The sequence below is a fragment of the Quercus robur genome, chromosome 8 (assembly GCF_932294415.1).
Source record: "Quercus robur chromosome 8, dhQueRobu3.1, whole genome shotgun sequence".
Lineage (NCBI taxonomy): Eukaryota > Viridiplantae > Streptophyta > Magnoliopsida > Fagales > Fagaceae > Quercus > Quercus robur.
This window is the reverse complement of record NC_065541.1, coordinates 1,733,094-1,805,182: the sequence shown is the minus strand read 5'-3', so window position 1 is coordinate 1,805,182 and position 72,089 is coordinate 1,733,094. Positions and strand designations below refer to the sequence as shown.

The 72,089-nt window shown below is 35.3% G+C and overlaps 3 protein-coding genes, 1 long non-coding RNA gene, 1 other non-coding gene and 2 pseudogenes across 7 annotated transcripts; 1 reads left to right on the top strand and 6 right to left on the bottom strand.

Annotated features, from left to right (window-relative positions):
- Window positions 1–1,774: 1,774 nt before the first annotated feature.
- LOC126694027 (uncharacterized) lies at window positions 1,775–2,731 on the bottom strand. Its single transcript, XM_050390052.1, has one exon. It carries the CDS (start codon window positions 2,729–2,731, stop codon window positions 1,775–1,777), a length of 957 nt encoding a protein of 318 aa, XP_050246009.1.
- Window positions 2,732–25,897: 23,166 nt separating this feature from the next.
- Window positions 25,898–29,534, bottom strand: LOC126694155 (uncharacterized). The gene is made up of 2 exons (XR_007645616.1): window positions 29,335–29,534; window positions 25,898–26,278 (listed from the first exon to the last, which is right to left on the bottom strand). It is a non-coding gene; the product is annotated as an uncharacterized LOC126694155 (long non-coding RNA).
- A 3,635-nt stretch (window positions 29,535–33,169) lies between these two features.
- Window positions 33,170–35,467, top strand: LOC126694153 (uncharacterized). Its single transcript, XM_050390240.1, has 2 exons — window positions 33,170–33,326; window positions 34,419–35,467. The coding sequence occupies exon 2, from the start codon at window positions 34,443–34,445 to the stop codon at window positions 35,115–35,117; it is 675 nt and encodes a 224-aa protein (XP_050246197.1). The 5' UTR covers window positions 33,170–33,326; window positions 34,419–34,442; the 3' UTR covers window positions 35,118–35,467.
- Window positions 35,468–41,306: 5,839 nt separating this feature from the next.
- On the bottom strand, window positions 41,307–41,540 carry LOC126697975 (small nucleolar RNA U3; annotated as a pseudogene).
- A 7,781-nt stretch (window positions 41,541–49,321) lies between these two features.
- On the bottom strand, window positions 49,322–49,468 carry LOC126697976 (small nucleolar RNA U3; annotated as a pseudogene).
- A 1,770-nt stretch (window positions 49,469–51,238) lies between these two features.
- LOC126694152 (protein DNA-DAMAGE INDUCIBLE 1) lies at window positions 51,239–61,767 on the bottom strand. 3 transcript variants are annotated; one of them, XM_050390238.1, is made up of 15 exons: window positions 61,496–61,764; window positions 61,312–61,344; window positions 60,869–60,996; window positions 60,099–60,207; window positions 59,597–59,713; window positions 59,264–59,329; window positions 58,255–58,317; window positions 58,091–58,135; window positions 57,715–57,776; window positions 57,091–57,184; window positions 56,278–56,370; window positions 56,105–56,174; window positions 55,854–55,924; window positions 55,503–55,571; window positions 51,239–51,563 (listed from the first exon to the last, which is right to left on the bottom strand). In XM_050390238.1, the coding sequence occupies exons 1-15, from the start codon at window positions 61,559–61,561 to the stop codon at window positions 51,435–51,437; spliced, it is 1,215 nt and encodes a 404-aa protein (XP_050246195.1). In that variant the 5' UTR covers window positions 61,562–61,764; the 3' UTR covers window positions 51,239–51,434. The 3 variants fall into 3 exon arrangements, with proteins under 3 accessions (XP_050246195.1, XP_050246196.1, XP_050246194.1); XM_050390237.1 differs by lacking the exon at window positions 51,239–51,563 and adding an exon at window positions 54,916–55,235 and having other exon boundaries at window positions 61,496–61,759; XM_050390239.1 differs by lacking the exons at window positions 55,503–55,571; window positions 55,854–55,924; window positions 56,105–56,174; window positions 56,278–56,370 and adding exons at window positions 51,818–51,886; window positions 52,593–52,691 and having other exon boundaries at window positions 61,496–61,767.
- LOC126697972 (small nucleolar RNA U3) lies at window positions 53,641–53,858 on the bottom strand. The gene has a single exon (XR_007646343.1). It is a non-coding gene; the product is annotated as a small nucleolar RNA U3 (small nucleolar RNA).
- Window positions 61,768–72,089: the final 10,322 nt, after the last annotated feature.

Below are 72,089 nucleotides of genomic sequence, written 5' to 3'. Positions count from 1 at the left end.
TGATAAGCCAAGAATGTATTGACCACTTGTGATAAATTAACCAATTGATTTAACCAAGTTAATTAATTAATTTAATTAACATGTAAAACGCATGGTAGCACAAACAAATCACTAATTAACTAAATGCAACGGAAATTAAATTGATACAGTGATTTGTTTACGAATGGGGAAAACCTACATAGCAAAAATCCCATCGGGTGATTTTAAGGTCACCACTTCCGAGAATCAACTATTATCAAAAAAAGCGGTTACAAGTAAAGGAATCCCAATACCTTATACCAACCTACAATTGAACCATTACCCCAATACTCAATTGGACTTGTTTTCTAATGACAATCTCTCCTTTTCAATGCACGGCTCCTAGTACGTGGCTAACCAATAGATGCGCAGATCCCAGTACTCGACTTGATCACCAACTTGAGAAAGATGTTGGCTGCAAAGTTCTTCAATTCATCACACAATGAAGATCACGAAACTCTTTGGTCACAAAACCCTAAGGTGTACAAACAAAGCAGCTTCTTCAAGAGAAAGATGAACTAGGGCAAATTTTGTCGCCAGTCACAATTTGCATGAACATAATTTTTCTTCACACTTGCGCAACCTTTTACGGCCCTTAAAATAATCCTTATATATATTTAAGGTTGTGAGAAAAGATAGCCCAAACATATACCCACAGATTGGATGCAAAATAGAAATGAAAATCTGTTTTTCATAAACCTCTATAGATAGGATATCTATCAAGCTAGTTGTCGAGCTTTGGGCTTCAGCAGCTTTTTAAACCTTGATAGATGCCAGCTGTCGAGCTTTAAAATCCAACACTTCTTCACTTGTTTCTTGAACAGACTTGCATGACTTTAATACTTGAACTTGAAACCTTGTTCCTTGAAGCATTAAACACATCCTAGATCTACCCAATTACAAATAAAGCGTGTTTTGTCAAAGGATTAGTCAATTCTAAATTAACATATGTTCCTAACATTGAATTACATATTTCCTAACAATCTCCCCCTTTGGCAATAAGTGATAAAAACCACAACAAACAAATGAGCATATGAGAAAAGTCATAAATCACTCAACTCATATTCACTTGTTGAATACAATAAAATCTATCCTAACACAAACTCTTGAAAAACTTTGCAAGAAGAGAGTTTATGGCAAGTAGACTTTGTCAACTTGTATTTTTGAAACACTTTACTCATCAAGGCATCCTAGTGTGAAACAAAAATATAAAATTGCATACATTATATAAGAAGCATATGCATAAAGAGAGAAAAGAAACAACACATGTAAAGATAGGTGAAAGAAAGTAATAACAACCTCAATATATATATATATATATATATATGTATATATCAATCATAAGTACAAGGTGTGCTATTACTAGGTGGTCACAAGACCAATGTACAAGATATAATGTATCTAAAATAAAAAGGAAAGAAAAGATACAAAAATCCTCACTACATCCCTCATATGCACAAAATCTCCTATACTAACCCTCCCCCCTATAAGCAGGGACGAACGCAGGATTTTAAGCCGGGGGGGGGGGGGGGCTAGAGATAAGCAAAATTTTTTTTTTTCAAATACGCATCCATATAGTATTAATAAATGATCAACCAAGACAAATACCCAAAAATCATTGTTTCTTAGTATATTAAGATACAATCTACTAACAAAAACAAAAGATGCGAAACACTATTGTTTCTTAATATATTAAGATACAATCTACTAACAAAAACAAAAGATGTGAAACACTATTGTTTCTTTATACAATCATCTATGAAAAGGGAACTCGACGCTCTTTCAAATCTTCAAAATCATCTACTATTGAATCCAAACTAAATGTCGAAGCTATATCCTTTTCAATGTATAACATCAAAGAGTCATTCAAAAAGTCATCTTCCATTTTGTTTCGAAGTTCAGTTTTGACAAGTTTCATAGCTGAAAATGCTCGCTCTGTAGTAGCAGTAGAAACTGGAAGAGTAAGCACAAGTATCACCATTCTATAAACAAGTTTGTAGTGTTCTGAATTTCCAGTTCTCACTAACCATTGAGACAACTCAGATAAACTTTTCAATTTTTTGAACTCTGGATCTTGGACTACATTATGCTCAAAATGATAAAGCTCCTTCTCCAACACTTGTTTGTCATAATCTGTGAAATCTTGTGGATAGAAATTCTTTACCAACAAACAAAGATCACTAATTCTGAAAGATTTTAATGCCTCTCGAGGTTCTAAAGCTGAGCTAAGCCTAAGCAACTCCATTGCATCTTCATTAAACCGATAATTTAGTTCCTGTAGTTGAGAATCTATTGTAGCATAAAAAATATTTACTCGATAATGATGCTCATTTGTAACGTTATCTGGTTGATTACGAGCTCGACCTCGCCTCCCAACATAACGAGCATTCATATCCAGGACATCAATGCGATGCTTCTCACAAAATGATATCACAGTGGTGAGTAAGCCATCCCATCCATCATCTCTAAATTTTTGGATAAGTGCTTTAGTAGATGAAACTAAATGCATAGCATTTAAAATGTCTTGAGATTGGCTTTGCAAAGCTTGACAAAGTTTATCAGTGATCTCCATAGTTTCCTTCTCAAGATGCAAGATGAAAACAAATTCAAATGAAGTTAAACCTTCATAAGCTGACTCTCCTTCTGCTCGATTTTCTCCATCAATTGCACCATCAATTATATTTTGTAAAACTTCAACAGTTGAACTAAACATCCTTAATAAGCTAGAAACTTATCTAAAATGTGAACTCCAACGTGTTTCTCCAGGTCGTTGTAAAGTGCCAATTTGATTAAGTCCACTTCCAGTCTCAAGCTCTTCAAGATCAATCAAACGTGCTATTTCATTAGCATTGGCAACTTTTAATTGCTCATTGCGCTTGCATGAAGCACTAACAATTTTGATCAGAAAAAGCAATGTAAGAAAAAAATGACTAATGGGAACAACTTGTTTTGATGCTTTTACTAATGCCAATTGTAAGCGATGTGCAAAACAATGGATATAGTAAGCATATGGGCAATCATTCAAAATCAAAGCTTGTAATCCATTCCACATACCTCACATGTTGCTTGCTCCATCATATCCTTGCCCTCGAATATTTTGTATATCTAAGCAATATTGAGATAACAAAGAATATATCCCCTTCTTTAGAGTCAAAGCTGCAGTGTCAACAACATGAATAAGCCCAAAAAAGCGTTCTTTCACAAAGCCTTCTGCATCAACATATCTAAACACCACAGCCATTTGCTCTCTCATGGACTCATCACGAGTTTCATCAACCATTATGCAAAACTTTGCATCACCAATTTCTTCCCGAATGGCCTTCTTCACTTTGGCTGAGAAAACATGTAGAATTTCCTTTTGAATCCTAGGTGATGTGTAGGTTGCATTTTTTGGAGCTTTTTCTATTATTTCAGCAACCTTCTCATTCCAAAAAGTCACAATACCCAATGATTCATGAAAGTTCCCACGATTTAATGAACTAAAACTTTCATCTCGACCTCTAAAAGCTATAGCTTGAAAGGCAAGATATCGCACAATAAAAATTGTGGCCTTCAATTGCAACCGATTATTTGCAATTTGTTCAATAGTGAAATGATCAACTACTCTTTGCAAATGCTGCGATTGGTTCATCAAATCCTTACACATTTGCTCAGCAACTCTATGAGCTGAGTTAGGATCTTTTCCTATATGAACTTGAAAAGAACAATCTTTGCCCCCAACCTTTTTCCAATTTCTAAATCCACCAACAATAAATGTATTTTTTCCCACAACCACATGTGGATTATGAAAGACAAAGCAGGGTAGACAATAAGCTGCATCTGTTGTAAGAGAATATTCAAGCCATTTTGAATTATTTCTATACCAAGAAGCTTGAAAACTACGATTCTGCTTTCCACTTTTTTTGAATGTCTCTAGAGGAGGTTGGTGCGGACCTTTTTTAATGTAAGCCTGTCGAATTTCATCACGTTGATTAACATGATATTCCCATATTTGTTTGCGTGTTCCGGGATCATAATCCAAAGAATCAAGGTCAATTCTTTGAAATTGTGTTTGAGAGATTGGAACATTCGCATTTTCCGGAATTGGAACATCCGCATTTTCCGGAATTGGAATAACAACATTAGTTGTTGGCAATTCCACGTTGACTTCAGAAGAATTTGAAGTTGAACCCTTTCTTTTGAAAAAATCAAGCATTTTAGTTGATTTTTTCATGATCTACAAATAAAATAAAAATTATATAAGAATTACCGTTATTTTTTTAAATTTGTGTGATAATTTCTTATATTATATGATTTATTTTTTTTTCTTTTTGTCTTTTGTCTGCCTTTAATATCTTTGTGTTTAAACTGCCTTTATTTATGTCTATGTGTTGTCTCTTCCTTTATTTATATCTTTTATGTTTTTTGTATCTTTGTATTATCTCTTGTCTTCATCTTCCTAATTCTAACCCACTAACCCAAATATCCAATGAATCCCACTACAGACAGTCAAGCACTACTAACAAAAACTTTTCTTAACATTACTTTTTTGTTTTTTTGTTTTTTTGTTTTCTCCCCTGTCGCTTGTCTTTGCCCAACAGCAACTCCACACCACTTTTCCCTATTCCCTATTATTATGTCCAACTAATGTCCAACACTCCAACTACCGGTCAACAAAGGCACAAAGCATCTGACTCTATCTCTTTTCTATTTCTTTTATCTATATAATGCAAGGCAGCAAGAGCCACAGCCCACAAACACAGTCACAAAGCCAAAAATCCAAAAAAAAAAAAAAAAAAAAAAAAAAAAAACACACAGTTCAGTTCAGCGGCTTCAGCCGCAGCACAACACAAGCACCAAATCAGTTATCAGTAAAAACTAAAAACACAAACACCACAAGCAGTAGCACAGCTGCACAGTTTCTTAATTTCTTTGATTCTTAGAATCTCAGATCACAGATTCACAACACAAGGTTTTGAAATTTGAAGGAAAAGATAAGAGTTAAAGAGTAAATACCTGTGCTGTGATTTTGTGAAGGCTCGAAGCTGGGCTGGGCAGATCGGGAAACGGCAACCGGCGGCAGCAGCAGCAAGTTGATCTCGTCTCGCGTGGCGGCGTGGCCCGCGTGGGTCTCGCTCTCGCCGGCGTGGGTCTCGCTCGAAGCAGCTGGGTTCGCACTGACTCAGGGACTCTCTCGCTCTCGTCTCGCTCCGTCACGGCGTCACGGCGACACCGCTGCCTCTCTGTCTCTCTCCGTCTCGCACTCTCGCTCGTAGCTCTCGCCTCTTGGTCTCTCACTTTCCTTTCTTTTCTTTTCTTTTTTCTTTTTTTTCCTTTGGTTTTTGCTTTCTCCTCCGTTTGGTTTTGGACTGCTGAGGCTGAGATATTTTCTCTTTTTTTTTTTTTTTTTTTGTGGATTGACATGGGTTATGGCCTTATGGGCTCTGCTCTGCTCTAAGCTGGCCGGATTATGGGCTAGGGGAAGGGGGGTTCATGCCGGATGATGGGCTAGGGGAAGGGGGGCCGGAGCAAAAATTTCAGGGGGGCCCAAGCCCCTATTTTTTTATTTTGGAAAAATTTTACTTGCTAAAAAATTTTTTTTTTGGGCCCAGGGGGGGCTCGGGCCCCCTTTGCCTTGTACCTGGGTCCGTCCCTGCCTATAAGTATGATTACTCTCATCTCAAAACTACTCCCCCTTTTTGTCACGAGTGACAAAGGGAAAGTACATCAAGTAGACATCTCATCATCACTAGGAGAGCTAGCATCATTATCCTCATTAGCATCCTCACTGTCGGAACCATCGTCACTCTCATCCTTAGAGGCTGGTGGAGATGGAGAGGAAGTAATAGTGAAACCACCCATGACAGCCTGTCGTAGCGTGATACGACCGACACGGGTGTTCACCTAACACAACTCATTACTAAGAGTGTCAAGGCGAGCATCCATGTGCACAAGCTATGCCATGATAGTCTCAAGTGTCACTCCACCCACAGACGACAAAGGAACGGAGGTGGATGGAGCCGTAGAAGCTGGAGGAGCTGCAGTCTGTGTTTGGGGCTACCTTAGTCTAAGTTGTGCCATACTTTGTCTGACAGTAGCAGCGTCTATGGCACCTATCACGAAAAAATGAGGAGACTCGGGATAGGAGACGGAAAAATGGCAAAGTATCCGTGTGATAGCCAAAGGAAAAATAAGCTTATAACGAGCCATCATATCCCTATAAACATCTATAAGGGATAGAATAAAGTGAGAAAGGAAGTCAATAGAAAGATCCTCTAAGAGGGACAACAAAAATCGAGCACGAGGCTCTGTAATGGAGTTATAGTGAGACAAAGGATGAAGAACGAATGTCATCACTATGTTAAAGAACCTCGGACCTTTTGCAAAGCCCAAGTAAGGGGTGTTTTGACGGTCACCCTAAGAAGAAGGTGTCTCACAGAAGTGAGACGAAAGTTCGTCTTTGGACACTGTCCACAGTCGCTCATAGCCAAGGTAGTTAGGATGTGCTATCCTAGGAATGTGTAATACCTCAGAGACAATCTCCGAAGTAACTACAATGCGCATACCTCAAACGCGAGAGAAGAAATGAGGTACAGAAGTATCGATTCTGTACATATTGGAGTAAAACTCCTGTATGATCACGGAGGGACAAGTGAACGGGATGTCACAAAGTGACTCCCAACCCCTACTATGAATGACAGTGAGTAGGTCATTGTCGAAAAAGTCCGACAGAACAACGTGGCATTCTGAATGAATGCCTCGTCTACAAAAGTTCTTTGAAAAGTCCTTTTGAGCTTTATCATCATGAAACTGAATGTAAGATGGAGTGGGGTCAGAGGAAGAAGAAGATTCCCCAGAACGTAGAGGGTTTTGGGACGGAGTAGATTTATGTTTAGGTGTCATAGAGCAAACTAACGCAAGAAAGAGAGAGAGAGAGAGAGAAAGAGACAATTAGGAAAGTACCAACAATAGCAGTATATAAGAATGTAAAGAAATGAAGGTACATATGCATGAAAATGCATGAGCATGTGATGTGCAAACTTAAATACATCATGGGCTCAGCCCAATCCAAACCTAGCAGCACACAACGAGACAACATAGCACACATCTAAAATGCATGACAATATATTTAAAATTCTCATGAAATGCTATGTATGATGATTTGACATCATTTGAACACAAACCCATCCCAAAAATTTTGCAAAAACCTCAACAAATTTGAAAAATCCCAAAAATTTTCAAAAACCCCAAATTTTAGGTCAAAAGATATGAAATGCATGATTAAAGGATGAAAAAGAATCATACCAGAGAGAGGAGTAGATCTTGAGAATGAAGATTGAGTGGGAAAGTGAATTTCAATGAGAGAGAGAGAGGTTTGGGAAGTTGAGAGGTCAAAAATTATCGAGAGAGATCGAGGAGAAATGATCTGAAATCGCAAGGATCCCATATATAGGAAATCATAATTCTCAACAGATCGAGAGCTATCAAGAGCTGTCGAGAATTAAAAAGCACAAGAAATAGCTATCGAACTAGCTATCGAGAAGCTATCCAAAGGTTTCCACAGCAAAGGAGCTCGATGGATCGAGTTCGCTGTCGAGGAGCTATTGAGCAACCAGAAAGTATCTCGATGGATCAAGCAACTATCGAGAAGCTGTAGAGAATGCGATAAAAACTAGCTGAAGAATATCGATAGATAGCCTAGCTGTTAAGAGGTGTCGAGCAACTGTTGAGATAGTTTAAAAACAGTTTTTCAAGAAGAGAAAAACACAGATATGAATGCAATCAAGCATGCTATACAACCAATGATCCAACCAACATTTTAAGCTCTCAAAATCATCTCTCATCAAGAAAAATGTTAAGCACATAGATCCAAAACACACACACACACTAAACACGTCCAACCAATTTTATATTTCAAAAATAAGTTAAGACAGTTTAGTGAGCATACATTTACACAAGTATTCCTTGTGATGGCCAAATTACATTGTACCTACACATGTATCAAAAGTAGCAAAGAATTTTGTGTGTTGTGTGTGAAAAACATCGCAAGATTGCATAAGTGTCTACATGTTATAAAAATTTGAGATATGAGAAAATTACTTTAACTCACACACAATCATAATTGTTTGATGGGGACTATCACCTTCGAGGTACATCCTATAACTCCCACATCTCCTAGAAGACACGCTTGCAATCATATATAAAGCATTTTGATCTTTTTGCTTTTATTTTTCTTTACATATTTTTCTTTTAATAAGCATATCATGCATGGCCATATAGGAGAGAAAAAAAATACCCAATGATGTTAAGTTTTTGACATTGCACTAGTTATGCCGAAGCATACAAATGTCATTTCATGATTGGTGGGCAACAGTGGTGAGATGGTTATTTATACCTTTCTCTTAGGATTTTCTAGTCTTTCCCATCAAAAAGAGTGATACAAGTGTTAAGTACAAAAGATTACTTAACCTTACTCATCACAAACATGAGCCACAAAGCTTACTTGCTTAGTTGTGCATAGAGATGCTCATTTAAGCTACAAAAGATACAAAGTTTAGAAAATTTTGTTTCAATGGCCATTCAAGGTACACAAGTACCAATGTACACAAACACACATTGTTTTTGTTATTTTTCTGATTTTTCAATTTTTTTATATGAAAAACGAAATAAAGCAAAAATGAAAAATAAACAAACAAAAACATGTTAAGCAAAGAAATGCATAAAACCGATGCAAATGCATGACGAAGGAGGAGGAGAAGAGGAGATCAATCCATGGAGATAACACCAATGTTTTGGCAAAGGAATTCAAACCGTTTGCTATCAAGAGGTTTGGTGAACAAGTTAGCCTTCTAGTCATCAGTGTGAATGAATTCAAGAGTGAGCGAACCATCTTCAACAAGCTCCCAAATGAAATAATGTTGAATCTCTATGTATTTGGTTCAAGAATGTTGAACTGGGTTCTTAAAGATGTTGATGGCAATGGTATTGTCACTGTAGTTAGTGAGGTGTTCTTGAGAAATACCGTAATCATGGAGAAGTTTTTGCATCCATAGAAGTTGGGTGCAACAGCTACCTGCAACAATGTACTCAGCATCTACAGTGGATAATGAGATGGAATTCTAATTTTTACTCATCCAAGAGAAAATATTATTACCCACATAGAAACAACCACCCGATGTACTCTTTCTATCATCAGCATTCCCAGCCCAATCAGCGTCAGAATACCCAACTATGACATCATTTGTGTCCTTGTTGTACCACACACCAAAGTCAGCAGTGGTTTTGACATACTATATGATTCTTTTCAAAGCAATCATATAAGACTCTTTGGGATTAGCCTGATATCTTGCAGACACTCCCACATTGTAACTAATGTCAGGTCTACTAGCAGTAAGGTAAAGAAGACTACCTATCATGCTTCTATAAAGAGATGAATCTACACTTTTACCTAACAAGTCAACAGTGAGTTTAACATTTGGGCTCAAAAGGGTTTAACAAAACTAGCAAATTCCGAACCAAAATTTTTTACAAGATTTCTTACATATTTAAATTGGGATAGGAATATACCTGAATCTTGTTGACGAATCTGCAAGCCAAGGAAATGAGTTAACTCTCCAATCATGCTTATCTCAAACTCGCCTTGCATGAGTTTTGAGAAATTATGAGCTAGTTCATCCTTAGTCAACCCAAAGATGATATCATCAACATAGACTTGAACAACTATCAACTCGTCATCTTCCCTTTTAATGAAAAGAGTTTCATTAGCTTTTCCTCTTGTGAACCCATGTGACACCAAGTATTGTGTGAGCCGATCATACCAAGCTTTAGGGGTACAACACATGATCCAGAAAGTATGGATCAAAGAATCCTTTTGGTTGAGCCACATAAACATCTTCTTTAAGGAACCCATTCAAGAAAGCAGTCTTTATGTCCATTTGGTATAGCTTGAACTTTAAGTGACATGCTAGGGCTAAGAGAATTCTGATGGACTCCATGCGGGCTACTGGAGCAAATGTCTCATCATAGTCTATTCCTTCCATTTGAGAATATCCTTGAGCTACAAGACAAGCCTTGTTGCGGATCACATTACCCTCCTCATCAATCTTATTGCAAAATATCCACTTGGTGTCGATGATGTGCTCACCCTCCAGTCTAGATACTAGAGTCCAGACATCATTCCTCTGAAATTGAAGTAGTTCATCATGCATAGCTTCAACCCATCTTTCATCCTGAAGAGCTTCCTCAACTTTAGTGGCTTCAACCTGCGACAAGTAACAAGAATAAAACATAAAATTAGCAACGCATTTATCAACTGTATGCTTCCTTAGTGTAAATTCATTCATGTTTCCCACAATAACTTCAAGAGGATGATTGAATTTGATGCTGGAGGAAGGTCCTTTCTCTTCATGGGTTTCAGAATCAGGTGAAGTAGATATGTTTGCTGAATCTTCTACAACACTTGGAGTATCAGGAGTACTAGGGGATGCAGGCTCTTGTTCAACAATTTCTTGAACTTCCCTGGACTCGGGAGGAAGAATTTCTTTAAGGATTTCCTCACTAAATTTCTCAGAACCAGAATCTGAAGATTCATTAATAACAACATTTACTGTTTCCATTACCTTCATGGTTCTTTTGTTGTATACCCGATAAGCCTTGCTTGTAAAAGAGTATCCCAGAAATATTCTTTCATCGCTTCGGGAGTCAAATTTCCCCACATTCTCTCTATCCTTGAGAATGAAACAAGTACTTCCAAAAATTCTGAAATATTTCACATTTGGCTTTCTTCCTTTCCATAACTCATATGGAGTCTTCTTGGTGCCGGGTCTAAAGTACACCCTATTTACTGTATGACATGCAGTGTTAACAACTTCTCCCCACAAGTTTCTAGCTACATCCTTGTTGTGCAACATGGCTCTAGCCATCTCTTGAATAACTATGTTCTTCCTTTCTACTACACCATTCTGTTGAGGAGTAATAGGAGCAGAGAATTCTTGAGATATACCTGATGTAAGGTTGAATTTATTCAACCATCTAATTGGCTTTATTCCGTGCCAAATTTGCTTGTAATTCAGCATTTAGTAACCCTGTATTTAGGTGGGATTGTTGTAAGGGTAGTGAGTGAGATAGTGTGAAGATTGCTCAAGAGTGTGCAAGAAAACAGAGAGTCGCGGCTGGGACTCGCGACTGGACTCGCGGCTTCAACCCGCCAGAATCTGCACACGTGCCAAGCATGCTGGAAGATGAACAGTCATGCTAACTGGAGCACTACAGGACAAAACAGGACAACTGGCCATACGGTTAACTCGCGACTGGAACTCGCGACTTAGTCAAGCCGCGAGGTCAAGCCGCGAGCCACCCCTGTTTTGGAAAAACCTGACGTTTCGCATTCCACTCCTCTTCAGTATAAATACCCTTTTAACCCACGATTGAAAGAGAGCTTCCAGAGAGAATTTTGAGAGAGAAACCCTAAAGAAAAACCAGATTGTTTTACCCACAATCTCTACCTTAGAGTCTCATCAAAATCCCTCACTCTCTTCCTCTCCATTGTCAAATCCTTGAGAGGCCTTTATACCAAACCTGGTTCTCACCATTATCATCTCTGTGAGACAGACGTTTGGAGTTCTGGGAAGCAGTGAGGAAGGAGCCAATATTCATTGGTTGATGCTACGGTGAAGTAGCGGAATCCGGAAAGCTAGAAAAGAAAAAGGTTCGGCGCAACCTCGTTGGAGCAAGAAGCTTGGAGGGCTTAGGTGCATTGGGTAGATTAGGCTTGGAGGGTCTATTACTGTCCTTGTATCCCAACTGTATTTTCTAGTGGATTGATTACCGCTTGGAGGGCGGCGGAGAGGTTTTTCGCCGAGGTCTTCGGTTTCCTCTTCGATAACATATCTGGTGTTATCGCTGTGTTTGCATCTTCCTTCCTCTCTATCTCTGCCTTTACATTATCTGCTGTGGTTTATTTTGTTGTGGCTTAGATAGTTGTTTAATCAATACCATGTTATAGCATATGTTAAGTTTCCGCACACTATTGTTTAACATATTGCGTGTGTTGATTAAATTGGTTTTTGGGGGTCTAAACGTTCAAAAGTGTTTTTGTACACGTTTTTGAACTTTCAATTGGTATCAGAGCGGGTACACATCTGTTTGGTTTCATTACCATTGTGTGATCCTTGACCCCCTTTCTTTTTGAGATGGATAGGTCTCAATCCCTTAATGCACCTCCATATTTTGATGGAAGTAATTATGCATTTTGGAAGGTTCGTATGAGAGCCTTTTTATGCTCTATTGATGAATCCGTGTGGGATGCTGTTGAGATGGGTTGGACCAAACCTGAAGCAGCCAAATCCACATGGGATAAGGCAGCACTTACTGCATCTAATGCTAACAGTAAAGCACTAAATGCTATTTTCTGTGGTGTGTCTCCAGATGAATTTCACAGGATTTCTCACATTATTATTGCCAAAGATGCATGGGAGATTCTGGAAACAACTTATGAAGGCACGAAGAAGGTGAAAGATACCAAGTTACAAATGCTGACCACTCGGTTTGAGGAGCTCAAGATGAGTGAGGATGAGTCTTTCGACTCGTTCTATGGGAAGTTAAATGAAGTAGTTGTCAGCAAGTTTAACTTGGGGGAGAAGATGGAGGATTCTAAGATTGTAAGGAAGATCCTTCGATCATTGCCGGAAAGCTTCCGTGCCAAAGTAACAGCCATTGAAGAGAGCAAGGATCTTGACGACATCAAGGTTCAGGAGCTGGTTGGTTCTCTACAAACCTATGAAATGTCGCTGCCAAATCAACGGAAGGGTAAATCCATTGCTCTAAAGACTGTTAATGAGAAGGTGGAAGATCAAGGCTCTTCGGGAGAAGATATGGTGGACAAGGATGTAGCCTATCTTGTTAAAAATTTCAAGAAGTTTTTGAAATTCAAAAACAATGGAAAATTTGATGATAAGAGAAAATTCCAAAATTCTGGAAGGGAGAAGAGGGATTTCCAAAGGAAAGATGGAAATGAATCCCAATCCACACAAGGTGTTACTTGTTTTGAATGCAACGGGCATGGACACTTCAAGAGGGAATGTCCTAACTATTTGAAATCAAAAGGCAAGGTGTATGCCACGACCTTGAGTGATTCAGACTCATCTGACTCAGAATCTGAAGAAAGCTGTGATGGAGAGGGGAACTATTCAGCTTTCATGACTATTGCTCATGTTGAGTCGTCGGATGAATTGAGTTTGCTTGTTCAAGACCTTGGAGAACATAGTGATGTTGAATCACTAGGAATTGTTGAAGAATCTGAAGCTGAAGAAGAAGAAAGCACAGCTACTCTTCAAGAGAATTACAACTCACTTTTGGAGAAATCTGGTGAATACACAAGGGTAGCCAAGGCTGCTGTGAGAAAGATGATGAAGGCTGAGGAGGACTACAAAAGTCTCCTAATCCGGTATAGGGAGGCCAAATGCGAGATTGAAACCCTTAATGGTGAGCTGTCCGAAGCCTACACTAAAGTGAGATTCCTTGAGAATGAGGTTGTTCAAGCAAATGCAAAAATAGAGAGGGTCACCACCAAGAAGCTTGATGATGTTATATCATCTCAAAAGAGCTTCTCAGACAAATCCGGACTGGGATATACCGGAGGAAGTAGCTCAACTGGAAATGTCACTAAAGAAGTGAAGTTTATGAAGTCCAAAGATCCAGTTGTAGCTGACTCTACTAGTGTGAACCTCGAGGTGGAGGAGAAGAAGAATGTGGTGGACCAACGGATGCTGAATCATCATAATCAGTATGTGGGCAGGTCTGAGTCTCGTGCCAAGTCACGTCCTCGACCACAAAGAGGTCCTAGAGGAATGTATGTGTGCCATTACTGTGGACTTCAAGGGCACACTCGACCAAATTGCCAAAAGCTGAGAGCAAAGAACAGTGCTACTCCTCAAAGGTCAGGAGGACCAAGAGTTGATAGGAGAACGTGGGCAGGGGATCAACCTAGAGAGCAAAACGGAGATCCCGGAATGATGAACGTGATGAAGATGATTGGTGCATTCACCAACTGCTTGGAAAGCTTCTCACGAAGGTTTGAAAGCCCTAACTCCCGTACCCAATCCTCTAAGGAAATCACCCCAAACGCAAGTGTCGTGTGGGTGAAAAGGGGTACTCATGCATAAGCATTACAACATGTCCATGCATTAATACTTCCTATGCTTTGTGACTATGTTTGTTTGGTATGCTTGTTGTTTTTGATTTTGGTTGTCTGTCTTCTTGTGAATATCTCTTAATTGTGTTAAATGTGTTTTATCAATCTTTTTGTTTCTTAAGTCAAAAATCCAAAAATTACATAAACATTTGAAAATCAAAAGGGCTTGATTGACTTTGTTGAGTTTTTGTCTTAAAACTCGTTTTGCCGTGTACCTTTGTGCTAATGGCTTTATGCATTTTCGAACATTACTTGTTTTCATGCACTCATATCACTTTGGGAAAAATCTTGAAATCTATGTGATTGTTGTAAATAGATCTTCAAACTTGTCATGAATGATTAGTGAATGGTTATGTTGATCTTGAAACTTGCATAGACTTGTGTCTATATCTCTTCCCACTTTTTATTCTTTTTGCTAAAAAGAGCTCACTAAATGTAAATCTCCAAATGAAAAGAGATATTGAGCTGCAAAAGCCTGTCGCACATTCTAGTATTTGACTAGGAAAAAGGGTAAGCGACTTTATATTAAAAGTGAAATTTCTTTCAAAAAGGCCAAAGGCCTATTCTTCAAAGAAAAATGTTATATATCCCTCTCACAATGAGAGATGATTGCCTCAAAAGATCAAATGTTATGGCTGAAAGTGGAGTCAAATGAAAGGCTCCAAGTTATGTTATCAAGTTGTGTGGGAAGTCATATATTCATATTTCTATAATTGAGATTGGTCACATGATCTAGTGCTAATTGTGTATGCCTTGGTTGAATTGATCATTGAAGCTTCACATTAGACAAAGGACTATTTCATTGTTGATATCCACACACAACACACAAGTTTATGTTTGATAAATGCCATATTCATTTGTGTGATTGTACTTGATAAAATGTGTTTTCACATACTCAATCTTTGTTAATTCAAGCACAAAAAGATTTTTGAGTGTTTTAGGTGTTTTTGGAAAGTGTTTTGCTGAAAAATCTGAAAATTTCAAAAATACAGTTTTGTCCTGTTTTGGCGGCTCAGTCGCGGGTGTGTCAAGTCGCGAGTATCAGTCGCATCTTCGCTGGTCAGTTTTGGCGACTTGTTCGCGAGTGGAAGGTCCAGTCGCGAGATTCACTCAGAGATTTTCGCGGCTCAGCTCGCGACTCACTCGCGGGTAGACCTTCCAGTCGCAAAAAACACTTAGAAAAATTTTTTCAAAATTTTCCTCTTGAGTGCTTTGGCGGCTTGAGCTGGCGACTGTGTGGCGACTTGAACCAGTCGCGAAAATCGCGTGTTTTGCAGAAACAGGAGCAGTTTTTTTTTTTTTTTAAACTTTTTCAGTTTTTCCCTCGAATTTTTGTGACTGTTCATCTTCTCTCTAAACACTCTCCCTCCCAAACACTCCGTGCTCCCTTTTCCAATCTCTTGTGTTGCATCCTTACAGCCCAAAATCGTCGAGTTCCAGGTATGGGTTTTCTGATTTTCACTCTTTTCTACTTGATTTTGTGCTTTTACCCTCGATTTTTCGCATTTGATTGTGTCTTTGAAATGGGTTTGTGGTTCGGTCTCTGCTTTTTGTTCTTGCTTAGCTTGTGGATTCTGTTGTTATAGGTTGTGTTAATGATAGTCTTTGTCCTATTGCTCTTGTGCTTAGCTAAGTATTCCTTTCATTTCATTCTGAACTATGAGCTGTTGAGATGTTACTTTTGGTTCTGTTGAAATTGTGTGTTTTCCTTTGCAAGATGTGCATGTGTGTTAATCTGTGGGAAGATTCTGTTAGGCTCAATATTTTGTGTGTATGTCATATCATTTTCCATAATCTGCCTCAATGTCATTTATTTGCCTTCAGGATAGCTTCACCATGTTGTTCATGTGTTTCCTATCCTAGGATTAGTTTATCTATATGGTTGAACTAAATTGCTTGCTGGTTAAGTGTTTGAAGTTCACTTGTTTGATTGATATCTCTCTCTGTTAAATACATGGTACTGACTGGTTGTGCACATATATTGTTATATGTTGTTGTGGCCTTTTCTGATTGTTCACAGATGGCCCCTTCACCCCAGAAGAAGAAATCTACTGCTAAAAGGGCTGACAAAAGACTTAAGATGGATCCTAGATTGTTTAGGTCAGTTCATCATTTTGAGAGATACAAGGATAACTTCTTGAATGCAGGAATCATTCAAGAGAGATTTGTGGATTTGGACGATCTAAGGCAAACTTTTATTCCCAGTTGTTTTGAAGGAAGAGGATGGGACAAACTTTTGAGTGATTTCCCTTTGGTGTGTGAACCTCTGATTAGAGAATTTTATTCAAATGCTGTGATAAAGGAGAATGAGTTAAATTGCTGGGTTAGAGGGAAAGAATTCATCTTGGATGCACATGTCATAGATGATGTACTAGGACTTGAGGGTTTGGATGATGAGGAGTTTATAAATTTCAAGGATAGGAGTGTCTCTATTGAAACAGTTCAACAGAGGATAGGTGGGCAGAGAGAAGGGAAGTGTTTGAATACCACTGCCTTTCCAGTGGACATGAGGGTTCTCACCATAATCATGATGTTTAACCTTTATCCTATTAAGAAGTTGACCACAATCAATTGTGCTAGAGCAATTTTTCTGATGGATCTCAAAGAGAAGAACTTCATAGATATAAGTTCCCACATCTTTGACATCATTGTGGATGAGACAAGAACAACATCTAGACCAAAACTGATCTTTCCTAGTCTCCTAATGAGGATTTTTCGAAGGAAGGGTGTTCAAATTCCTCAAGACATCAGTCACATGTCTACACCCTCTGCAATCAACAAACTTACCTACAAAAGGATCAGTGTTAGGCTTCCAGGAGAAGAAGATGAAGGTGATGAAGGAGAGGAAGTCCCAATGGAGACTGATGCAGAGGCAGCAGGGCATGCATCCACCTCAACACCAAGGAGGAGTGGCAAGAGGTCCAGAGCTTCAACTTCTGCAGATGCACCTCCAGATGCTTTCCAGATCATTCTGGAAAGGCTTGATGGGATCAGGGCAGTCCAGACTGAGCATTCTGACAGAATGAGAGCCATGCAAGACCAGATTGATGTCTTGGCTGCTACACTTGACAGCTTCACAACTCAGCATGACCAGTGACCCTTTGGCCATTCCATGTCAAAAAGGGGGAGAAAGTTCATTGATAATTGAAGCAGAAAAGCAGCTCTTGAGGGGGAGTAAATTGTTGAGGGGGAGTAATTAGTGTTTTTATGTTTTTAATACACTGGGTTTTGGTGTATAAACTGTTTCTAACTCTTTTCATATATTCTTGGATAAAACTTTTATATATGTTTGATGATGTTATTCAGGTATTTGTTAGTTTGTACCCATATGCTTTTGTAAGCTTTGAGGGTTTATGGTTTATGCATAGTTTGTAGGCCTTGTGGTATGTACCATGCTTAAGTGCAGCCTTTATGCTATGTGAAATCAGTATTTTAAATCTAAATGTTCTGCATTGTGGTTTATGTACTGTCACTCTTGTGCCCTTGTAGGATTGTTCCTAGATGCATATGCCATGTGAGCTATGCATTGGTTGAGTGTTGAGCATACAAGTGTCTTGCCTTGTGCTTGTTAACTTGTATGTCTTTGTGTTCATTCCAAGTGTGAATGAACACTGTGATCACTACTTTGTGGTGTTCACTTGGTTGATCAAGCCATGGTTTGTTCATTAACTCCATCTTATGCTTGATCTCTTTTTGCCTGTTTCATATGCATTAATAATTTTCTGCTTACAATGATCATGGTGTATTGTTGTGTTTCAGGAGTTTATGTTCATATGATTCAAGTGCTTCACAGCTTCTAGAGTTAGGTGTGAGTGAGTTTTGATCAACTGTTCCCAACTCACATGTTAAGTCTAGAGTCTGTTTTAGGGTTTTGTCACGGAATAGCCAAAGGGGGAGATTGTAAGGTTGAATTTATTCAACCATCTAATTGGCTTTATTCCGTGCCAAATTTGCTTGTAATTCAGCATTTAGTAACCCTGTATTTAGGTGGGATTGTTGTAAGGGTAGTGAGTGAGATAGTGTGAAGATTGCTCAAGAGTGTGCAAGAAAACAGAGAGTCGCGGCTGGGACTCGCGACTGGACTCGCGGCTTCAACCCGCCAGAATCTGCACACGTGCCAAGCATGCTGGAAGATGAACAGTCATGCTAGCTGGAGCACTACAGGACAAAACAGGACAACTGGCCATACGGTTAACTCGCGACTGGAACTCGCGACTTAGTCAAGCCGCGAGGTCAAGCCGCGAGCCACCCCTGTTTTGGAAAAACCTGACGTTTCGCATTCCACTCCTCTTCAGTATAAATACCCTTTTAACCCACGATTGAAAGAGAGCTTCCAGAGAGAATTTTGAGAGAGAAACCCTAAAGAAAAACCAGATTGTTTTACCCACAATCTCTACCTTAGAGTCTCATCAAAATCCCTCACTCTCTTCCTCTCCATTGTCAAATCCTTGAGAGGCCTTTATACCAAACCTGGTTCTCACCATTATCATCTCTGTGAGACAGACGTTTGGAGTTCTGGGAAGCAGTTAGGAAGGAGCCAATATTCATTGGTTGATGCTACGGTGAAGTAGCGGAATCCGGAAAGCTAGAAAAGAAAAAGGTTCGGCGCAACCTCGTTGGAGCAAGAAGCTTGGAGGGCTTAGGTGCATTGGGTAGATTAGGCTTGGAGGGTCTATTGCTGTCCTTGTATCCCAACTGTATTTTCTAGTGGATTGATTACCGCTTGGAGGGCGGCGGAGAGGTTTTTCGCCGAGGTCTTCGGTTTCCTCTTCGATAACATATCTGGTGTTATCGCTGTGTTTGCATCTTCCTTCCTCTCTATCTCTGCCTTTACATTATCTGCTGTGGTTTATTTTGTTGTGGCTTAGATAGTTGTTTAATCAATACCATGTTATAGCATATGTTAAGTTTCCGCACACTATTGTTTAACATATTGCGTGTGTTGATTAAATTGGTTTTTGGGGGTCTAAACGTTCAAAAGTGTTTTTGTACACGTTTTTGAACTTTCACCTGATCTCATGCAAAAGGACTCCATATATGAGTTCACGAATTCCTTACCATGATCACTTCAAATTCAATCAATTTTCAGGCTTTTCATTCTGCAATCTTGTGCACAAGGCTTCAATATGCTCAGGAGCATCAAACTTGAATTGTAGGAGGATGACCCAAATGTACCTAATGAAGTCATCTACCACCACCATGATATATCTCTTTCCACCAAGAGACTCGGTTCTAGTTGGACCCATAAGATCCAGATGTAGTAGCTCCAATGGTCTGGATATAGCAGATGTCTGAGTGCTTGGATGTTTAGCTTTCGTCTGTTTCCCATGCTGACATGGTCCACACACCACATTACTCACTCTGCTAAGCTTTAGTATCCCCAAAACTGACTCATGCTTAGATACAATTGAAAGATGTTTGTAACTAGCATGTCCCATCCTTTGGTGCCATAAATCTTCATTTGGTAAACGAATGCTATTGCACACAATATCAACATCAGGAACCAAGTCATAACAATTATCTAGAGTGTGAACACCACTTATGAGTTTCTTTCCAAACTCATCCATGACAAGGCATTTTTCCTTTGAGAATAGTACCATGAAGTCTTGATCACATATCTGACTTATGCTCAACAGGTTCACTCTCAGACCTTCTACATACAGAACATTTACAATGTCTGGCAGTCTAGGTAGAGAGATGATCCCCTTTCCTTTAATCTGTGATTTTCTCCCATCACCAAAAGTGACATTACCACCTTTTTTAGACTCGAAAATCTTGAAGAGAGATCGGTCCCCAGTCATGTGTCTTGAGCAACTGCTATCAAGGTACCACAAACACAAGTCCATAACCTTAAATGCAGACTTCATCATGAAGCACACTTCGTGCTTAGATGACAAATCAGTGGGAATGGTGTTTTCTCTCATCTTCCTTTTACGAACTAAACCTTTAACTTTCACTCTTCTCAGACGAACTCCTTTGCACATTTTCATTTTGAGACAGTCTAGTTTCTTCTTTGTCAAGCTAAGATCCTTTTCAATAGTCATCATAATAGAATTCAAATAACTTTTAGACTTGCATTTTCTGATACACTCAAACAAGTAGAGATTAGAAAAACAAGATGTATTTGAAAACAAAGATCTCTTCAAGCCAATTGCAGCCATGACAACAAGGGTCAATAGATCACACGACAAAGATTAAAACCTAATCAGAGTTTGCTTGCTTTGATACCACTTAATAGGCCAAGAATGTATTGACCCCTTGTGATAAATTAACCAATTGATTTAGCCAAGTTAATTAATTAATTCAATTAACATATAAAACGCATGATAGCACAAAAAAATCACCAATTAACTAAATGTAGCAGAAATTAAATTGACACGGTAATTTATTTACGAATGGGGAAAACCTACATAGAAAAAACCTCATCGGGTGATTTTAAAGTCACCACTCCCGAAAATCTACTATTATCAAAATAAGCGATTACAAGTAAAGGAATCCCAGTACCTTATACCAACTTACAATTGAACCCTTACCCCAATACCTAATTGGACTTGTTCTGTAGTAACAATCTCTCCTTTTCAATGCATGGCTCCTAGTACGTGACTAACCAATAAATGCACGGATCCCAGTATGCGACTTGATCACCAACTTGAGAAAGATGTTGGCTACAAAGTTCTTCAATTCATCACACGATGAAGATCACGAAACTATTTGGCCACAAAACCCTAATGTTTACAAACACAGTAGCTTCTTCAAGGGAAAGACGAACTAGGGCAAATTCTGTCTCCGGTCACAATTTGCATGAACACAACTTTTCTTCACACTTGCGCAACCTTTTACAGCCCTTAAAATAATCCTTATATATGTTTAGGGTTGCGAGAAAAGAAAACTCAAACATATACCCACCGATTGGATGCAAAACAGACCTGAAAATCTATTTTTCATAAACCTCGACAGATAGGGTATCTATCGAGCTAGCTGTCGAGCTTTGGACTTCAACAGTTTTTTAAACCTCGATAGATGCTAGCTATCGAGCTTTAAAATTCAGCACTTCTTCACTTATTTCTTGGACAGACTTGCATGACTTTAACACTTAAACTTGAAACCTTGTTCCTTAAAGCATTAAACACATCCTAGATCTACCCAATTACAAGTAAAGTGTGTTTTGTTAAAGGATTAGTCAATTCTAAATTGACATAATTCCTAACATCAAATCACATATGTCCTAACAGCTCATAAGGTATGAGCTATTAGTACTCACATGCAAAACAATCCCTTTCAATTGGACTATAACAAAACCAAACCCAAAAATGTAGCTCCCTCTCTCTCTTCCTCCTCTAAGCCTCCCGCTCTGTTTTCACGGTGCACCAACAGCAACAAAGGAGGCCATAGAAGATCAAGCACTCTCTCTCTCTCTCTCTCTCTCTCTCTCTCTCTCTCTCTCTCTCTCTCTCTCTCTCTCTCCTTTTTCTTTATGATTTATCTATGATTTCAAAATTCATAACATTAATTTTGTTCTTCCTCTGTTTTCCCTGAAAATTTTCCTAAACCGAGTTTTAATTTTTTGAGTGTAAGGTTTGATGCTTTATTGAATCTAATCTAGAAATATTCAAACTTGAATTGATTTTCTTGTAGAAGAACCAAATGGGTTCTCAAGGCTGCAATTATTTCACGTATAAATTCTTTTTTCTTTTTTCTTATTTTGGTTTACTTTTGTTGAGAACCCATTGAACAGCCCAAGTTCACATCTATAATGGAAAAGTTTGGTAAAACATGGCCCAACCCACTAAAAATACATGTACCCAAACAAAAAAAAACCAATAAAGAGTGAAATTTATAACGGCCCCCACATTTCTGTTATGTGCATTGCTCGTAAGGTATGAGTTATTAGTACTCACATGCAAGACAATCCCTTTTGAATAGGACAATAACACGCAAGACCTTCCATTTGTGTGATAAGCCCCAACCCAAAGTACAAGTAAATTGAGGGTCTAGGCCCAAAAGCCTAAGTTCATGGGAAAAGACCACCACAATTATATAAAATCACTCTAAACCATAAACAAGTATACATTGTTATGGATATATGAGTCCTCTCTCTCATAACTTAGTGGGACCCACCAATTGTGAGAAAAAGGACTCATGTAACAGGGTATATTTTATCATAAACTGTGGGATCTTTTGTACTTTGCATCCCAAAACTTTGAAAGACTTACCTTGGGTCAAATATTTTAATCTAATGCAATACGTGTCTTCATCCTTACAAATCTATTAATGCATTAGGCAATGGACTAAGCTATGTCCGACTTTCAAAACTTGCAATCTCATCTGGTCCATTATCAAGTAGGGCCCATCAAAGGCCCACTAAGGAGAACCCGTTGGTCAGCCCAAGTTCACATCTATAATGAAAAAGTTTGGTAAAACATGTCCCGACCCATTAAAAATACATGTACCCAAACAAAAACAAAAAATCAATAAAGAATGAAGTTTATGTTGGCTCCCACACATTTGTTGTGTGTACTGCTCGTAGGTTATGAGCTCTTATTACTCACACGCAAGACAATTCCTTTCAATAGGACTATAACACGCAAGACCTTCCACTTATGGGATAAGCCCCAACCCATAGTACAAGTAAATTTGGGGTCTAGGCCGAAAGGCCCAAGTTCATGGGAAAAGACCACCACAATTATATAAAATCACTCTAAACTCTAAAGAGGTATACACTGTTATGGATATATGAGTCCTCTTTCTCAAAACTTAGTGGGACCCACCAACTGTGAGAAAGATGACTCATGTAACAGGGTATATTTTCTCCTAAACTATGGGATCTTTTGTACTTTGCATCCCTAAACTGAAAGACTTAACTTGGGTCCAATATTCTAATCTCATGCAATACGTGTCTTCATCCTTGTAGATCTATTAATGCACTAGGGCAATGGACCAAGCTATGTCCAACTTTCAAAACTTATAATCCCATCTAGTCCATTATCAAGTAGGGCCCATCAAAGGCCCACCAATGAGAACTCGTTGAACAGCCCAAGTTCGCATCTGTAATGAAAAAGTTTGGTAAAACATGGCCCAGCCCATTAAAAATACATGTACCCAAACAAAAAAAATCAATAAAGAATGAAGTTTATGGTGGCCTCCACATATTCGCTATGTGTATTGCTCATAGTGTATGAGCTGTTAGTACTCACACGCAAGACAATCCCTTTCAACAGGACTATAACAAAACCAAACCCAAAATCCTAGCTCTCTCTCTTTCTCTCTTCCTCTTTTGAGCCTCCCTCTCTATTTTCACAGTGCACCAACACCAACAAAGGAGGCCATAGAAGATCAGGTACACTCTCTCTCTCTCTCTATACTTTTTCTTTATGATTTATCTATGATTCCAAAATTCATAACCTTAATTTTGTTCTTCCTCTATTTTCTTTGAAAATTTTCTTGAACTGAGTTTTAATTTTGAGTGTAAAGTTTGATGCTTTATTGAATATAATCCAAAAATATTCAAACTTGAATTGATTTTTGTGTAGAAGAACCAAATGGGTTCTCAAGGCTGTGATTATTTCATGTTTAAATTCTTTTTTTTTTTTTTTGGTTTATTTTTGTTGAGAACCCGTTGAACAACCCAAGTTCACATCTATAATGGAAAAGTTTGGTAAAACATGGCCCAGCCCATTAAAAATACATGTACCCAAACAAAAAAAAAAATCAATAAAGAATGAAGTTTATGGTGGCCCTCACATATTCGCGACTAGTGTGCTTGGAGTACAAAAGAGTTTTAACTTAAATGTAGGAATCTTTATTTGTATCACAAAGAAATTAGGATTTGGTTTAATTGTTTAAGTATATTGAATTTTATATTGTACATAATGTAGGAGTCAGAACTACAACAGTCACAACAAATTGTTAAAGAGAGTGATGAAGAATCCCTCATGTGCCCATATATTAATTTCCCTCCTAATATCATTGGGATGAGTCCATATTATGGGCTGCCAAATATGCTACAAGGAGGAAACTCGCCATTTCAGTCAAGTATGATTAGACAAGTGGTTGGAATGCAACCATTTAGTTACCATGAAAACACATCTCAGGCATGTACTTATTTACTTTGCTATTCTTATGTGTTTCTGATTTTTTTTTTTTTTTTAGTATAGGTTAACTGTTTATCTATCTACACCTAATTTCTAAATATTGTAGTGTTGTCTTTATATTTAAAGAACTCATGAGACTCAATTTGAATTGTAACTTATCATGTTTAAATAATTTTTTTTTTTGGATTTTAAGTAATTAATAATTGCATTGGTATATTGTTAAGACCCAATAGTTGTGTGTTTAAAATCAAGAGGAATTGAAAAACATAATCCAAAAAAAATTGTAAAAGAGTCATGAAGGTGGGTACTAAAGACATATTGAAACAAAGGAATATTGAAAAGCTACATACTGATGCAGGTTAGTACTAAAGACATATAGAAACTAAAGAAAATTGAAAATCTACATAGTGATGCTTCTATAATTACTCATTTGAAATTCAAACCGGTTTCAAATAAATAGTTTGTGGTTTAGAGCATTTTCTGTTTTCACTAATTGTGTTTTGTTTCCCTATACCTGTTTTTAAAACAAAGCACACACAATTTTTACTTTAAACTCTTGGCAGAAGGTATAGCTTTTTTTTTCTTTCTTTCTTTGTTACGGTAATCAAAAGAGCCTACAATTTTGTTTATAACTAACATATTTTTTATTTTTTAATTATTATTTCCAATTATTTTGAATCTTTTTATTCTTATGGCCCACACCTCCTCTTTTCATTAGGAACAAGTAAGTTTCTTTCCGAATAGTATATGTTGTTATAGCAGTCATCTTGACTATTTGAAGTTTTAACTTAGCCTCATTGATTTAATAAATTTAATTGTGTAAATGTATATAATATATTTTGTGAATTTTGTTGATAGACTTGTAAAGTATGGTATTGCTGAAAATAATATTCTTTTAATATGCAGTTGAATTTAAATAAATTAGGCATTTTTGTTTTTTCTTTATTCAATTTCTTCTTATATATGTAATTTTATTAAACTATTACATATATCGCATGGGTTAGCGACTAGTGGATTCTATAGTGAAACAAAATGTTTTCATTATTTTTTTTAGGATAATTCTCCACTCCAGAAGGCATGTTATGATTTGTCAAATAAGCATCCAAGCAATTCTATTGGGAAGTTTGGTACCAATGATGTGACAAAGGTTGAAAATCCAAAATTACACAAAGATGACAAGGGCAATTTGTTTGTTTATGATATATAGGGTCATAAGACTAGTTTAAACATGGAAACTTGATTGTTAATATTTTTGTCTCATAATGTAACCCATTGGGCAACCTTTTGTAATAAGGTAGGAACCTTCTCAAACTCTAGAACATTAATGTAAAAGTTCTTTTTATATGCAAATCATTTTTCATCATCATTTGTTTGTACATAATTTCTTTCTCCTTTGCTAACATAGGTTGGCTAATATTAAGAAGCAATAAGTCTGTTACAAAATAATCTCTTTATTGAGGTGCAAAGATGATCCACCATAGGTAGTAGATTTTGAAACCAAACAAAAGCATCATTGCTAGTATTGCCTATCTTTGACAATAGTTATGGTAGTTAGTTATCATAGAAATGATATATGTCATATCACAACAAAGGAAAGAAAAAAACAAAAACAAAAACAAAAACAATCTTCCAAAACTTTATTAACCACAATTGATTTTACAATATCCACTTAATATTATAATAACTAATTAACAAAAAAATCTAATGGACTAATTCTATGACTAATATAGACTCTTGTTACAAAGAAACGGTATGTATACAATACAATAGGTGACCAAAATATACAGCAACACCCAAAAGAAACAAATACATCAAATGATTGCAAATAGCAGCTTTGGCTGCATTGCATTCCAATTTCCAAAGCCAGCACTTGAGCATCCGTGCTTTATGATATCCACTAGAGGAAGTACATCTTGAACAAAACCCCACTTGAATTGGTGCTAATAGTAGCATCATTGCCTTCCAAACCCAAAATTTAAGCTTCCATGCTTTAGGAGATCTACAAAAGGAAGTACATTTTAGACAACACCATAATAGAATTTTCCACCTAGTTTCCAACATATCTAACTGTACCATATACAAAAAAGCAATTTAACATTTTGAGGTGAAATAGATCCCAAGTGATTGGCAGAATCACAAAAAGCGATCTAAAATGAAAGGAAATATTCCTCTAGCAAGTACACAGAAAATGAAATGCCCAGCATGCAAAGCAAAAAAAACAATAAAGATTACATATAGTTGATGACTAGATGAACAACTCAAACTTGTTCCTTCTCACTGAATAAAGTGATGTCATCCACATCAGTAGACAAGCTGTCAAACTTATAACACCTGCAAGATGAGCAACACTAATATCTACCCACTCCAATATCTCTATCAAACAATTAGATATATAAGCAGCGTCATCTTCATATGACCTTATATTTCTTTCCATGAAGGTATTCTTAGATACATTCTATGAAGGAAGAAAAAGCATATGGTTTAGGACATTGACAAGGGTTACAAAGGAGATGGGCTTCTCTTGTCTTTCTTCTGTGATGCTACTCAATGACTTAACACAATTCGATGTGTGCCCTACTTATTTTCTTGATTCTTGCACAATTTTTCATATGCCCATCCTGAAGATTGCAACTAAGAAGCAAGAAACTAACCATGTTGTGAGCTTTCATCTAGGTGTCATAATCAAATTTAGGGTCACTAAAATTAGTGACAAAGTCACCATGGAAAAAATCAGGAACTACCACAAAGAAGCTAGCTGCTGCAACCTTGTCAGCTAGTTTCCTTCACAGAGAAGCAACGCATATTATTAATATCATATAGCTAGGAATAACTGATATTTGAATGCACTAAGATATGGTTGATGGCAGTTTGGATTTATGTGCTTAGTAAAAGCTAAAATATGATAAATCATAGTATCTGAAAAACATTTGCTTCCACTAATTCAAAATATTGAAGACTAGATATTATTTGGCTCAAGTTTAGATAATTTATTGCAAATATATATCATTAACATGTGAAGGACCAAAAAGCAACATGAGAAAAATCAAATAAATGTTGAGGACGAAAGAAAATAAAGAATAAGAAAACATTATATACCCTGGACTAAATATAGCATTTCAAACTTGTGATCAAAACACTTCATATTTAGGATGAACTTATCAAAACACTACATATTTAGGATACATATACAATCAACAATTAGAAACAAGTTCACTTTACAAGCCCTTAAAATCTATAATGTGGAAAATGCAGAAAACCCCCTTGTAGTTTGCCTGTAAAACACAAAGACCTCAGAACTTTTAAGTCTGACACACAAATCCATATAATCATGCTTTAGTGATAATCATGACATTTTCCATTACTATTGTTGGTAAATAGTATCTGTACCTCACGTGGACATTTACACACACTGAAATAAAGGGCAAAAGGGGAGAGTCATTTCTATGACCATCTCCAGCCTCTTTCCAAAGGCTATAATTTCCATGAAATTCAAAGAACTTTAGGCCCCTTTGGCCCTTGGATTGCCTGGTTGTGTTCCATTAGCTAACTAAACATGCCTAAATTTAGGCCAATTACATGTAAATGGCCCAATTTTGGCCTCTAAAGCTGTTGGAAAGAGGCATGAAATATTTTTGTCTCTTCTGTCCTCTGTTTCATATACATATATAATTTCCCATGCGAGGCACATGTACTATTTACCATTAATAATAATGATAAATTAAAACAGTTATACCTAAAACATGACTTCAAGGATGTTATGGGTCACATGTCAAAATTCAATGATCATGTCTTACGAGCAAACCATATGAATCCCCTTATGGATACTTGCTATTTCATTTTCCTTCTTGGAAATCAGAGTTCGAAAGTTTATTAGCTAACCATTGAATTCACTTTCCTTGATATTGTTATTCTCATAATATTCATCAACCAAATTCTTCACTCAAACTAAAAATTTTAATCCTTCCACAAGCACTACATAAGCTAAAAGATTATGACTACAAGCAAGACTAAAAGGATTCACTTCTATGCTCATGTTTTATTTTTTATTTTTTACCATGAACTAGTTAAAATCATGAATGTTTTGTCATATGAATAAGATAACATGGATAGGAGCCAAAGGTCATCAAACAAGTCAGGTCAATGACTTGTAAATTAGCACCATGCTTTCATAGTTTGTTTGTGCTAAGTAATTATCAAGTGCAACCAAGATCATGATCGTTGCCATTGAGGCTCTCTCGCTCACCATTACCAGCAATCCCACTTGTATCCAATTGTAAGTCAATTTTCCATCCATGTCTTCTTGTCTGAAAACTTAATCAAGGTAATGATAAACCAATTCACTTTAAAACAAATTACACTTTTTCCTCCTACAAGATGAGTGGAGGACCCATTAACTGCATGTACAACTTTCTAATAAAAAAATCTTACATCATTTAATTACAATTAATGAAACATTTGAATGTCTCATGGATTCATAATCACTATATATTGTTTTACAATGCACAAATGAAAAGAGAAAACTCATCAATTAGAAACATAAATCGGTATTATTGTTTTAAAAAGATTGAAGAGAGAAGCACACAAGACCCTCCCAAGTGCATTGAAATTCCACTGTATCCTCCATTTCATTATCACTATTGTGCTCATTCAACTCTACAAGCCTAGAACCACTTTTTATTTCTTATTCCATGTGTCTGCAATCTAAATTATATAATGCACAATATTCCAAAACAAAGTATAACAATATTATACTTATCTATTAAAGCATGGTTAAGATTTCTATTAAAGCATGGTCAAGTATAACAGTATGGTGAAGATTTCTTTCAGGAATCGTATCAAACACTTTGCGAGCATCATTTATACCTCAAGTTTCAATCCTCCCACCTCAATCATCGATTTGAATTTTTTTTTTTAATTGTGTCAAATGCAAAGAAGTCTAGCTTTCTTTAAATGAGAAGGAAAAGTTACAAAGCAAGAAACAACAAAATTACAATCACAACACAGTAATTACAATAAGAACAAAATCGGAGAAAGGTAGAGAGATGTGGGTCTCACCATTTTGAGGAAGATAAAGAAGCGACGATGGGCGACAGCAGGGAGAAGAAGTCGAGTGCCTCTGCCTTCTGCTTTTTGCCCCCGGTGTGTGAGAGCTAGATTCTTCTCCAAAACCCCATCTTTCCCTCCTCACCGAAATATACTAGTGTTTTGAATTTCATCTGATTATTTGTTTTGTTTTCTTAATCTTTTTATTTTTATTTTTTTGTTTTCTTTTCCTAGTCAGATTATTTAAGTTGTGTTTTGTGACTTAGCAGTCACGAGTCTTTTGGCTAAAATATTGTAAAAAAATGGAGTTTATTGTTGTTATAGGCATTGTTCAAAGTTATTTATCAAAATGAGGAGAGAGATTGAATTTCAGCATCGGTGTGAGAAAAAGCATGAGAGAGAAGAAAGCTGAGTGATGTGGCTGGGAGGGAGAAAAAATGAATTTCGGTAATGGCATTGCCGAAATTCATTCCACTGCCCAGCCTCTGCCCATGAACTACCCCAGTGAGAGTGCCCGAATAATTTACCAATTGTGGCAATTAAGTTGCCAAAATTGTAGGGAATTAAGGAGAGAGAAAATATGAATTGTGAATGGGAGGGGAAAGAAAAAAGTGGTTGCCGAAATCTGGGGAGGAATTAAAATAATAATAAAAAGTGCTACGTCCACAATATTTTTACAACATTTTCACAACAAATCACATGTGATTAGTTGTTATTAGTTCAAATTTGAATTTAACACTGAGATTACTTTTTTAATCCAACAATAACAACTAGTAACAACCTGTCATTTAGGATTTGTTGTAAAAATATTATAAAAATGGTGTGCACATATCATTTCTCAAAAAAAAAAATTTGTGGAATGGATTTGTGGCAATGGCATTACCGAAATAGAAGGGAAAAAAAATTGTGGGAATGAATTTGTGGCAATGGCATTGCCGAAATAGGAGGGAAAAAAAATTGTTGCAATTGGTTTATGGCAATGGGCGAATGGCATTGCCGAAATAAAGGGGAAAATTTTGTGGGAATGAATTTGTGGCAATGGCATTGTCAAAATAGGAGGGAAAAAAAATTGTTGCAATTGGTTTGTGGCAATGGCATTGCCGAAATAGAGGGGAAAAAAAATTTTGTGGGAATGAATTTGTGACAATGTCATTGCCGAAATAGGAGGAAAAAAAAATGTTGCAATTGGTTTGTGGCAATGGCATTGCCAAAATAGAGAGGGAAAAAAATTGTGGGAATGAATTTGTGGCAATGACATTGCCATTGCCACAAATTCATTCCCTCCTATTTCGGCAATGCCATTGTCACAAATTCATTCCCACGAAATTTTTTTTCCCCTCTATTTCGACAATGCCATTGCCACAAACCAATTGCAACAATTTTTTTTCCCTCATATTTTGGCAATGCCATTATCACAAATTCATTCCCACAATTTTTTTCCCCCTCTATTTCGGCAATGTCATTGCCACAAACCAATTGCAACAATTTTTTTTTCCCTCCTATTTTGGCAATGCCATTGCCACAAATTCATTCCCACAATTTTTTTTTCCTTCTATTTCGGTAATGTCATTGCTACAAATCCATTCCACAATTTTTTTTTTTTTTTGAGAAATAATATGTGTGCACCATTTTTACAACATTTTTACAACAAATCCTAAATGGCAGGTTGTTACTAGTTGTTATTGTTGGATTAAAAAGTAATCTCAGTGTAAAATTCAAATTTGAACTAATAACAACTGATCACATGTGATTTGTTGTGAAAATGTTGTAAAAATATTGTGGACGTAGCACTTTTTTTATTTTAATTCCTCCCCAGATTTCAACAACCACTTTTTTTTTCCCTCCCATTTTCGGCAACTTGGTTGCCACAATTCATATTTTCTCTCTCCTCAATTCCCTACAATTTCGGCAACTTGATTGCCACAATTGGTAAATCATTCAGGCACTCCCACTAGAGCACTTCACAGGCAGAGGCTGGACAGTGGAATGAATTTCGACAATGCCATTACCGAAATTCATTTTTTCTCCCTCCCAGTCACATCACTCAGCTTTCTTCTCTCTCATGCTTTTTCTCACAATTTCGACAACGGTGTTGCCAAAATTCAATCTCTTTCCTCATTTTGCTAAATAACTTTGAACAGTGCCTATAACAACAATAAACTCCGTTTTTTGCAATATTTAGCCAAAAGACTCTAGCAGTGACGGTAAGCAATGTTGTGAAAATGTTGTAAAATTGTTATGGACATGGCATTTCTCATTATATATAGTATACTAACCTCTGAGCATGCGTTGTTTGGGTAAATTTTAATAATTTTTTGATCTCTTACACAGAATGCACTAAAAAAATTAAACATGTGACTCTGGGCTTACTAAAATTAGGAAGGCACTTCCCAAATCCAACTCCCACAATACATTCTAACATATATTTAGATCCAGACAACATGAAATAATTACCTCTAGAGATGATGTTGCTCTGTTAGGAATGTAGACTCCATAATGAACTTTACCAACCGGGTTGTCAATATGAAGGGACTTCAATGGTGGCATATCATTTTTAGCATGGACTTCACGTCCCCTACTCGTTGATTGCAAACTTTTATCCTAAAAACATAAAACAATGTTCATTACAGAGGCTACATACAAAAATAGTTGTTGCTATGGAGGATAGAGATGGAGGGAGAACATTATAACAGTTTAATGATAATGGGTGGAAATTTGAAGTTGTGTTTGTGAGAATTTGTAGGCGGATTTTTTTTAAAGCGATAGTTCATTATAGTTTATCTTATCCAATTGTTAACTTTTTCTTTTTCTTTTTCTTTTTTCTTTTTTTTTTTGAAGGAAATATTGGTGGTTAGTTAAGGAATAAGAAAGAATTTTGAACAATTAAATTTTTTTTTAATCTATACTACAATTAAATTCTTTTTGTTAACTTGTGATTATGGGAGAGCGGTAGTTTTATCCGAAGTTTTAGCATATTTTACTTGAGTTTTTAAACATGAAGTTATCTAAAACTTGTACGGTTTTTAAACTTTGAATTTGAAAAAAAGGGGGGGGGGGGGTTGGCCGAGGTAGTTTTTTTTTCTATAAAACGTAGGATAGTTTTTTTTTTTTTTTTTTCTTCTTCTTCTTCTAAATAGGAACGTGGTAGATAGTTTTTTTGATACAACGTGGTAGATAGTTTTTTTGATACAACGTGGATTTTTTCATTAGGTTTTTTGTTTTTAATTTTTACCAATTTAAGATTTTAAACCATTTCTTATGATAATTTTTTTGATACAATGTGGCTTTTTTCATTAGATTTTTTTTTTTTAATTTTTATCAATTTAAGATTTTAAACCATTTCTTATGATTTAGAGATAAAGGTAAGTTTATACTCCCTCCATCCCAATTTATTTGTCCTATTTAAAAAGTCAAACTTTTTAAAGGAACTTCATTTATTGTCTTGTCCGCCTTATAAGAATGTATAAATTTACAAAATTACCCTTAAATAAAATTTATCAACTTTTTTTAAAAAATTTATTCTTAATGAGACAACTAAAAATGTGTCCCAATTAAATTGATTTTTTTAATTATTAGTTAGTTTTCTTTTCAAATATTTTTGAAAATAAAGTAGGGGTATAATAAGAAAATTTATAAACTAATAATTTTTATTTTTAGAAACAATAAAATATTTTAGAACATCCTAAAATAGAATAAAGGATGAACAAACTGGAATGGAATTAGTATTAAATTAAGGTATCTCATTAGTTGTGTTTTTTTTTTTTTTGTTTTTTCTCTTCTTTTTAGAATAAAATATTAGAAACGTCACTATTTTTTTTTTTTTTTTTTTTTGAGAAACGTGACTATTTAGTTGTGTATTTTTTTTACTAAACGTGAGGTAGTAGTATATGATATAGACACGCAAGACAATCCACGCTCAAAACCCTAGCTAGCTCTCTCTTCCTCTTCTGAGCCTCCTTCTCAGTGTTCACAGTGCACCAACACCAACAGAGGAGGAAGATCAGGTACGCTCTCTCTCTCTATACTTTTTCTTTATGACCTATCTATGATTCCAAAATTCATAATCTTAATTTTGTTCTTCCTCTGTTTTCTCTGAAAATTTTCCTTAACCGAGGGTTTTACTTTTTTGAATGTAAAGTTTGATGCTTTTTTGAATCTAATCCAGAAATATTCAAACTTGAATTGATTTTCGTGTAGAAGAACCAATTGGGTTCTCAAGGCTGCGATTATTTCAATTTTTTTTTTTTTTTTTTTTGGGTTTGTTTTTATTGATATGTAAATTTCGTTTTTTGTTGTTGCCAATTTGCTTAGGACAATACTAATCTTAAAACCCAGGAATGATTTTTTTTTTTTTTTTTTTTTTTTTTTTTTGATGAATGAGCAAATTCATTCAAAAGAAACGACCCACTTTAGGCAAGGATAGGAAAATCTAAACAGTCAAACAAAGGATCCAAGAGCTGAACTAGAGATGACCCAATAGCAACCCTTACCTTAACTTCCCATTTAACAGTTTTGATGATAATATCATCAGAATTAATCCTGCCTCGATGAAGAACTCCGATTCTGAGCCGCCACAGCTGATAGAAAGCAAACCATAAGGCAGTTTTGTATATGATAAATCTCAAACTCGTTCCCTTCAAACTGATTTTCACCCCCCACAGGCCACAACATGATATCTTGACAATGGAATTTAGGATTCCTAATAGAAGCGCCAACCCTTAATAGTTTTCCACCCTCTCTTTTAGACCGAGGGCACTCGAAGAAAAGATTATGCCTATCCTCAATTATATTTCTGCAGAATCAGGATTTTTCCTCAAAAATGGTTTTTTTTCAATCCAAGTAAATATCTTAGTGGATTTTTTCCCCTCAAACAGAGCATGTTAGTTTTGACTTTGGTGTAATAGATTAATAATTCAGAAAAGGGGCGAATGTGCGTTTGCTTGAAATAGTTCCCCAATAACTGTTTTAAGAATGTTTCATAGTTAGTAATTTCTTAGTACTTTGTGATTGTACAGCTATAAGCTTATAACTAATACAATCCTTTTATATAGTTCATGTTCTAGATGTGAATTAAGCTTTGTCAATTTACTTATTAGGTTGGAAGTTAGTACAAGCACAAAATGCAGTCCAAAGAAGCCCCTACTTTCATGGATGTTGAAGCAGTTCCATCTGAACCAAAGGCTGAATTTGGGTCTTTGCTAATGAAGCCAAAGTTTAAGCCTTTGAGTGCTCATGAGATGTCTGATGGTCAAGTTCAGTTTAGAAAGGTCAACGTGCCACCACACAGGTTCTCACCTCTCAAGAAAGCATGGATGGAAATCTACACTCCGGTATATGAGCAAATGAAGATTGACATTCGAATGAATCTCAAAGCTCGAAGAGTTGAGTTGAAGACCAGAACTGACACACCGGACATTAGTAACCTACAGAAGTGTGCAGATTTTGTGCATGCATTCATGTTGGGTTTTGATGTCATTGATGCCATTGCACTTTTGCGTTTGGATGAGCTCTATGTTGAATCTTTTGAGATCAAGGATGTTAAAACCCTTCGAGGAGAACATTTGTCTCGAGCCATAGGAAGACTATCTGGTAAAGGTGGTAAAACGAAGTTTGCAATTGAAAACGCTACGAAGACAAGGATTGTGATTGCTGATTCCAAGATTCACATGTTAGGTTCCTATAAAAACATCAGAGTTGCAAGGGATTCTCTTTGCAACCTTATTTTAGGGTCCCCAGCTGGAAAAGTATATTCAAAACTAAGAGCAGTATCTGCAAGATTGGCAGAAAGTTTATGAAAGAGTTGTTTTCTCATGCTTGTGATACTTGGAAAGTCTTTCCTGAGACATGGACATTTTATAGTTCATTATTAGCTCAACTATGCTGAGTGTGATTGTAATTTGGTATCAATTTTGACCTTTTTGTCAACTTCCAGTAGTCTACCATTATGAGAATTACATTCCCTACTAGACTTGTTTTTTTCCCTAAGGTTATAGTCTCTTTCTCTTTTCTTTTTTTTTTCTTTTTTTTCTTTTTTTGCTTTTCTATTTGCTACTATTTGTATTTGCCATGATTTGTTGGTGGATAATACCATGTAACCGCATCTCAAAATTTCTTAAAACATGCAAGCAGTTTTAATTCCATTGAATATTGAGTTCCTTTATATTTCTCTTTTACTTTTCTAGTTTTCTTTCCAGTCATGATCTTTATTTTTATTTTATTTTTTTGAAGTTATTCCAAATTTAAACATTAATTAATTGGAAGTTAAGGAAATAGCCTTCATGCTTGAGTCACACTGATGGATCACTGATGGACTTAAGGCATGGTTGTTTGTCACGCTAGATGGTCGGTTTGCTTTAAATGAACAGGAAAGTTAGGATTCTATCTGATAAGTGCATGATAGGTATTCCTGGTCCCCAATTGGGCTTGTCAACTGGATTCATTCCCTGTTTAATATTATGCGAAAAACTCTTGCTTCTCTCATGCTCTCCCACTTCAGCCAAAGCTCATTGCTACAGAAACAACTCAGACCACCTTCATTAATTCTTTATAGCTGCTCATTTGTTAAGGCAAGGCCAAGTATAATAGTTAAGTGATACATATATAGGCGAAATCATACACCAACGCCATTGCTTCATACAAATAGGTTAAGCCAGTAAAAAAAATTTTAACTGCATGAGGATTTTGGCTTGATGGATGACGATATGAGGCGCTTCTTATATGTTCCTTCACTTATGCAAGCAGCTGTACTCAAACGAACTTGGGTATAAATAACCTTGTGTCAGATTAGAATAAGATAAATAGTACCAGTACATTTACCGACCCGGTAAGGGAAAAAGAAAAACAGTTTCTTTTTTTAACTGTTGCGTTCAGCGATTAATGGAGCATATACACAAGTCCTCTTTAGTGATAAGAACATTTTTTTTTTTGATACATCATAAGGATAAAGAACATACTAGACCAGCCTAACAAAACTAACAGCTCAAAGGCTAAACATGCCAAGAGAACCGAAACAATTCATAAGAGATTTGGAAGCCATGCTGACCAGGACAGAGATATCTGAAAATTTTCTTTTCTGTACTTGTTGGAAATATATCTTCATGACTCCTTCCTTAAGCTTCAGAATCTCTTCAACCAAAAAAGAAGTGTGCCATTGGACACACTTTTTTTCCAATGGCATTACAGAATGAAAGGTGGTTTTATTTGTGGAAGGAGTCTGGCAAAGATTTAAGTAAAGAAAGGGAGAAAGACTTTTTGTAGGAAACATAATTCAAAATGCTTAGCACAGCTTTCCATATTATTGTCGAATAGGCTCCACTGTCAACAAATGCCTGCAACATGGTAAAGATTAGTTTGCAGAGAAAGTGTTTGCTCAGTTTTCAATCAACGGGTGGAATAGAAATAACAAGAAAGTGTAAAGGCTGGATGCATAATTCAAAATGACCAATATTTTTTTGTTACATATCAAATGCCTGCATAAATCTCATTGAAATGTGTTTGAAAGTAAGGCAGTCCAGGAAAGTAAGATGTTATAAAAAGGATAACAAGTGACAAGATACCCTATAGCCTTTAGTGATCTCACATTGCTCTGAAATGAATAGGTTCTTCCAAAGATATATTTCACCATCTAGATACCTTCAATGGGACACCATTAACCTCCATGTCAATGTACAACACAACCTTCAATAGACTACATGTTTCTTTTTCTTTTTTACTTTTGCTCAGGAAAAATAAAAAGACTAGAATTATGAGGATTACATTCATTGTTAGCTGTGTTTCTTTTTTCCTTGAGGCTTCCTTCTTTTCCTTGCTGCTAAATTAGTACAAATTTTGTGAAGCAGAATCATTCCGTGTCTATTATTTTAGATAAAGTCTTGCTTCTTTCATGCACTCCCACTTTTCAATCTCCCAAAGCTCATTGCTACAGAAACAACTAGGACTCACTTTCATTAGGCCTTTATAGGCTCCCATTTGGTTTACAAAGACATGTAGAAAATTGAGAATTACATGTGTTTCTGAAATCAAAAGCAGATGTCACTGTCTCATTCTATTTGACGAAGCTAGTAAAATCTTTTATAACAGCATGAGGATAGAGGCTTGATGCATAACCTTTCACTGGTGTATTTAGTTGTACCCAAATTAAAAAGTTGGGAAAAACTTGGGCATAAAAGACCTCACACCAGATTAGAATAAGATATATAAGACAAGTACATTGACATAATTTTTACATTCAACAACTAACGAATCATAATCAGAACATAAGTCCCTAGTATGCCTTAATGTTAAGGACATATATTTTGGGTACATAAGAAGGGACTCGGGGAGGAATTGTGATTGCTGCAAAGTCAAGAATGGAACAGAGACTCATTGTAGGCTGCAACAATCTGATGGCAAATAGCAGACTCATTACCATTGGCAGCTAAGTATCATGGTATTATAAGAACAATGTTCAAGGGTCAACAACCAAAACACCACTTGGGAAATTTTATCAAACGACTTGTGTACATGGAAATAAGAACAAAACATTGCAATTGAATTTCATCAAAACACCACTTGGGAAACAGAAGGATCAAGACCGTTAATCACGCTCAAATCGCATGGCCATAGTTCATCCTATCAGGCTTAAGGCCCTGTCTCAGTGAGGAAAGGACACAGAGATATGATCCTATAGAACAGATCCTATTCAAGTAAGGTCGTAACCAACGATATCGTTTAATGTAATATAAATTGATGTTTTAGTTTCTATCTAGTCGATATGGGACAAGCTCGTTTGGTTTGCAGAATCATACTACTTGCTGATTGATTAATGATTATAGTACCCCTCTAAACCTTCCTAGTTCCCACTTCATTCATTGCTGTCTATGCAAGGACAAATATGGTATAAGAATTAAAGAGTGGCATCTATTAAAAGAAAAGTGATATTCGTTTAACTTAATCCCAACAAATAAAATAAGAAAGTAAAGAGAGAATTTGTAACTGTTGTAAGGATGGAACCACTACTTCATCTCCAAAGAGCATTCATCAATTTAATCAAAAATTCATATCTATTATAAGCTAAGAGCCTATTTTTTCTAGGGTTATAAATGATCCAAGTCATTCATAAACAACTCAAACTTGGCTTGATAAAAAAATCATTCATATTTGTTTATTTATAAACAAGCCAAGATTAAACTCTAGTTTTAGGCTTATTTATTATGCGAGCTAAACCCAAGTAAAAAAAAAAATTGTTCATGAACAAGCTCATAAACATTAGGACTTGATACAAAACAAGTTGAGTTTAGCCTTATTTTATAGGTTTGGTAATGAAATTGATATGAGTTTTGACAAATAAACTCATGTCTTTCAAAAAATTTAATTAATTAGGAGTTGAGATCACAGATCCAAACCAAATAGGCTAGATAATAAGCTTGATATAGACTTAATAATATACTTGTGTTGGATCTCAAACTCAAAAGCATGATATTGAGCTCGAACTTGGCTTGATAATGAAATTGATATGAGTTTTGACAAATAAACTCATGTCTTTCAAAAAAATTAATTAATTAAGAGTTGAGATCACAGATCCAAACCAAATAAGCTAGATAATAAGCTTGATATAGACTTAATAATATACTTGTGTTGGATCTCAAGCTCAAAAGCATGATATTGAGCTCGAACTTGGCTTGACTAATGAATCAAGCCAAACAAAGCCGAGCTCAAACTTTTATACTTTATAACAAGCTCAAGCTTGAACATTAATTGTAAACTTGATTCAAGCTCAAGCCAAGTTTGAACATTCTAGTTTTGTTGTCGAGCTAAACTTGAACACTTACTACTTAACAAAACTCAGCTCGTTTGCAGCCCTAATTTTTTCTATTTTACTTAACCACTTTTCAAAACACACGCATTACACTTGTAGTAATGCAAAACGTGGCATCCCCACTTCTCTTTCTTTCTTTCTTTTTTTCCCATATTCTCCCTCATTTTTGTTCCTCTTGTTTATACTCCAAACACCTTTGTCTTTTAACTCTCTCTGCAGCAAATTTCATGATTATGAATCAGTGAAGCACTGAAGATAAAGATTAATCATCTACCTCAAAAAATTATTAAGGATCACCTTCTGATTTTTACCCCTCTATGTCTTATTGTTGCTGATTCTTTTTGTTTATATCTGATAATTTTGTGCTCACTTCATCTTGTTCAATGGTTCAATTGTTCATCATTTTGTTAAGGTCATTTTTTTTTTCTGATAAATCAGAAGGATAAAGAATAGAATTGACCAGCCTAACAAAACTAACAGCTCAAAGCCTAAACATGCCAAGAGAACCAAAACAATTCATAAGAGATTTGGAAGCCATGCTGACCAGGACAGAGATCTCCGAAAATTTTATTTTCTGTACTAATGGAAAGATATCTTCATTTCTCCTTCCTTAAGCTGCAGAATCTCTTCAACCAAATAAGATGTGTGCCATGGACACTTTTTTTTCCAATGGCATTACAGAATGAAAGATGGTTTTATTGGTGGAAGGAGTCCGGCAAAGATTTAAGTAAAGGATGGGAGAAAGACTTTTTGTAGGAAACATAATTCATAATGCTCAGCACAGCTTTTCCATATTATTTTTGATTGGGCTCCACTGTCAACAAATGCCTGCAACATGGTAAAGATAAGTTTGCAGAGCAAGTATTTACTTAGTTCTCAATCAACGGGTGGAATGGAACTTACAAGAAGGTGTAAAGGGGGGATGCATAAATCATGACCAATATTTTTCAGTTACACATCATATGCCTTCATAAATCTCATTGAAATGTGTTTGAAAGTAAGGCAGTCCAGGAGAGTAAGATGTTATAAATAGGATAACAAGAGTGACAAGATACCCTATAGCCTTTAATGATTTCACATTACTCTGAAATGAATAGGTTCATCCAAAGATATATTTCACCATCTAGATACCTTCAATGGGACACCATTAACCTCCATGTCAATGTACAACACAGCCTTCAATCGACTATGTGTTTCTTTTTCTTTTTTACTTTTGCTCAGGAAAAATAAAAAGACTAGAATTATGAGGATTACATTCATTATTAGCTGTGTTTCTTTTTTCCTTGAGGCTTCCATCCTTTCCTTGCCGCTAAATTAGTACGAATTTTGTTAACCAGAATCATTCCCTGTCTATTATTTTAGATAAATCCTTGCGTCTTTAATGCCCTCCCACTTTTCAATCTCCCAGAGCTCATTGCTACAGAAACAATTACTAGGACTCACTTTCATTAGGTCTTTATAGGTTCTCATTTAGTCTACCAAAGACAAGAAGAAAATTGGGAATTACATGTGTTTCTGAAATGAAATCAAAAGCAGATGTCACTGTCTCATTCTATTTGACTAAGCTAGTAAAATCTTTTATAACAGCATGAGGATAGAGGCTTGATGCATAACCTTTCACTTGTGTATTTAGTTGTACCCATATTAACAAGTTGGGAAAAACTTGAGCATAAAAGACCTCACACCAGATTAGAATAAGATATATAAGATTAGTACATTGACATAAATCTTTTCAACTTTTACATTCAACAATTAACGGATCATAATCAGAACATAAGTCCCTACCTAGCATGCCTTCACGTTAAGGACATATTCTTTGGGTACATAAGAAGGGACTCAGGGAGGAATGGCCATTGTTACGAAGTCAAGAAAGGGACAGAAACTCTTTGTAGGCTGCAACAATCTGATGACTAATAGCAGAATCATTTTACCAATGCCATTGGCAGCTAAGTATCATGGTATCATAAGAGCAACGTTCAAGGGTCTACAACCACACCTCACCACAATAAAAGCAAAAAAACAGCATCACCCTCTTCACCTCCCTTCCCACTAAACCCCTTTTCATGTCTTAGGACATAAAAAATAAGAACAAAACACCACTTGGGAAATTTATCAAACAACTTGTGTACATCGAAATAAGAACAGAACAACAAATTGTCCAAAATGCAAAAAGGGTTTTTTCCCAACTAGCCCGTTCAGAGACAGCCGCACGACCATCCCAGCTAGCTGGCGCGCCAAGCTGAGAACGATCATCTACAGTATGATCCACCGGACAGAAGGATCAGAGACTGTTAATCACGCTCTAATCGAGCGGCCATGATTCATCCTATCAGGCTAGCTAGAGCTAGAGGCCCTGTCTCCTTAGCGCGCAGGAATACAGAAACACGATTCTATTGAACATATCCTGTTCAAGTTAGGTCGTAATAAATGGTATTGTTTATTGCAATATAAAGCGTTGTTTTAGTTTCTATCTAGTCGATATGGGACAAGCTCGTTTGGTTTACAGAATCATACTACTTGCTGATTGACAATAGTACCCTTTAATCCTTCGTACTTCCCTACCCAAGGACAAATATGGTATAAGAATTAAAGAATGGCATCAATTAAAATAAGTGATATTCATTTAACTAGTCAAAAAAATATTCATCAAAAAAAACTTAGCCACAAAAAATAAAATAAAAAAAAAGAAAGTAAAGAGAGAATTTGTAACTGTTGTAAGGATGGAACCAGTACTTTATCTCCAAGTGCATTCATCAATTCGATCAACAATTTATATCTATTTTAATATATGAACTCATTTTATTCTATTTAACCTCAAAAAAAGAAAGATTAATCATCTCCCTCACAAAATTATTAAGGATCACGTTCTGATCTTTACCCCTCTCTTTGCAAACATGCTTTATTATTGTGGGTTCTTTTTGTTTATATTTTATGATTTTGTGCTCACTTCATCTTGTTCAATTGTTCTTCATTATTTTTTTCCACCTCCTCTAGATCTATTCATAACTTCATATATATCAGCACAAAATTCATTTTAGTCGGATCATTAACTTCAACTGGTATTGACCAAAACACCTAAAACATAGGGGTTACCGTTTCCGTTTGCATACTAATACAAGATTTTCTGAACAAAGTAGAATGGTATTCAAAACTTTGCAAACATATTTTATTGTTGTGGGTTCTTTATGTTTATATTTTATCATTTTGTGCTCACTTCATCTTGTTCAATGGTTCAATTGTTCTTATTTTTTTCTACCTCCTCTAGATCTATTCATAACTTCATATATATCAGTACAAAATTCATTCCAGTCGAATCTTTAACTTCAACCGGTATTGACCAAAACACCTAAAACATAGGGGTTATCGTTTTGGTTTGCATACTGATACAAGATTTTCTAGCCAAAGTAGAACGGTATTCAAAACTTTGTCTCTTCCTTCATCCTAAAGAAAGAATAAAAATTAAAATGTACAACTAAAATGCTTGTGTATAGTTGCACAAGTACTATAGCAAAAATGCATTTTGCACAATGTATAAATAAGCTAATGTGGTTGATTTTTGGGGTTGGATAAACGAAATTTGGCCCTTTTGCCATTTTACCATGGCTGATGTGAGTGCTTTAAGTCTGGGCTTGAACACAAAATACATATCATCATATAATAACATAAAATACACATAAATTCAAGAATAAATTGATACATAAAAAATAATAATCACACCCTATTCAGCATTAATGAAATATTACTTAAAGAAAAGATACAATATTTTTTCTTAATACTATTTCAAGTTAATCATCTAGCAAGGCACTTGACTATAAAGTTAAAGGCTATCATATATTCTCTTATATTATATAAATATAATTATATTGTCATATCCTATTTGACACCTTACTCTAATCCCAAAAAAAAAAAAAAAAAATTAACAACACTAAAAAATTGTATATATAAAACAAAACAAAAAAGGGTAATTTGATAACTATAATGATAAAAATAAAAACATAACTTTGAGAAAATGTAAAAATTAAATAATTTGAGGTGAAAATTGTGTATTCAGTTTGACTTTATCGAAACAATCATCATTTTACTAACCAATAAATAAATAAATAAGATTTTCAAAAGATAATTTGTTATCTGTTCTCTTTGCTATCTCAACACCCAAACATATAAACAAAATTAGCTTGACAGTTGTACTTTCTTTCTTTTTTTATATATTTTAAATATTAATTATACATCTATGTTTTAATATAGAGAAATTTACACACCACACACCATGCTTGCCACAAGTGACTTAATAATTAATATATGTATGTATTACACATCATAAAATTAATGATTTTATTTTTATTTTTTGTCATGTGACATGTTAAGATAGTTAATTTACTTTAGGTAAAACTTTATTAAATTTCAAGTAACTTACTAAATATTAAATGGTATCATATATACATTATTTTTAATTAAGTTGTGCATCAGATAGACATAATACTAGTTGTGGGGCCCGAAATCTGAGGTCCCAGCCCACTTTGTATTAAGGGCCCAAAGCCCAGGCCGAAGAGCCCTACTGCCGAGGACGTATGATGAAAGCCCCTTAAAGGCCCAAGGATGTGGCTGAGGACGATCTCACGCTCAACACCTCACAAAACGCCTGAAGAAAAGGACAAACTCAGTACAAGAGCAGTACAAGGGAGAAAGCTGCCAACACCATAATGTGGAGCCCTGCACCTGACAAGGCCATACTCCAGACCATGCTATTTAACTTTTCCCAACCACCCCCAACCACTCTGACGTATGGATTGATAGGACGAGTCATTAACCCAAAGAAAGGAAAAACTGACATGTAGATGAAGAACAGGAAGTAAACACTAGTATAAAAGGGAAAGAGAGCTGAGAGAGAAGGGGGGGGATAGAAGGATCCTACAAAAAAGAAGAATGGTAAGAATGCGATGCTCCTCGGACTAAGTCTGAGGAGTCAAACCCTTCAAGCTACATCGATGTAAGGCTTAGCTATTCAAACCAAACCTACCTTTGTATGAGCTCTCATAAAATCAGGACCAGACCGCTGCCCGGCGACCAAGGGCAGGCCTTTCAAACCCACTCTCTACAAATCATATTGTTCGGACCCTTTACATACGAGCCCAACGTCGTTCTTGGGTCGTTAAAAATCGTGTCCCTACAATTGGCGCCGTCTGTGGGAAGGCTTACGCGTTGGCGCAGGTGGTGGCGGAGTCAAGCCTCTATCAAGTAAAGGTCTGCAAAGGTCCCTCCATTTCCAGCGACATGCAATTGTTGCTCCGACATAAATTTCCGCTAGGGGCTACGCCTCACAGTGCCGATGGCACGAGCAACTCTAGAGGCTTTTAACATCAAGCTAACTCTCCCCACATTGGTCGAGGGGCTAACCTTCGAAAAGTAAATAAGTAAAAGAAAAAATACAAGTTTTGGACAGAATCAAGACCTTGTATGTTCCTCGAACTCAAGCCTATGGGGAAACCAACTACTTAACAGAAAAAATACAAGTTTTGGACAGAACTAAGGCCTTATATGGTCCTCGGACTCAAGCCTATGGGGAAACCAACTACTTAACAGAAAAAATACAAGTTTTGGACAGAACCAAGGCCTTATATGGTCCTCGGACTCAAGCCTATGGGGAAACCAACTACTTAACAGAAAAAATACAAGTTTTGGACAGAACCAAGGCCTTGTATGGTCCTCGGACTCAAGCCTATGGGGAAACCAACTACTTAACAGAAAAAATACAAGTTTTGGACAGAACCAAGGCCTTGTATGGTCCTCGGACTCAAGCCTATGGGGAAACCAACTACTTAAAAGAAAAAATACAAGTTTTGGACAGAACCAAGGCCTTGTATGGTCCTCGGACTCAAGCCTATGGGGAAACCAACTACTTAAAAGAAAAAATACAAGTTTTGGACAGAACCAAGGCCTTGTATGGTCCTCGGACTCAAGCCTATGGGGAAACCAACTACTTAACAGAAAAAATACAAGTTTTGGACAGAACCAAGGCCTTGTATAGTCCTCGGACTCAAGCCTATGGGGAAACCAATTACTTAACAGAAAAAATACAAGTTTTGGACAGAACCAAGGCCTTATATGGTCCTCGGACTCAAGCCTATGAGGAAACCAACTACTTAACAGAAAAAATACAAGTTTTGGACAGAACCAAGGCCTTATATGGTCCTCGGACTCAAGCCTATGGGGAAACCAACTACTTAACAGAAAAAATACAAGTTTTAGACAGAACCAAGGCCTTGTATGGTCCTCGGACTCAAGCCTATGAGGAAACCAACTACTTAACAGAAAAAATACAAGTTTTGGACAGAACCAAGGCCTTGTATGGTCCTTGGACTCAAGCCTATGGGGAAACCAACTACTTAAAAGAAAAAATACAAATTTTGGACAGAACCAAGGCCTTGTATGGTCCTCGGACTCAAGCCTATGGGGAAACCAACTACTTAACAGAAAAAATACAAGTTTTGGACAGAACCAAGGCCTTGTATGGTCCTCGGACTCAAGCCTATGGGAAAACCAACTACTTAACAGAAAAAAAAAAAAAAAAAAAAAAAAAAAAAATACAAGTTTTGGACAGAACTAAGGCCTTGTATGGTCCTCGGACTCAAGCCTATGGGAAAACCAACTACTTAAATAAAAAATAAATAAATGATGCAAGTTTTGGGCACAACCCGGTACAATCAAACCTCAGTCCTCGGAGCAAAGGCCAGGTATTATTGAAAACACGGCCAAAGTTCCACACTACTCGGCAACCCTCTCGGATGGATTATTTTGGGTTCCTCATTCTCGAGCACCTACCTCACGCGCGTTGCGGTACACTCAACCGTTATCTCGGTTAGTCTCATAAGTTTAATTTGCTATTGATTGGTGTTATTACATTTGATAGTTTCAATAGGTTCAAATTGGTAGTTTTTTGTCACAAGGTCTCCTGTCCTAACTATCATTAAAGGAAAATATACATGTAGCATACTCATTCACAAAGTAATTGCCGCAGAAAAGAAAAATATTTAGAGGGAAACAAATTCATCTTTTATTAGCACAAAGAAATAGTACAACGTACAATGAAAAAGCTTGAATAAGCTTACACTAAAAGCTAACTACATAAGCGGAAAGAAAAGATACAAGAGAGTGAAGAAAAAGCCGAAGAAGAGGTGCAGAGAAGAGGGATGCTGCCATTCCGAAATGTTGTCTAAGGAGACCATTCCTCAATACTTTTACATGCCTACGACTCAGGCAGCAAAAGAACCCAACTTGGGGCTTGCACCGTAGAAGAAAAGGTGCAGGGAGCCCGACTTCGGGCTAGCACCGTTGAAGAAAAGGTGCAGGGAACCGGAAGTTGATGAGCCTCCGTATAACCACGCCTGCGATAGAGCAGACGGCGCTGATGGCGGAAAACCTTACTTCTGACGCACCAAGAATCTGATGCGACCAGTACCTGCTTCGGATTTTGACTGAAAGAGGGAGAAATACCATTTCCCCCTTGTCAAAACGGAGGATTATCTTGAATCTGTGCCTCCCCTATCCAGACCACATCACCTTGAGTCTCGGAAGGATTCAATGCCTCTGAAGCGGGTGAAGATCCTTCATCCCCACCCATGCCTCAGACATATTGCTCTGAGGCTAGATGGCACTGGAAATGGAGATTGTAAGTATGGCGGAAGGATTATGATTCTGAAGGGAGCAGAAGGGTTTATATGCAAGGGGAGTGACCCCCCATCCTATTTATATAGAGAGCAAACCGGTGGCATTTAATCCATGCAAGTTTCCAATAAGTGCTACAGACAAGACGGTCCTGGCACAATTTCCAACACCATCTGCAACTGCAAGGTTTGAATAACCTCGTGAAGGAAACGTATTAATGGCGCGCCTTGAACACTGAAACGTTGAGGACGCCGCGCGAGAAAACCTAGAGGGATGTCTCACAAATTTGGCGCGCCCCCCATGCAAACGAAAAAACCCCAGCATTAAAGAAATGTTAAGCTGGGCCAATCATGGTTTGGGCCTAACATTACCAAAACCCTACTCCCCAACAACAAGGCCGGGCAATAGGATTTTGAGGGGCTATTGTGGGGCCCGAAATCTGAGGTCCCAGCCCACTTTGTATTAAGGGCCCAAAGCCCAGGCCGAGGAGCCCTACTGCCGAGGACGTATGATGAAAGCCCCTTAAAGGCCCAAGGATGTGGCCGAGGACGATCTCACGCTCAACACCTCACAAAACGCCTGAAGAAAAAGACAAACTCAGTACAAGAGCAGTACAAGGGAGAAAGCTGCCAACACCATAATGTGGAGCCCTGCACCTGACAAGCCCATACTCCAGACCATGCTATTTAACTTTTCCCAACCACCCCCAACCACTCTAACATATGGATTGATAGGACGAGTCATTACCCCAAAGAAAGGAAAAACTGACACGTAGATGAAGAACGGGAAGTAAACACTAGTATAAAAGGGAAAGAGAGCTGAGAGAGAAGGGGGGGGGGGATAGAAGGATCCTACAAAAAAGAAGAATGGTGAGAATGCGATGCTCCTCAGACTAAGTCCAAGGAGTCAAACCCTTCAAGCTACATCGATGTAAGGCTTAGCTATTCAGGTCAAACCTACCTTTGTATGAGCTCTCATAAAATTAGGACCAGACTGCTGCCCGGCGACCAAGGGCAGGCCTTTCAAACCCACTCTCTACAAATCATATTGTTCGGGCCCTTTACATACGAGCCCAACGTCGTTCTTGAGTCGTTAAAAATCGTGTCCCTACACTAGTTTTTATTAAAATCTCGCTATCTCAACACATCTTTAGTTTGGTTGAAAGGAAACTTACTGCACCATTAACAAACATTGTAGAATTAACAAAGTATAAAAAGAAGGATATGCATGAATTACAAGAAACAACCAATCTTGTCATGTGAAACATAGAAATGGAAACCAGTGGGCTCTCCAACGTGTGGCCATTGATCAGATAACTAGAAAAGCCCCACTTATTAGTGAGCACTGAGCAGGCACAAAAGCAAGGTTCCACATTCAAGCTATGCAGATGCAGGGTTGGTTGAGAGATCATTTCAGCAGTCACTGACCCTATACTAATTTTAGCAGATTCCATCAAATTCCTCTTTGATAAAGAAACTAACAAGATAGGAAGTATAACTAAAAACATTCATATAATCACCTGCACACATGAATTGGGCTAAAACTCACAAAGGCAGCAAGTTGAAAATTTTTGAAATTGAAATACATAGCAACAATTGCTAAAAAGAAAAACTCATGTCAACTTAATATGGCAGCACTCAGAAACCTTTTTTTTTTTTTTTTATAATAATCGGTAGAAAATTTATTCATAATACTAAACAACTTGAAAGCGTGAAAACTAGTCTCACGACAACGCAGAAAAAACATTGCATGTGCTGGCAGAGACCTGAACCCATTAAACACAGCACAAACATAGAGAGGGAAAAAACTTAGGTAGTCCCGGAGCAGTGCTCCAGGACTAAGTATTGCCCCATAGAGAGCTTGGTCTACTGAAATTTCATTGCTCATGTCCTTTTGAGTACAACCACACTCACACTTTGATTTGAAAACTGAAAAGGAAAGTATACCACTAATACCATACAAGTGACAGGACACTGACTCCTGATTTGAAGAAGAAACCAATGGGAAGGAGTAGAATATCATAGCTCTCTTCAGTGAATGATACTGAGCAATCTGAGCTCTCTTAAAAAGGAAAGCATTATTGACATTGCTTATAAGTGCCAACTACAACCATACCCATAGTCTTTTCTGCTCACATTCTTCCATCTTTGCCACCAAATCATCATCACACAGGATCCCATCACGGCACTTTAATATTGTCGGCACAAGGATCACTACTTTTGCCACAACTCTAATGTCGCAAATTGTGAATAACAACCTATCACTTTCACATAAATCCATAATTTTTTCTCACTGCTCACAATCTATCATATCAAAGTTGTGGCAAAAGTTGTATCCAAAATTTTCTCAAAAACCACAAGCCTATAATAGGCATTCAAGACACGTGTTAACATGGCTAAGAAGTAGATAGTATAGCACACCCACAAGCCATCTCTATTTATACTGTCAATAAACTCAGTTGGGAAAGCACTTTTCCTTCTGTCTAAAGTCTCTTATCTCAGCCACCCAGAACTCCCTCTCTTCTCACTTCCACTCCTTTTGTTCCTGGAACTATCCTCAAATTCAATACCAATACCAACAACATCAACACGGCTATGGTTCTTCAACCAGGTTTGGGTCCTGTCTCCTTAGTGATCAAGGATATAGAGGTACGATCCTATAGAACAGATCCTGTTCAAGTAAGGTCGTGACCGATGGTTGTGTTTTGCGTATTATAAAGTGAAGTTTTGCTTACTATCCGGTCGATATGGGACTAACTCGTTTGGTTTATAGAATCATACCAAGAATATACTATTAATGCTAAATCTACTATAAATTTTACTACAAAATATTTACATTATACACCATTAATTACAAAAAAGGGAAAAAATAATTTCATATTTATTAGATGACAAAAACTCATCGATCATAATTTATTATATCAATTTAAAAAATTTATGGAGTAAAATTTGTAATAATGCTTTGAGTTCTTTGGACCGCTTTGACACCTCTTAATTACCTAGGAGCCATGGCCTGATCCTACGGCTATGGGTTTTTTTTTTTTTTTTTTTTTTTCAAGGCTAAGCAGCCAATTCAAGGTGGTAAACAAACATGCATTTTTTAATAGCTAAAACTCGACTAGAAAAAAATTAGTTTAGGTTGGTTTATTTAGCAAATAAGTAAAGCTCAAAAAATTTAATAATAAGTAAAGCTCAAGTTTAAACTCACTATTAAGCAAGTCAAGTTTAAACATAATAATATGTATTCATAATTACAAACAAGCTTATGAGTATGTATATATATATATATATATATGAGATTAAATTTAATAAGGACAGGTTGTAAAATATTATTAAGAAGCTCCCAAACATATTAAAGTTTGTTTGATAAAATAAAAAAATATAAAATAAAAAACTTTTAACACATAATTTACTACTTTGATGAGCTCAAGATTGACTTATAATTGAGATAAAATTAAATGACGAAAATGATGAGAGTGATGCGTTGTTACAAATTTACACATCGTTCTCTTAATATTTAATATTATTATTTTCAAAATGGTATTATGATGGAAAAAAAAAAATACAAAATCCTCTCATCTTTTTTTCATCCTTCTCCTCCTTTTCATCCTCACAATTTTTCATCACTCCTGCTACATATAAATTATAAAAAATTCATTACTTCCTCTTTCATTTCTCTTTCTACTTCTATGGAATATTATAGAAAATTCATTACTTCCTCTGTCATTTCTCTTTCTACTTCTATAGATCAATAGATTCGCACACCTTTTTTCATCACTCTTGCTAGATACACCTTATAGAAAATCATTACTTTATCAATTATTTCTCTTTCTACTTCTATTGATCAATAAATTCTATAACAACAAAATTTTAATCCCAAATTTTTTATCGATTATAAATTCTCAACAAATTATCAGGATCAATTGCATATATTCTTTTCAGTGATTCTATTTTATATAAAATCATACAATTTATTACTTTCTTAATTCACTTATCCTTTTTTACTACTACAAAAATTTTTTTTTTTTTTTTTTTTTTTTTTTGTTTGGCCCTCCTCTACATTTTTTCATTTCCCCAACTTAAATCAACCTACACTTTTTCACCAGTGCATTAGTTGCACTCTTCTAAACATAACTAAACCATTTCAAGCAATTTTTTCTCATCTTTTCATCAAGAAGGATCACCCCTATCTTTATTCTTTAACCATATTTCATCATTTCAAATAATATCTTTCCATGTATTTGTACTTACCTATTTTTAGAACATGTACTTATTAACAACCTAATATTCAATTCCAGGCATAAAGACAAATCTAGGTGAATCATTAATAGGTCAAAATTTCACAAATTACCACCAAATAATAGTAGTAGTAATGATAAAAGCCTTACTTCTAGCTGCGCTCAATAGGAATATAATGCAAGATAAAAAAAAATTAGACCAAAGAGAACCACTCCAAGTCTAAAAGCTCAAGTTTGAAATTTGTTTACTTTCTCTCATTTGAATTGCAAGTTACAACACCAATTTCAGGGTTCAAAATAGCTTTAAAGGAATGCTGTCAGTATCAAGTACACAAATTTCAATTTGTTAATTTGTAATTACATTACCGAACCAAACATTATTCCAGAAAAAATGAAGTCTAAAAATAAATGTTAACTTCAACCCCCAAAAAGAAACCCTACTGCCTGATCTTCATTTCCATCAAATAATTTAAGAGATTGTATGACAGCTTCCCTTCCAAACCCTAGCTCAACAAGCTTTGCCACTTTGACTTCAAAATCAGGTCCCTGCAGCCATATAAATCACATGAAATCCTCAGATCAATCAAATACGATTACTAAATCTTGTTCGTTAATCAACGTAACACCCATTGGTTAAAAAGACCAGATCGACAGGGCCAACTATCAATAAGATGGCAAATCATGACAACTTGGCAATCACACTAATGGTTTAACCAATTTCACAATACAGCACAGACTTTTTTTTTTTTCCTACAAGGAAGCTAACAGAAAGCTGAGACAGTTCTTAATAACAAATTTACCAGGCTCGTATCACCATGAGACCCTCCTGTTGGGACAATGTTGCTTCTATCTGTTGTTCCTGATGTCATCTAAAGAATAACAAGCAATAAAAACAAAAATTACATAAAGCAAAATGGTATCTACTCATTACCAATATACATCACTATATAATATATATATATACATAAAAAAGAAAACAAACAGTGCATACGTGGCACACGCTTTAGTTAGTCATGAGAAAATAAAATTCCAGGCACCAGTTCCATTCAGAATAAAGACATTTTCATAGTAGATCTTGTAAATCCTTAGTCAAAAGTACATCATCAAGGAAAGTTTCTTTAGGATAAGCAAATTGATTAAAAGTATACTTACTGGGGTCCCTGAGCTGGATGCTTGCTTGGACAACCTTTCTTCATCAAGAAAGTGTAATGGGATGACTTTTTCGGAAAACAATGCACTATTTAATTAGTTAATTTTCTATTTATCAAAAAGGTTGTCCATAAAAGCTATTTAGATAATTGGTGAATTGTAAATAAAGCAATTCAGGCATAACTGCAGAAATTGTTCAATTATTGAACAGTAAGCACATGGAGAGATTAGAAGGCCAACCTTGCGAAAATGGTACAGAAACTCCCCCCCCCCCCCCCCCCCCCCACCACCAACAAAACATTATCCTTTAAATCTATAATGCAATGCAGACATTGATTAAGTCAGAAAAGAATAACAAACCTAAATAACATCAATTAGAACCAAGAAAACGAAAAGGTTCATCAGTTATTAGAAAGAGTATGTTACCTGGTGCTTCCGGAGCATATCCAGCCCAAAGAGGAATTCCATATTGGGTTTGGGAGAATCCAATACTGTGAATGAGCAAGGATAAAATATATTCCCAATCTGCAGGAAGAAAGAGTTAGACAAAAATAGTTACACTAAACATTTTTTTAATCATAAAAACAATACGTATATCACCAAAGTTTAATTCCCAAGAGAGTGCATTTAAATTTATCCTCAATGGAACACTTACTCTACTGCAGAATAAGAGACTGCAAAGTCCAAAGTTTGCATGTACATAAGCAAATGCAGACACATAAGAGCAAGCATATGAACATCAAGAAGTGAACACACACAGAGGGAGGCACAGAGAGACACAGGTGGAGGCCTCCTTGTGACTAGAAGGAGATGCATGTCCAATGTTCTTGATCATTGTTCCAGAAAAAAACATCTATAAGAAGCAAAATAAATACAGATTTATGGAGAGAGGGAGAGAGGTCGACCACCTAAGACAAAGAAACCCCATAGCATGACATATGAATGTTACTCACTTTGATGCTCATTTTTTTCTCAATAAAAGATAAAAGAGGAGAGGTTTTGACTGTGATCTCTAATGTCATTTCTTTTTGTCTCTTTTTTTGAATAAGTTTGATCTCTCATGTGCAGAATGTAACTCAATATAATGAAGGTATATGATACGTCAAAACAAATGGGTGCAGACATGCAAATGGATATGTAAACAAGGGCATCCAATACATTTGAGAAGCAAACACTAGCATCTCCAAACACATGAACACATTGCCAACAATAAGCAGTGTAAAAGTATTACTAGAAAACTAGATATATTACCTGAATTAAACAACAGGCAATCAGATATAAAACAGTACATACCCACAACGCTCAGCTCAGGTGCAGAATGTCTATAACACAATATAATTGCAACAAAAAATCACCAATAATAATACACAAACAACTTGTGAACATGGAAATAAGAACAGAACGTCACTTGGGAATTTTATCAAACAACTTGTGTTCAAAAAAATGTTGCACTCACTAGCAAAAAGATTTCGGGAGCCTGTCAGACAGCCGTACGACCATCCCAAGCTGGGCGAGCCCAAGCTGAGAACGATCCTCTACAGTTTGATCCATCTATCAGAAGGATCAAGGCCGTTAATCACGCTCTGATCGCACGGCCATGGTTCATCCACCAGGTTTGGGGTCCTGTCTCCTTAGTGAGCAAGGATACATAGGTACGATCCTATAGAACAGATCCTGTTCAAGTAAGGTCGTGACCGACGGTTCTGTTTTGCGTATTATAAAGTAAAGTTTTGCTTACTATCTGGTCGATATGGGACAAGCTCGTTTGGTTTGTAGAATTGTACCAAGAATAATTTAATATTGCTGAAGATTATATAAATTTTACTACAAAATTTTTAAATTAAACACCTTCGATATCAATATATATATATATATATATATATATAAAAGCAGAGATCTCATGTGAGAAAGCATAAGATTCTACCAAGTGGCACATTGTTTGACATTTTTTTCATTTAGGCTTCCACCTTATTTACGTTTAGCATTTATGTCAAACTATTAAGTAATGATAAATGCATTTATGTCAAACTGTATGCAACAATTAGTGTCGCAGAACAAGTGATAAACTCCTTCAATTTTTTTTTAAAATGGGAAAAGACAATTTTTTTTTTTTTTTTGATGAAAAGGCAAAAAAAAATTATATTTTTATAACTTATTGCTTTAAATAGATACAAATGGATCTAAAAAATCATGAGAAATATAAGAATTAAGAAAAACTTTTCAATTTTATGCATAAAACTAACTACAATGCAGAATTACAAGAGTTAAATTCAATGAATTAGGTAAATATTATTTGTCTCCACATTTGTCCAATATAAATCCTCATTTTCATTGGACTTAGAAATTAAACTTCCATAATTTTTCTCAAAATATCTTTGGTTTTCTTTTTAAGAGGTATGTTAATTTTCAAAATATTATGTTCTTTTTAAATATTTTGCTTAAATTTTATGTATATGTTTTCACTTATGTAGCATTGTAATGTATGTAGCATTGTAAAATATTATATTTCTATGTATTTGTACTTACCTATTTTTAGAACATGTACTTATTAACAACCTAATATTCAGTACCAGGCATAAAGATAAATCTAGGTGAATCATTCATAGGTCATATTTTCACAAATTACCACCAAATAATAATAATAATAATAATAATAAAAGCCTTACTTCTATCTGCGCTCAATCTAAAAAGGCATATATTGCAAGGAAAAAATAATGAAATTATACACTAAAGAGAACCAAACCAAGTCTAAAAGCTCAAATTTGAAATTTGTTTACTTTCTCTCATTTGAATTGCAAGCTACACCACCAATTTCAGGGTTCAGCCTTAAAGGAATGCTATCAGTATCAAGTACACAAATTTCAATTTGTTAATTTGCAATTAAATTACTGAACCAAACATTATTCCACAAAAATTGAAGTCTAAAAATAAATGTTAACTTCAACCCCCAAAAAGAAACCCTGCTGCCTGCTCTTCATTTCCTTCGAATAATTTAAGAGCTTGTATGACTGCTTCCCTTCCAAACCCTAGCTCAACAAGCTTTGCCACTTTGGCTTCAAAATCAGGTCCCTGCAGCCATAGATATCACATGAAATCTTCAGATCAACCAAATACAATTACCAAATCTTGTTCGTTAATCAACGTAATACCCATTGGTTAAAAAGACCAGATCGACAGGGTCAACTATCAATAAGATGGCAAACCGTGACAACTTGTCAGTGAAGATAATGCAACAACCAAGCCTTAGTCCCAAAAAGTCAATCACTTCTCAATAGTTTAACCAATTTCACAATATAGCAGGAGACCTTTTTTTTTAGTTCTTAATAACAAATTTACCTGGCTTATATCTCCACGAGACCCTCCTGTTGGGACAATATTGCTTCTATCTGTTGTTCCTGATGTCACCTAAAGAATAACAAGCAATAAAAACAAAAAATACAGAAAGCAAAATGGTATCTACTCATTGCCGATATACATCACTATATAATATATATATACATAAAAAAGAAAAAAAAACAATGCATACGTGGCACACACTTTAGTTAGTCATGAGAAAATAAAATTCCAGGCACCAGTTCAATTCAGAATAAAGACATTTGCATAGTAGATCTTGTAAATCCTTAGTCAAAAGTACATCATCAAGGAAAGTTTCTTTAGGACAAGCAAATTGATTAAAAGTATACTTACTGGGGTCCCTGAGCTGGATGCTTGCTTGGACAACCTTTCTTCATCAAGAAAGCGTGATGGGATGTCTTTTTCTGAAAACAATGCACAATTTAATTAGTTAATTTTCTATTTATCAAAAAGGTTGACCATAAAAGCTATTTAGATAATTGGTGAGTTGTAAATAAAGCAATTCAGGCATAACTGCAGAAATTGGTCAATTATTGAACAGTACTTTTATGCAATCAAGCACATGGAGAGATTAGAAGGCCAACCTTGCAAAAATGGTACAGAAACTTCTCCACCACCAACTCTCAAAACATTATCCTTTAAATCTATAATGCACTGTGGACATTGACTAAGTCAGAAAAGAATAACAAACCTAAATAACATCAATTAGAACCAAGAAAATGGAAAGGTACATCAAATATTAGACAGAGTATGCTACCTGGTGCTTCCGGAGCATATCAAGCCCAAAGAGGAATTCCATATTGGGAGAATCCAATACTGTGAATGAGCAAGGATAAAATATATTCCCAATCTACAGGAAGAAAGAATTAAACAAAAATAGTTACAGTCAACATTTTTTTAATCAAGAAAACAATTTGTATGTCACCAAAGTTTAATTCCCAAGAGAGTGCATTCAAATTTATCCTCAATGGAACACTTACTCTACTGCAGAATAAGAAAGAGACTGCAAAGTCCAAAGTTTGCATGTACATAAGCAAATGCAGACACAAAGAGCAAGTATATGACCATCAAGAAATGAACACACACAAAGAGGCACAGAGACACAGAGGTGGAGGCCTTGTGACTAGAAGGAGATGCATGTCCAATTTTCTTGATCATTGTTTCAGAAAAAACATCTATAAGAAAAAAAATATATATATACAGATTTATGGAGAGAGAGGGAGAGAGGTCGACCACCTAAGACAAAAAAAACCCCATAACATGACATAAGATTGTTACTCACTTTGATGTTCATATTTTCTCAATAAAAGATAAAGAGGTTTTGACTGTGATCTCTAATGTCTTTTCTTTTTGTCTCTTTTCTTGGATAAGTTTGATCTCTCATGTGCAGAATGTAACTTAATATAATGGAGGTATATGATACGTCAAAACACATGGGTGCAGTGCACATGGATATGTAAACAAGGGCATCCAATACATTTGAGAAGCAAACACTAGCATCTCCAAACACATGAACACATTACCAACAATAAGCAGTGTAAAACTATTACTAGAAAGCTAGATATATTACCTTGATTGGAGCTACATGAACGCGACCCAATATCTCAGATTGACCGACTCCTTGAGCAATGCCCTTATAACGTTGATCCATAAGCCTCAACAATCTGGAAGACACCAAAGTCACAACAAGAGGCTTTCCCATTTCAAACTCTTTTTATGTTAAAACATGTAAGGTCTATATTTCTAATAAACAGAACTACAGGATACTAGGAATTTGGTCAAACAATAACATTGTCCTTTCCATCAGAGTGAGAGGGGGGGGGAGGGGGGGGGGGGGGGGGGGGAGATCATGCCAATAACAGGAGAATTTATTTGAAGAGTAGGTAAACTGGTAAAGGTTAAAAATAATAACTAGCAAGTGTATGAGGTGGTTTTATAACCACCTCCCCTCTCCCTGGTGCAATCCACAATCAACTTTCTCAAAGCCGCATATGTTTCATGAGACTATAAAGGTAATTATGTATGAGTGCACATATGTAATTGCTCCCCAATACTTATAAATAGTGTAATACCCATATCTACCGGTTTTGATATTCTAAGTTATTAAACCATGTCAAATAGCAAGTAAAATGAAAAATGATATTACCACCGACTGAATTAAACAACAGGCAATCAGATATAAAACAGTACATACCCACAACGCTCAGCACAACTTTTTGATATTATTGTTGATTGGGCTCCACTGTCAACAAATGCCTGAAACATGGTGAAAATTAGTTGGCAGACTGTGTATGTGATTAGTTCTCAATCAGCAGGGGCTGGAACTAACAATAAAATATAAAGAGGGATGCATAATTCAAAATGATGGGGATATTAATCTGGTTGCATATCATATGCCTGCACAAATCTCATTGAAATGTGTTTTTAAACCAGGGCAGTCCCGGTGTGTAAGATGTTTTATATAGGATCACAAAAGTGACACAAGAAACCCTATAAGCCCTTCAGTAATTTCATATTACGCTGAACTGAATAAGTTATTCCTAAGATATTTTTCACCATCTAGTTGTTACCTTTAATGGGAAACCATTAACCTCCATGTCCACGTACAACATAACCTGAAGAGTTGCATAAGAAACTTTAAAATCAATACAAAAACAAATATATATATATATATATATATATTTATGTATGTAATAGTGATAGCCGGGGTTGAAGATAAATAGATAATACATACCACCCTTGCAAAAGCTTCAGGGTTATGTTCCAAGGCAGCGGCCCAATTTTCATCAATTCCTTTCTGCAAATAATTTAAAAGTATTGTCAACACGAAGTACCCATTTAATATATCTTCCTTCTTGGTGTGGAAAAAAAGATAATCGAAAAAAAATCAATTTTATGATTATATCAATAGTACTAAGATTATATTAAAAAAATAAATAAAAAAGATATATGCCACAACTATCAAAGGATGAAAGAAATTTCAGAGTTGCAAGTAATAAATTAGTTGGCGTAAACATTAATGAATAAGATTTTATGCAAATATTATGAATCATTATAGTAAACATTGTAAAAGAATCACTTTTTGACAGTCCAATATCATTTTCTATCATCAGCAATCACATTCCTCATCAAAAATAAAATCAATAAATCAAAATGCACACTCCTCTTCTGAGAATTTAATGAATTCATCCTACAAGGAAAAGATTTATAATCACAGTTTCTAGCATGTAGGGCCATGCCTACTATTGGTCACAGAAAATATAATGCGTACATACAAAAAAATCCAATGAAGAAACTTAAAATAACAAAAGAATCCTAAGGCATAAAAGCCTCTCAGTTATTATTTATTAATGCACACCAGTAAGTATTAACCAGTCCAAGGAATTTGTAGGAATGAAAAATTAGTTTCAAAGAGAAGTAACAGATGTTTCAAGATAGCAAAGCCACTTGCAAACATCATTATAAGGTTAGAATTTTTGCACAATGAAAAATTAAATTACTATAGATTCTATAATTACAATGAACTTAAGATTTCAACGGACTGAAAAATACGCAGAAAATCAAGAGTACAAAGAAAGGTTCTTTCTTTCACTTTTTTCCCCCTCTATCCAATGCTAAACAACACCCAGACCTATGACCTACCCTGACCCAGCCTACCTGTTGAACCCCTGAGCCAAAGCATCAGGGATAAAGGGCTTCTATTGATACATCAATGCCACATATGACAAAGAAATAACACTGACCTGGCGAATAGCAGCTTCAATCTTCTTTTGCGCTTCAACATCAAAAGGATCTGCATAAAGAAGGGCCTATATCACACAATAACAAGAACATATATGTATCAGTTTCTCCATCTAATAATCATTATCAAATTAAATTATTTATGTAAGAAACTCAATGGTTACAATTTAACTACATCTGATCAGTAAATGGTAAGTACGTAAATACACGCATATATTAGAGGCCAATATATTAGAACTTGAAAAGTACTTTATGTGGTAAAAACTTAGCACCATGACATAAGCTATAAAGGCCAAGGAAGAGAAAGAGTTAGAGCCACCAGATAAGCAACTTACGAGCTCCTCTTCTTGTTGACGTCGTAAATCAGATTTTTGGCGATGACGCTCTCGTAAAAGGTCTTGCAGTTTATTTAGATCATTTCCTAGAACAGCTTGTGCTAGTTCAGGATCATTCTGTAAATTCAACATAAATTTTAGATTGCTAGAAACTCACCAGTTAAGAAAATAAATCATAGAAATCAAGAATGGATTACAAACAATCCAATCATTTTTATTTTTATTTTCACATATAATTTTATGCCAACTGCTACTGATTGGCATGGCATTTTCAGATAATAATCCAATTTTCAAAATCATCTCCAAATAGGCTCTAGCTCAAGAACACCATGAGGGTGCGGTAGTGCAAATAATATTAGAACCAACCTATTACTCAAGTAGTTAAGTTTCCAGACTTTATCTGATTCCAGACTTCTTCTTAACAGAAAAACCCTATTTACATGCTTCAAACCCCAATTTGAAATGCAAAGAATAACTTTGAAGAAAAAGACCACAGTTTTACCTGAAACAACTGAGCCATAAGATTAGAATCACTTCGAATATGCTGCTGGAAAGCTCCAGGGTTCACAGCAGACCCATCTGGATTGAAGCTCAAATTATTGGTAGGTGCACTGAAATAATTTCAAATAATAAGAGTCAGAAAAAAGCTTTAGATTCCTGTTTAGTACCTAACAATTATTGAGATAAAATTACAAAAGTTATCTTAGTGTGCTTCATCTTGAGACAGTGATTTGCTTTTACCTGGGATCTAAAATGTGCATAGGGAATAAGTGGAACATTTTCAGAAAAAAAACTCAATCTAACATCTCAAGTCACCATACTGTAATTTGCAGACTGGATTGCCGAGTATTAGATCTACATAATCTTGGCATCCCTTAGATTCCTCATAATCATGGAAATTAAAAATAATTTTTCAGAGCACAAAAGATTGTGTCTCAAGTTATTCTATCAACCTATCAATCTATATCAAATTAGTAATGTTGAGACCATCAATCACAAACACCCAACATGAATGAAGACCAGGAGGTGTTGCTGGGCTGCTAAATCATTAAAACACAATAACTCATATTAATTTTCTCAATCAACATAGGTCCTCGGCAGTTCTTTGTTCCCTCAACTTGAATAATTCAATCTTCCTCGCTAGTGAATTAATTATTGAAACAAAACTAATCTTTAAAAATTCTTATAAATCGCAAAAATCGTCATATGGGTTTGCCCAACATTATAGCCTAATAAAGCAACATAATGTACTATGAATAAATAAATAAGTACCTTGATGCAGCAGCAGAAATCATCATCACCAAATCTTCATCTTTCACACCCAATGCACTCAATTTCTCAATATTCTTCATCTCCTTCCCATTATACAGCAGCTGCTGTTGCTGAAGAGGCACACTTGTCTGCCCACATACAAAGCCAAATCAAATTTAACGTTCATAAATCCATACTCAAATTTAACTTTCCAGACCTCAATACCCCGTTTCGTTCCTCAGACAACTAAGAACCAACTGACCCCAAATACATATAAAAAATTTAAATTTCACAATCAAAGTTTACAATCCAATAGTATCAAACTCAAATTGAGCAAAAAATATTGATGAAGCAGAAGGAAATCTAGAAAGTAAAAGCTCAAAACTTCAATCTATTCCCTTCCCTCCCTGAGTTACCCCACCAACCAAAACAGCACAAGAAAAAACAAATTAAAGAGATCTCACCTCCACTTCAAGCAAAGCCTTCACATTCTCAACCTATTGAAACAAACCCAGATTTCAAAAAAGCCAAAAAAAGAGAAAAAAACATTAGTACCCATCAAATTATTTACAACCACATGTATATAAATATACACACACATGTATGCATGCACGTATGTGAATAAAGATGGTGCTTTGGAAGAGTTACAGATTCATGAGGATCCACGTCAAGACTAATGATTTGCTCATCTGCAGTCATTACAGTGATCTTCATCTTCTTCTTCTTCTTCTTCTTCTTTCTTCTTCTTATCTGAATGGATCTGTGTCTCTGTCTCTCGGAGTTTTTTGTTTTTGTTTTTCTTGAGGTGGGTGTTTTTATATGCAAACTTTGTTGGGTCTGGTTTGGTTACTTAGTCCACGAGGTTTCGTTTGTAGAAGTGTAATAGAATTCGAAGTTTTAGATTAGATGGAAGAGTCCAAAAAACCCAACTTTGTGTTTAAGGGAAGAGATATAGGGATTCTCTGTGGTAGGGTGTATCTGCAGTCGGCTAGATATAGGGAAGACTTGAGAGCACACGTGGCATGTCATGGACCATTCATTACAGGGATCCACTATCAAGGCACAAGAGCGCATCGGAATAGTCACTAAACAAGTGCAATGTAATTAGAATTTAATTAATACTATTAAGGGTTGCACTTGCACTTGCACTTGAACTTGAACTTGCACTTGCACTTGCACGTTTAAGACACATGTTACCCCTTTAAGTGAAAAAATTTTAGATAGAATCTGTTTTGAAGTATAATCAAATCATGTTTTTAATTTTTAATAGTTATTTAACATATGACTCTCTATTTATTTAGTATTATAATTTCTTAGAACCTATTTACTAAAGACAATATTTACTTACAAAAAAAAAAATTTATACTAAGAATAATAACAAATGTCATCATTTCCCAACAATAAACAACTAAATTTTGATAAAAAAAATTGTCAAAATATTTAAATTTCCGCAAGAAATGATAACATATGCTATAATTAAAACTCTTCATCAAATTAAATATTTACAACCATTTGCAATGAATATTTTGTTATACATTCTTCCTTCTTTATTCTTTTATTTTATGAGCTTAACTACGATACTTAGCTTACTTAATTTTTAATGAACACCTTTTTAAGAAATAACAAAAGACATATGTCATTGAAGTTTCTATTAGATAAAATTATAAATCTAGAAGATTTAAACTTCTAATAAATTAGTGTTCTCTAAGTAACAAATAGAATACCATAAATCACCATTTTTTCATTTTAAGTATGACGAACACATAAATCTCAAAATACACTAAGAAATTTTTTGGGACATTAAAATTTAGTGAGGCATTTTTGATATTGCACAATGAAATATTCTAGAAGATTTTGTTAGGATTTAACTAAGAGATAACAGAATAGGACTATATGCTTGTGTACAAAATATAAATGAGGAAATTACTCAACTTTAAAGTTGGGGGATAAAACTACTCTAAACATAAAGGGGGAAAGTATTTTTTTTCTATCAATTTTTTTTTTTTTTTTTGTTGGTAAAACTATGTGTTTTTTTACTTTAAACAATGTGTTAAAAAAAAAAAAAAAAAAAAAAAAAAAAAAAAAAAAAAAAAAAAAAAAAAACCCAAAAAAACAGTTTGTAAAACTATGAATTTTGGCTCAACAAATTGGCTAAACAAAAAAATAAAAAGTCAGGAACAATAAATGTCATGATATTTTTCTCAAAACCTTTATGTTAGCTATGGCGGGCCCTGATATGATATTTTATAATTTTACTTTAGAGTAATGCTACATCTACAACATTTTCACAATAAATCCTAGATGGCAAATTGTTATTGATTTTTAATTGGGACAACCACTTTAAACTACGCATTATAAACAAAAAAAACAAAAAAAACAAAAAAAATTGTGTGTGAAACAGTGAATTTTTGTCCACCAAATTTGACTTAACTAAAAAATAAGTCTAGGAACATAACAAAATGTAAGGGAAAGATTCAGTTCCTCAACCAAAAGAGTTAAAGGATTTAGGCCCAAAGAGCTCAATACAATGAATTTGTAAAGAATAGGTTTGAAAACTAGGCTCTAACGAATCATGTAGCAATTATAGTTGGCCCAAATGACAAAAAAACAAAGATAAAATAGTTTAATTCAAAGAAAAACATCATCGGCTCAATCTGAGGAGATCAGTTCTAGAATATATTTTTTTTTATATGGTTACAAGTCTAATTCTTGTTCTTATAGTGTTTTTCTCCCTTCATTCCGATCCTTTTCCCTCAGGGTGTTCTTTCTCTTTTATACTTCCTTCTCATTTCATCTTCACCCTCCACGTGTAAACCAGGTTACTGGTATGATCCTTGTCCCATCAGTATCTTCCTGAAGTCTTTGGGAGTAGCTGTAAGGTTCAAAGTCACTGTTCAGGTATCACTTCTTCATTAATACAGCCAGAGAGTTAGCTATAGAGCATTTAATGCGGTAGTAGCAACTTTCTCTTAGATATTTCATAGTTCCCCTTTGTCCTGTTCCTTCATGATGTATATCCTTATCAATAGAACTTCCTGGAATGTTGCCCTAAATGGCAAACGACACCTTCGGACCTCTACTGTGCTTCTCAAACCACCTTTTTGGACTTTTATGACCAAACCCCCTTTCTTCATTCACTAACACAGACTTCCATGACAGCGTTTAACCGTTTTCAGACTACTAGGCATTCTCGGACCGGGACCTCAGCCCAATATGTTACTGGGCCTATCATCCCTATACAAAATGTCACAATACTTTTACAATACTTTTATTTTCAATTGTGGTAAATTTCAATTTGATATATATATATATATATATATTTATATGTTATAGAAATGTTATTTCCATAATATTTACATAACAAATTCTAAAATGGACCCACAACTGATATCACTTTTTTATTCGATAATAGTAGTTTATCACCTATGATTTGTTGTGAAATTAATGTGAAAATGTTGTGGACTTAGCAATTTTTTATTTGATCTATAAGAAATTGTGTTATCAACAAATGTGAAAATATTGTGATAACAACAAGTGTTATAACATTTTCACAAAACATTTATTTTCAATTATGGTTGATTATAGTCTCATATTTTATTATTTTATTTCAACTTATTAAAAATTGACACCTCTAATTGTGTATTATGAAATTTGTTGTGTCAGTATAACAATATATATACCAGCTCATATAAATATTTAAAAAAAAAAGCACAAACCAATGATTGGAAAAAAGAAAAAAAAAAAAAAAGGACTAATGAAGTGATGGACAGTACATATTGAATTCAAAAAGTAACGTAGCTACTACAGTCGCTTTTACACATTCATTGATTCACACAACAAGTGTTACAACATTTTCACAAAATATTTATTTTCAATTGTGGTTGGTCATAGTCTTATATTTTATTATTTTATTTTGACTTATAAGAAATTGACACCTCAATAATTGTGAAAATATTGTGAAATTTATTGTATCAGTATAATAATACATTTATTTTTAGTTTTGATTAGTCCTAGTATGATATTTTATTTTAACCTATAAGGAATTAAAATTTCAACAATTGTAAAAATATTGTGACAATTTATCGTGTTAACTAACAGCTCTATATATATATATATATATATATATACACACACACATATAAAGAGTTGATTGGTCAATGTTACCAAAAAAAAAAAAAAAAAAGACCAGTAAATAGTACATAGTGAACAAATAAAAATATATATATATATATATATAGCTACTACTATAGTTTTACGCATTCACACTTTTGTTTTGAAAGTGTTTTGTAAAATATTGTGGATGTACTACTTCTTTTTTCACAATAACTTTATTTTTAGTTGTGGTTAGTTTTTATAATATATTTTATTTTGATTTATAAGGAATTATCACCTTAACAATTGTGAAAATATTGTGATAATTTATTTTGTTAACTAACAGCTCTATATAAAAATTAAAAAAGAAAAAGAAAAAAAAGGAGTGGACTACTAGACGATATTTCTGGAAGAAAGAAAAAAAAAAGGGAAATAAACCAAGTTATTGTAGTTAGCGCATTCGTGTTTTTTATGTATAGACTAGTCGCTAACCCGTGCGATGCACGAAAAAACTACTAAAAATGAGATCAACTCAAAATATATATATATATATATATATATATTAGATCCAAAGCAAGTTACAAATTGTCAAGCTTTACAATTAGAATCATTTGCAAATTAGACAACAAAATTGGGTAAAAGAATCAATTGGTTGTTACAAACCGTCCAGCTTTTTATTGGTAGCAAAATCACTTGCATGTTCGAATTTGGTCTTAATGGATCAAGTGCAAATCCTTCATCTTGATATTCCAGTATCAGGATAGATGATATGTTTTTGATATGTAAGAATTAAGATAAATAACAATTACACATATCCACATAACTCCAAAAAAAATAATAATAATAATCATTTATTGAAGAACCTCAAAAATGTAAATTTTGCCAAACAAAACATCACATATAATGTATAAGCACATGTCTACATAGCTTTTGAATCATCCAAGTGCAGCAACATTAGAAGCAACCTTTAGGCTTCTGCCCTTTTTCAAGTGGATCTTAAACAAAGTCCTTTTTTCCTTCTCAGTTCTTTTCACAATCAACACGTATACATCTCATAAAATCCATAAGCCTTTTTCCTTTTTTTTAGAAAAATTTTCCTTCACCCTCCTTAGTTTGACTACAGAAGTTAAAAATTACAATTTAAAACTAAAAAGTCAAAGTTTACTTCTTTATAGTGTTTCACATAAAGTAGATACAAAACCAAGCTTTTAATAAGAGTTCAAGTTAATTTCAAAACACAAACAGGTCGAGTTGAATACGATGAAGCAAGAACCTTTGAGAGTGAAACTATACATACTTCAAATAATTGGAAACTTGTTGAAGCATAATCTCAGTCATAATTAGAAAGACTTTTATCATGAATGAGCTCTAAAGTCTAAACTACCAAATAAATTGAGTGGCATCATATTAGGATGATAGACTATCATACTTTTTTTTTTTTTTTACTTAAAAAACATTCCATTGACAAATTGAAAGCACTCAAATAAAACTTTCATCAACAAATTCAGAACTATTGATTCAGAACCTAACGATAATCATTCATGTTGACTTCTAAAAGTTCTACAAAATGACAATGTTACAATAGCAAAAAAAGAAGCAATGTCACCATGATACCTGAAAAAATGATATACAAAATGCTAAGCACACTACCAAAGTAATAAAATATAAAGGTAACAGTATTACCTTGCAAATACTCTGTTTGTTTCTTTAAAGCTCCTATAATTCTCGAATAGGAATGGATTTATAAAAAAATATTATATTACTCGTTGAAATTTCTTAAAAAGACAAATGGATAATCTTTAAGCCAAAGTAAGCCTAGAGTCATATTTATTTCAATTTTTTTTTAGGTCAATGTCAGATTGCTAACCTTGCTATAAAAGATAGACAAAAAAATAAAATAAAATTGAAGTCATATGGACTTACCCCTCCATGTGCAAAAGCAATGGCCGTGTGATAGTTGCAGCTGACCACATATATGAGACAAATAACTTTTCATTAAGCAATACCCATCAAGGTTTGCATTAAATTCAAGAAATTTCGTTCAACATGAAGCAAGAACCATCCAAAATTACAATGAAAGAAGTCCTCAACTCAGAGATAAATAGCAGTACAGAAACCCCACTTACTTTGCCTTGAAATAATCTTTCATTAAGACCAAGCCATATGTAACTGATAGTAACACCATAGGCCAGCTGAACATAAAATATACCAAACAAATGAGAGTTCCTTGTTCATGAAAATTGTTCCTTAAGGCTTCCAATTCAAACAAACATTTGGCACTAAAGAACAATACTTTTTACCAGCCAAATTACTTTTGACTACCTAATTGAAATATGTGAATAAAATACACAAAAGAGAAAATAAATGAAACACATTTATTTTGCTTTCTAATGATTTACAATCAGAAAATAAAATTGTTGGAAGGAAACCACAATACATGTAAGTAGGGAAAATATAAAGAACATAAGAAAAACTATACTTAAAATAGAATTGCACATTTCCATCTTAATGCAAATCACCTTATTGAATTGTTTATCAAATCCATTATTTCACTATGTTCGAAGTAAAGACATATATAGTCTCTAAAACATAAAATAGCTCAAATTGTGACAAATCCATTATTTTTTCTCTATTTGTTTTTTTTTTTTTTGTTCTAAATTGATGAATCAGAGAGAATATGGTATTATTTGAGTTCAATAGGTTCAATTATAGGCTTCTACATATTTTCAAGTTATTTTGGATTTGAATTGTAACATGGAACTAATAAAGTAGGGAGAATTGGATTATGTAGTAGACTCTAGCTTCATTATTTTCCTCCAATTTTCATGATATTATGCAAATTCTAAAGTGATTTTAAGGTACAGGATTTAGAGAACTTTGCTTCATATTACATGAATGATATTATAGGTAGGTTATATGGCAATTTCAAAGTAAATTCAGCATTTGATGGATTAAACCTTCATTGAAACAAATCTGCTTATAGTTAGTCTTAAATGAGTAATTTCAAGATGATATTTTTCTTCCTTATTTTTGGATTTTGGTAGCAAAATTTGACCCTGTCTGGATTTTATTGGTTAATAAACATTCTTTCATCTAAAGAAGAGATTTAATATCAATTCATGTGTGTATGCATGTATTTTTCACAGTACTATTCTACATACCCATAAAAATTAGATAAAGAAGTAATAAAAACAATGGTAAACTTGAGATGAAATAATAATTAAACTAAACATAAAACCAAGCTTGACCATAACCCAGAAACTTAAATTAAATCCAAACACAAACAAATGACTCACAAAAACATCAAGAGCATCCCAAGGATGCTCGTCTAATAAAAGGATAGGAAATATCATTACTGTCCCAAAAGATGAGCATCAATTATAATATAAACTTTAACTTGTATTATTCATTCAAGCCATCACCTTTTTTTGGGTGCAAAACTCCTTACACAAAACAAAACAAAGGGGGAAATAAAGAATTGCTAACTCTGACTTACCGCATCTTGCTCACTCAATTCATTCCTGTAGCCAAAAGCTTAGTTGGAATTCGCCGTGAAGTAAAACATCCAGTAACAACCCAAATAAATCTTATTAATTACACTAAGTAACCCCTGAACTCATAAACTTGATGCAATTTTCAATCTACACATATAAAAATTCAATCTAAAATCCTAGATGGATTTTCTCACGGCCAATAATTGAAATTAATAAAACCCACTATAGGCTCCAAACCCATCAATCTAAGCTAATCATTCAAAAAAAAAAAAAGACTCCCAAACGAAACCCTAAATCATATTTAACAACCAAAAACGAAACCCTAAATTATAGAACAAAAAAAAAAAAAAAAAAAAAAAAACTTACTGGTAATGTTTGTGGAGAGAATTTGGTCTAATGGTATATTCTCAAAATCAAAAAATTTTTGCCACTAAAGGAGTGGGAGGCTGGCGCCCGTGGACTATAGTTTAGGGGTTTGAGAATTAAGAGAGGCAGAGAGAACGGAAGAGGCAAAGAACCAAAAATGAAACCCTAAATCATATTTAACAGCCAAAATTATAGAACAAAATAAAAAACTTACAGGTAATGTTTGCAGAGAGAATCTGGTTTGATGGTAAAGTCTCAAGATCAAAAACTTTCAGCCACTAAAGGAGTGGGAGGCCAGCACTAGAGAGGCAGAGAGAACAGAAGAGGCAAAGAGGAGAAGGCAGAGTGTATATATCGGGTTTGGGTTTTAGAAAACCCCTTGCATTTATGATTTTTTTTTTTTTTTTTTAGTTTAAAAAGGTTTTTTTTTTTGGGGGGTGTTTTAGAAAGCCCCTTGCGTTTATGATGTTTTTTTTTTTTTTAGTTTAAAAAGGTTTTTTTTTTTTTTGGGTGTTTTAGAAAGCCCATTTCGTTTATGATGTTTTTTTTTTTTTTAATATTTTAAAAAAGTTTTTTTTTTTTTGGGTTTTTATGATTTTATTTTTAATAGTTTAAAAAAGTTTTTTTTTTTTTTTGGGTTTATGTTTAAGTTTTTTTTTTTTTGGGTTTATGTTTTTTTTTTAATACTGTGCTGACGTGGAAAATTGTGGGAGTTTCAGAGGTTTCGGTTTTATATATATATAGATAAGTGTTAATGAATAAATTTTGAATTACAATAATTCATCGAATTTAATTAAAACTTTTTAGAAATTAAAGTTCGATTTTTTTTTTTTGTATTGAATTGTTTTTCTGAAAAAGGCTATAAATTTTTTTAATTAGTTTAAACTAACATAATTCGATATTATTTTGAACTTTAAAAGTGCATATTTTCTCACCTAAAATATAAGATGATAAAATATCCCATAAATGCTAGGAACCATAAAACAATAATAAATTAGAAACGGTTCCATGTAAGAGTGGGATAATTTTGATTCCCCACTCTCTTAGTCCCTTTTATGTTTAAAAACTTAAAAAGTAAAGAATTTCATCATTAACGTTATATAAAGTTTTGATTCAAACTTTTTTGTCCAAGCCTCCTGTTAATGAGGCGCCCATTTAATGACTCTTAAGAGGGTCACATGTAAGAGGTTTTTTCTTTTTCTTTTTTTCTTTTTTTCTAAGGAAAGGTCACATGTAAGTTTTTCCAATCAAATCATGCACTGTTAATTTATATATATAAACGTGATATATATATATATATATATATATATATATGTGGGGTCGGAGAATTTATGACTCCAACCCACTTTACATTAAGGCTCAAGGCCCGAGCCGAGGAGAGATATTGCCGAAGACGCACAATGAAAGTCCAAACAGCCTGAGGATATGGCCAAGGATGATCTTGTTCTCGGCATCCCATAGTGCCCCTAAAAAAAAGGGCGAGCACAGTGCAGGAGCGGCCCAAGTAAAAGGTTGCCAATACTGCAATAAAGGACTCTACGCCTGACAGGTCCATGCTCTCCACTATGCTCTTCAGCTTTTACAACCACCCCCAATCACTCTAGGTATGGGCTGATAGGACAAGTATCAACCCTAGAAAGTTAAGCTAACACGTGGACGTTGGAGGGAGGGTAAATGCTAGTATAAAAAGGAAAGAGAAGCGATTCAGAAAGGGGGGGACAAATCGTCTCCCAGACCATGGAGCTCTACAAGAGGAAAATAATGAGAACATGAAGCTCCACCGACGAGGTCTAAGGACCGGAACCACTCAGGACGTATCAGAAAAAAGTATTGTTAGACACGTCAGGTTCACCTTTGTGCAAATTGCTATAGAAACCATGACGAACCATTGTCCGGTGACCAAGGCCTAGCCTTTCAGCCCACGCTCTACAAATTTTATTGTTTGAGCCCTTAACGTGCGAACCCAATACCATTTTAGGATCAGTACAAATTGAGTCCTTACAATTGGCGCCGTCTGTGGGAAGGCTTGTGCGTTGGTACAAGCGGTGGTTCGAACTCCTGTCAAACAACGGTCTGCGAAAGCCCCTCCATCACTTCCAGCAACCTTTTGTTATATATAAAGTTCCACTAGGGGCTACGCTTCGAAGCACCAGTGGCACGGGCAGCTCTAGGGGTTTCCAACGTCAAGTCAACGCCCCAGACCTTGGCCGAGGGCCAATCCTCGAAACTTAAAGAAAATCTAAGTTTTGAACAGAACCAAGGTATTGCATGGTCCTCGGACTCAAACCTATGGGGAAACCAACTACTTAAAAAAAATCTAAGTTTTGGACAGAACCAAGGTATTGCATGGTTCTCGGACTCAAACCTATGGGGAAACCAACTACTTAAAAAAAATCTAAGTTTTGGACAGAACCAAGGTATTGCATGGTCCTCGGACTCAAACCTATGGGGAAACAAACTACTTAAAAAATATTATGAGACTTGGATAGAACCAAGGTATTGCATGGTCCTCGGACTCAAACCTATAAGGAGATTAGTCATTAGAAAATGGATTAAGTCTTAAACAGAATGGAAATCCCGTCCTGTCCTCGGATCCCTAGTTCTAGGGAAACTAATGTAAACGAGTATTTAGGCCCGGTACAATCATACCTTGGTCCTCGGACCAGATGCCAAAAACGGTTAAGGCTATGAATGTTGTCAGGAACGTGGCAAAGCACCCTAGCGTTCGGTGATCTTCTCGGATAGTTCATTTTGGGTTATCCATCCTCGGATGATCACCTCATACGCAATACAGAGCATTCAACTGTTATCTCGGTTAGTCTTGTGTGTATAACCTTTTTCAGGCCGGCGTTATTGTGCCTGTTAGTCTCAATGAATTCAAAATAATAGCTTTTTGTTAATAAGGGTTTCGGCCCTAAATATCGTTCAAAATAAATAAATAAATAAAAAGCATCCATTCACAATATAACTATTGCAGAAAAGAAAGAATACATAGAATAAAATAAAGTCATCTTTTATTAAGATAAAGAAATAGTACAGCATACAATGAGGAGCTTAAACAAGCCTATACTAGAAGCTAACTACAAAAGCAAAATGAAAAAGATACAAGGAAACGATAAATCCTTCAAAACTCTGCTCTAGTAACGATTACACATGACAGGATGGCCCTATTGATGGAAGGGAAGAAGAAGCAGAAGAAGAAGTAGAAACACCAGGATGGCTCCGGTGATGGGAAAGAAGAAGAAGCGGAAGCAAAAGGAAGCACCAGTGAAGGAAGAGAGGAAGAAGCG

Bases quoted from the DNA above. Each gene is read 5' to 3' on its own strand.
- LOC126694027 (XM_050390052.1), bottom strand. From the start codon at position 2,731: ATGTTTAGTTCAACTGTTGAAGTTTTACAAAATATAATTGATGGTGCA.
- LOC126694153 (XM_050390240.1), top strand. From the start codon at position 34,443: ATGCAGTCCAAAGAAGCCCCTACTTTCATGGATGTTGAAGCAGTTCCA.
- LOC126694152 (XM_050390238.1), bottom strand. From the start codon at position 61,561: ATGAAGATCACTGTAATGACTGCAGATGAGCAAATCATTAGTCTTGAC. The intron at 58,318-59,263 runs GTCAGTGTTATT...AATTATTTGCAG, and splicing joins TTGAAGCTGCTATTCGCCAG to AAAGGAATTGATGAAAATTG. The intron at 58,136-58,254 runs GTATGTATTATC...GCAACTCTTCAG, and splicing joins CTGAAGCTTTTGCAAGGGTG to GTTATGTTGTACGTGGACAT.